The following is a 72089-nucleotide window of genomic DNA, read 5'->3' on the forward strand; positions in this document are numbered from 1 at the left end:
TCTGCTAAGACTGGCAAGAATGACCATGCCCTCCATCACATCTCCCCTGTGCCAAGGGTTTAGTCTTCTCTTTGTCCGTCTCTCTTTTCTTCTGGAGCATAGGAACCTCTAAGTCCACGCTAATCTGTTCTAGTCATTCCCGGCACTAAGGGAGGTGTTCTCCTGTTTTCCACGTTCTGCTGCTTTTCCTTTACATTTTGTCACACGCCACTTCCCTTTTTCTTTTCCGCTTTCACAGGAAAGTGCTTAGTTTAAAAGTATCTTTAAATGTTCAGTTTAAAAGGGCACCTGAGTGGCTCAGTCAGTTGAGCATCTAACTGGGGCTCAGGTCATGATCTTGCAGGTTCATGAGTTCCAACCCCTTGTCCATCTAACTCTGGCAGCACAGAGCCTGCTTCTGATCCTCTCTCTCTCTCAAAAATAAATGAACATTAAAAAAATGTTTTAAAAAAAGCATCTACCAATAAGAAAATGCATTTCCTTTTGCCTGGTAGACAAGCCTTTACAGTATACTGATGTAATTTTGTGGTTCTAAAACTTTTTTTTTTTTTTTCAATGCCACGCTGGCTGTGACTGAGGGCATAGGATCTGCTGCTTTATTACCTATTTTTTGAGGAGAGGTAGAAGAGAAGTCATTTTTACATTGAGAGGCCATTTCAAGTTCTAAGATCCAGATTGCTGTTGTTTCACTCCATAAGGAAATGTTCCATGATTAACTCACTCAGTTAATATTTCTTGAGTAATTACAGTATGCTAGGCATTAGGGAAAAGTAGGGGACAAGGCAGAGAAGTAGATTGCTCTCAGAGAATTTTTGTATGCTATGAGAGAAATAGACAAACAAAATCAGCAAATCAATGTACAAAGGAGCTAGTTTTAGGTGTTGATAAATGCTGTAAAGAAACCAAAACAAGACAAAGTGGTACGAGAGAGGCTGGAGGAGACTGGAATCAGCAAGATTTCTGGAAGAGGTTGTTGGACTAGAAAACAGAATGAAGAGGAGAGAGCAGACAAAAATAGACAGGGAAGAGTTTCAGGAAAAGGAAAGCGTATGTAGAGGACCCAAGGCAGAAAAGAGACACTTGTGTTTTAGAACCATATAAAGTCCAGAGGGGCTTGAACCTACAGACAAAAGTGAGAGTAGTACACGATGAGGAAATTGAGGTCTGAAATTTGGTGGGGTTGATTGGCTGATTGTCTTCCCCTCCCCCACATTCATGTGTGTGATGTTATACAGAGGTGGAATTTGGGGACGTAATTAAGTTTAAATGAGGTAATCAGGGTGGAGCCCTTGTGATGAGGAGTCCACAGGCGAGCCCTCTCTCTGCCCCTGTGAGGCCACGTGAGAAGGCAGGCATCTGCAAGCCAGGAGGAGGGCTCTGTGCTGGCACCCTCATCTCAGACTTCCAGGCTCCAGAACCGTGAGAAAAAAATTTACGTTGTATAAGCCACCCAGGCTATGGCATTTTGTTAGAACAGCCTGAGCTGTTACACAAGGACCGTAGAAACCACATTAAAGTCATTTGCATTTTATTATAAGGAACAAAGAATGCAATGAGTAGATTCCCCATGATAGGTTCTGGTTTAATAATAACCTTTGTAATATATCTTTTTTTTTTTAACTTTTTAAAAATATTTATTTATTTTTGAGAGACAGAGCCAGGGAGGGACCAAGAGAGAGAAGGAGACACAGAATCCGAAACAGACTCCAGGCTCTGAGCTGTCAGCACAGAGCCCGACGCAGGGCTTGAGCTCATGAACCATGAGATCATGACCTGAGCCAAAGTCAGACACTTAACCGAGTGAGCATACCCAGGCATCCCACCTTTGTAGCATTTCTAAGCAAATAGGAAGCATAGACTGAGACAGAGGAAAATATATGATTAAATCTCTATATTTTCAGTAAAAGTTCAACAGCACTTATTATTGTTTTTTTTTATTATTATTGCTCAGATACTTGCCAGAAAAGTGTCTCAGTTTTTTTTTCATTAAAAATTTATCATCCCATATTTGTTAAATTGTTTTTAAATGCTTATTTATTTTGAGAGAGCATCCATGGTCAAGTATGAGCGGTGGGAGAGGCAGGGAGAGAGAGAGAGAGACAGAGAATCCCAAGCAGGCTCTGTGTTGTCAGTGCAGAGCCCTACGGGGAGCTCGATCCCATGACCATAAGATCATGACCTGAGCTGAAATCAAGAGTCAGATGCTTAACCAGCTGAGCCAGCCAAGCGCCCCCATATTTGTTAAATTAAAGCAAACATTATTTAGTTCTTAATTCACATTGCAAATGGACAAATGTTCCAAAAGATATAAAAATTGCAGAATACCAAATTGAACTCTTATGGAAATTTGACTTTATTCCGTAAGTCCTCCTAAATCAACTATGCCATTCAAAATTTAGATTAAATTGTCTGTTCCTTAATAATCAATCCTACAGAAATGTAGATAGAACCTATGTTCTATTGGAGACAAAAGCTAATTATGCTGGTAGATTATCCATGTGTTGTTTTGATTGCTAATCAGAAAATGTAATTATTTTAAAGCTCTCGTGTGTGTGAGAAAATGGTGATCAAAAGTAATTTCCATAGTTAGCTATAACTTCTTATTAGGTAATGGGTTAAGCTTTTTCAGTTCTCTCCTTTCCCGTCCAAAGCCAGCTCTCTACTAACTGGACATGTTCATATGTTGTTCCCATCAATTCCTCGTTTTCAGTATCTATAATTCAGAACTCTCTTCTGCTTTTCTTGTCCCTTTACCCATCCCCAAACTAGGGTATCACTGAGGTATTCAGGAAACAGACAAATAAGTCTTTTAGTCTTATCTCAAATATTGTTTTTCATGAAATCAGGTTAAAGTTATATAATGCTAAGATTTGGGCAAAAAATAGTGACAACAGGGCAAGGACTAGATGACGTCTAGTTACTGGCTAATCTGCACGGTCTGTGTACTTGTGAGGAAATAGGAAATGACGTTCCCGTGCAGACTGCGTTAGTGATTGAGAAGGCAATTACAGATTGGGAGAGTGCGTGTATACAATTTTCAGGACTTGATGACTTGTATTTGGTGCGTGCTTCTCACCATCCATCACTTTTTTCAGGTATCATTGCACTCTCTGAGGTACCAGGAAGTTCAGTGAGTGGCCACAAGCAATTTCCTTGGAACTTTGCAGTTTATTTTATTTCTGTTCACATGCTACTCATTGAATAACATTCCCTTTAATCTATCCATTTCTACAGAAATGCTATTTAGGAATATATGTCAGGTAGGAAAATGGTAAACATAAATTTCTAAGAAATCATCCTCAGATATCACTTCAGAGATTATTAAATGCATTAATATATAGTCTCTCATTTCCTTTGTTTTATAAAAAGTGTGTTAGTTAAATTGGACAAATACTGTATCATTTTAGGGATAAAAGACACATGAAGGTCATGCTAATTAACAATGCAAAGTCCAAAGCTAAATACTTGGCTTATGATTTCTACCTCAGTATTCCTCCTGTACCTTAATATGAATGGTTATTAAAATGCATGCTTTTGACCGAGAAAATATAATTTGCAGTATTCAAGATATGGATGTTTTGAGGTGAATATTTCTATAAACTTAATATATATTATTCTTTTATCAGGAATACAAAAAGATACAAACAAATCCTAGAAAGCATATAGCTTATAATTTGTACCCAATATATGCAATGCATAGTATTTCAAATGTTTCCCAGGACACGTACTAAAGTCTTGTGAATATGCCTATCTCTGTATTTATATTAATATGTTCAGTGCCATTCAAAGGTAGAATACTTTGTTATTTGAAAACACTTTATCTGGTTAGTTAGTTTCAAATTAATTTAGAAGACAAATTAATCTATGATGATAGGTTAAAATGGTCTAAATTTCAATAATTTTTATCTATGGATTGAGCATCAAATATTTGCTGTAAACATTCAAATTTTGTAGAGACTAAACTGTAAAATGACTAAAAACATTAAAGGAAAAATGTTATTGCATAGTAAAACAATGAGACATAAAATATTTCTCCTAGAAAAAGACACATTTATCTAAAGTTTCTGAAAGAAATATGATAAAAAAATTATCCTCTACCTAAAAGTAGCATTTAAGTAGACTAAAGAAAAAAACATTGTATGTTAAATTTGAAAATCATTGTTTTATTCCTTTGAACTAATGTTGCTTATACTTTTCAGTACTCAACTGGGTATGCCTAATGAAAACCGGGTTGAATACTGTGTTGTTCTATATTAACTATTCTTCCATGTAACCTGTACCCCAGGGCCTTTATAGTGTGAAATCCCCACGGTTTCTGGAATCATTTCTCACTTTTTTTTCTTTTAGTCTATATATTTTTGCTTATTCCTGGTTCCATCAGGCTTCAAAGGAAAGACAACAACTATATAAAGGCACTAGGTGATGAAACTGTAAAATATACCAACACATTTGCATATACATGACTACCTTGAAGCTTAGAGCATATTTCCACAACTGCATTTAGAAAATCTCCCGGGGACTTCAAGGGAATGGAATAAGGACAAGATGAGTTCTCTTCTTGAATCCTGAGTTGCTCAGAGTGAAAGATTTCATGAGTCAGATCTGAACGCAGCTAATAAAAAGACCTTGCTTCTGTTGGGAGGCAGAATATATGTGTATGCTTTTGTATGGATTAAGCCCAGATTTATTATTCTGAACTATTCACCCAGCATTAATCATAAATCAATTTAGTGACAACCTAAAACTATAAGAAAATTTTATATGCGGCTTGAATAATCCATTTAACAGGTCAAATCAATGGTTTTGCTCTGTGCTTTCTTTCAGTTGGGTTCTCCAGTGAGGCACTATCTCTTTACCAGTTTTATTCTTCCAGGCAATCAAGAGCAGGGGGGTACCCCACAGTGATTTGATGCCCTGTCTCAGGGAACACAAATCAACTTGAAAGGAACAGTATGGCTCGTTTAATGCCATATTTTATGCAGAACAAGAGAAATGACAGTTTCTAAGACTAAACGTAAAGCCTTGAAAAAAGCAAATCTGGAGAACCTCACCCTTTAGGAATGCTTAGCTGTTACATACACATTTGTCTGTTTTTCCCCTAGAAATATATTCCCTGAAGTGATTCCAAGCATGTTCTCCAGTTTATAATTACTTGGGAAGATGACAATTAATGAATAGCTTCTCTCCCTCCTGCATGTGCAGTGAACAAATATTTTCTACGTCAGACACATCATTTAGTTCATTGTATGAAATAAATCCACATGGGGGTTGGTATTTTCATAAAGCAAAATGATCAAAAAATGGTTACATTCTGTTTTTACATTATTCTCAGGTGTAATCTATTTTGAATTGTCATATTCTATAATGTGACATATTCCTGTGAAATCCCATTATGTTTAAATGCATTTTATTTACTGAAAGTATATTGATATATTAAAGGGGAGAGTATAGGCTGATGATTTGGCAGGTAGAACAATCTAGAATTCCACCCCTGTACCTTCCTGCCTACTGCAAAATAAAGTAGTGGGGAAGAAGCAAGTCATGAAAACAGAACAACGTTGGAATCCTGCCTCATCAGTTTACTAGCTGAGGGATTAGAAACTCAATCACTTTCAATCTCAGCTACCTCATCTATTAATGGAAATAATAGAGGTTTTGTGAGGATTGAATGAGTTAGTCCTCTTCATTGAGAAGCAGAGGTTTTACTTTTTAAATCAAAGTCATGCATTATTACCAGTAATGTTATTTACTTCTTTTTTTTTTTTTTCAACGTTTATTTATTTTTGGGACAGAGAGAGACAGAGCATGAACGGGGGAGGGGCAGAGAGAGAGGGAGACACAGAATCGGAAACAGGCTCCAGGCTCCGAGCCATCAGCCCAGAGCCTGACGCGGGGCTCGAACTCACGGACCGCGAGATCATGACCTGGCTGAAGTCGGACGCTTAACCGACTGCGCCACCCAGGCGCCCCATAATGTTATTTACTTCTAATATGTATTACGTATTGAAGATGTGGGTGAACCTTGAAAGAATTTCTGTTAATGCTAATTAGCCAAAGTTAGTTTAAAAATAAAATATTTAGAAAGTCAGTGTTTTCTACTCTATTTCTGATGAATAATTTTGTTCAGAAAGTTACAGGGAGACTTCTTCGTGCCAAAATTTTGTAATCTGAAAAAGCAAATTACAAAGAAATATGTGACAGTACATTTGCCCTGACAGAGAATAAATACTTGAAGTTTGGGAATGTTTTAAACTTCTAAATTATGCAAATTTGTGAGCAAATATAATAGTACAGACTCATACACTGAAGCAGAAAATTAGAATCTGTGATTTTAGACACTTTAATAATAAATCCCGTTAATTGCTACTGACAGTCCTTTAGACATGAAAGATCATTGTATTTGCAGGTTTGGCCCAATGACTGTGGAAAAATATTATTCCCCACCAGTGGATGATCTAATTTAACTGAAGAGCAAACCCTAGAAAATCAGGGTTGATGACCTGATTGATTAATGTGCTGGGTAATTCTATTGGAGTAAAATGTATTATAGGAAAAAAATCATCATTCTCTTGGTTAAGTTATTTTTTAATTAGAAATATATATGTATATAGATATATATATGGTGAAGTAATATTTAAGTTTAATATCCTATAGATACCTTATAAGGCATATATAAAGATACATATTTTTCTAGAGAATGCACAGCGGAATTTGAGGGGGCAACAGAAAGTGGACAGGTTGTAACAAAGTATTTTGGTGGGTTTTTCATTTCAACTTTCTTTTTTAAATTTAGATATTAGTTAACATACAGTGCAATATTGGTTTCAGGAGTAGAATTCAGTGATTCATCACTTACATACTTAGATTTAACTTTCAAAGTTTGATAAGAAACATATCCAGGGAGGCATATTTATATGCATGTATACAACTGTACCATTTAGCTTTCCTGAAATGAATACTGTATCTCTCCTGAAACTGTTAAATATTTAATATACCCCCATCCTTACCCACTTTTCCCCCAAACCCTCTGAATTTCTACCCCGCTCTGTGCCAGAGATGCCACTGGGTAGAGAGCCATGTTAATACAGTGTCAACACATTGGGTGTTGTGGGTAATTTCAGTCAAAATCAAGCAGCAAAAACAAGATGAAATCAGTTGCTTGAATTGACCTGTCACTTCACTTAAATTACAATGAGCAGTTCAATAACCCTATGAACCAGGTAGTGAAGTGTGGGTGAATGTACATGGATTAACATCACTGGAATTGTAGATGGTGTTGCTGAGACTGTTTTCAGATGTAATATGATTTCCAAGCATAAACTTTCAAGTGAGGCAAATATGTATATGCTTACCAATATGGAGGTGGTACTATTTCAGAATTTTGTTTTATCCAGGACACTGGGATGGAATAGTTACCAGAAATTTACTCAAATAGGGGAATATTTTATCCATTAAGTCTAAAAGAGAAATGTAGTCAAAAATTTCATATACATTACTATGCAAGATATACATAAAAATACCATATTATTAAGTATTTGTTATAATTTTTATTCAAACATACTTTAGCCTTAAGAGTTTTACACAGGATGTAAAAATATTTAAGAAGATGATCTTCATGGCCATAAGTAACCTCTACCTAATGTGATCATATAGGTGGAGGCAAAAAGTATAACTTAAATGATGGCATGCCTTGAACATGATGTGGAGACAGATTAAAGAGGGAGCTTGGTTTTCAGGTCACTCTTCTCAAAGATTAAAGTGAAACTAGACGGTGAAGGAGTGAGCTGAGCTGGGAATAAAGAACTGGTTTGCTATAAGCACTTCAGACAGAGAAACTAGTATCAAGAAAGGCTGAAATGCATGTGTTTATCAAACCAGAGAGTGGATTTTTTTTTACTGGAACCTGGGTGTCTCTCTATGGGAGGTGGAGTGGAAGATCGTATTAAATGAAAATTGTTGATGTTGGGTGATGGATCATGAGAATTTATTATGTAGTCTTCTTCAATTTTTGAAATTTTATTAAACACACACACATACACATTCAGGGGGACTAGGGAACTAGATCTGGGGATTGTCCATGTTTAGCTAATGCACAATTATTAGTGACACATATCAGTAATAGGCTCAGACTGAGAGACAGATCAGACATGAACATCTCATTGGTAATTCAAAGCACATTTACATATAAAAAAAGGTACAGAAGTACATTCAAGAAGTCAGATCATCACACTATTGCAGACCAGACCTTCTGAAAGCATAACTAGTCACTCCTTCCAAGCCCAGAGATGGAGGCAAGTCTGGATGTGTGCTGGAACCCACGAAACGTATATCAGGGGAAGCTCATCCATATTGGCAGAATCTAAAATGCAGCATGACCACAGAGTTCAGTAGAGTACAGTTGATCAAGAATAAAGTCCTCATTGTTGACCCTCAGCCTTACCAGGTCAACCTGATCTAAGATCAAGACACACTAGCTGAGTCTAGGAACTTACCTGATCTTATTGTTGAATAAGTAGAAGAAATAAGTAATGATCTTACGTGCACATTCTAGAAGTCATACTAACATGTATATATATAGTATATGTGCCTGGAATTGATATTGAAAAATAGAATTACATACAGTTACACCATCAGAGAAGTTGGGAGATACCATCAACCCAGGAAAACCTTGACCTTTAGCAGGGTTTTAATGTGATCTGTAAAATAAAATATAATTTCAGGATATATTCAGTGATATTGTAATAGTGTTATATAATGGCAGATGGTAACTACACTTGTGGTGAGCATAGTGTAACATCTAGAGACGTTGAATCACTATGTTGTACACCTGAAACTAATGTGACATTGTGTGTCAACTTTACTCAAATAATTTTTATTTTTTTTTTATTTAAATTTTTTTTCAACGTTTATTTATTTTTTTGGGGACAGAGAGAGACAGAGCATGAACGGGGGAGGGGCAGAGAGAGAGGGAGACACAGAATCGGAAACAGGCTCCAGGCTCTGAGCCATCAGCCCAGAGCCTGACGCGGGGCTCGAACTCACAGACCGGGAGATCGTGACCTGGCTGAAGTCGGACGCTTAACCGACTGCGCCACCCAGGCGCCCCTACTCAAATAATTTTTAAAAAACAATAAATAATAAAAGATAATTTCAGTTAAGGTGTCTTTTATCAACTGAACCTCTGTGACATTCTTTGGACGACTCTTTGACTTTATAATCAGTGAGCATATAAAACCCTCTAAATTCTGGGCTATAAACTAAATCATATTTTATGAAAATATTCGAGTACTGTTGAACTCTTGGTTCTATGATCTTTTAAGGATACAAATGTAAGATAGCAATGTTTGAACTGCTGTGTTATGATAACTCTATCAACTGTTGGAATAGTAGGCTTTGAAAATCTTTGGTAAAATATGCCAAATTTCATTGCCCTGAAATACATCATTTCTGCAACTTATCAAACAATGTTGATTCATGTACTTGCATTACAGTAACCTGTAAGGAATTATGAAAAATAATCATATTAGTGAAAGAATTATTACAAGTTTCAAAGCCTAGATTCAGGTCCAACTTGGTGCCACATGTAAAATTAATCTTTGAACCTTTGCAGAATTCCTCTGGGCAATAGTCCACATCGTAAAATGAAACATAATGATGAATAGACACTTTTTACTCTGAAGAAGTCCAAGAAATAAAATTTCATTGCACGATTGGGCATATGTGTTATGGAGGATTTTATCTCCTTCTTAAGCATGAAAAGTTGTCCACTATGTGCTGTTGGGCTAAAAAGATTAATAGTCTGATCCACTATGCAAATCTTAATATACAACTCAAAGTTAAAGCATTTTTACTTTTCTTCCAAACTGCCAGTGATTTAAATCAACAGCTCTGACTTTTCCAAGCACCATGTCAATTAAGCATTAATATCAATACTATAAAATATTAAAATGTAGATTTTATTTTCATTTTTTTCACATTTATATTTCAGAACACATACTTTAAATTGCAAAGAAAAGTCAGCATGGATCTATAGCAAAAGACCTAAAGTGATATTAAATTATTCCACAATTATTCTGGACACAGCCTATTCACCTCAAGTCTTAAAAAAACACACACCATATATCTTTCCTAAAACAACTAATACATTTATGAACTTGAAAATAATTCTTTTTGCCATCTTCTATTTATCATTTTATCTTCTATTTATCTTCAGATGCAAAAGGTATTGAGAAATGTTTTTATAACAAAATATCTGATAATTTCATTTTGTAAAACTTGCGAAATGTGCAACATTCCCTTGGAAAAAATTGCATAATACAAAAATTTATGTTGGTATTCAGCTGTAAAGATATGTTTTAATCAATGAAAATTTAGTTCCCATGATTTACATGTTATGCTAAACTACCTGCCAAACTATGGGATTTTTTTTTGAGGGAAAATGTCATAGACGTAGAAATATTGGAGCAAACCTTTAACCGCCACTCTACCATTGTCATCTGGTAGGGCCTTGTGAAATTATAATTGGTGTAGTCTGTCTTGTGTACAAACACTAGCCTTTCTCATTTGATATGCACAGATATTCAATCAGATGTTTAATTACTTCTTAACATGAGTTCTAAACAGCTGGCTAATTCCCTTGTTTCTGATTAAAGAGATTACAAAAAATAAAATTTAACATGGCATTTACATACAATTCTAAAAGGAAACATTATTAATAAGATTTAGGCATTTAAGAGATGCAAGACTTGTATTTATTATTATTCCTGGGAACAACAGCTTCTCAAACAATAAAGCACTTTAACCAAATGGCAGGGAAAGGGACACAATTCTCTGAAATGTTCATAGTTCGAGAGGGTACATCCTAAAAAAATGATCAGATAAGCATTGCTAATATTGCAGAAAGCTTTGCTGCCATTGATGTGCCAGGATCAGTAATGTACATATCGTGTTGCAGTTGACCAGCAGTGAACATACTAGAAGCATTAGGGAAGCCATTGCCTGAGTTCATGGCAGTTGACACAATTGGGTAATTTGGGGCACACATTTTTGTAGTAGTATCAGTTATAATGTACTCTACTTTTTCATATAGACTAATCTGGTTTTTTAGCACTATCAAATGAAATATTTTTCTTTTTAAATCACCTTGTAATGTTTTAGTGAAGTATATTTTCATTGGCTTAAACTTCAATGTCTTCAAAATATTGGGTTTCTTTAAAAGTGAACCAGATGCTCTTGATTATTGTGTTACTTCCTCCTCTCCTTCTCTTCTTCTTTGTTTTTTTTTTGTTTTGTTTTGTTTTTTGTTTTGCTCATATCTCTATAAGGTGTGCTAGCTTGCATGTAGTGTGACTGCAGGGTGAATGTGTGCTGATTAGAAAGCCAGGGAACATGGATAAAAAATAGAATGTTCAACATAAATCAACTTTTCTTCCAGATTTTCATTCTGGTAGTCTCCCAAGGTTTACAGAGATCTCTGATTCGGTGGAAAGGCTTTGGGGGTACTGTGGGCTGTCTATTTCATTCTTTCTCAATTGGTGCCTGTATTAATTCAGAATTTTTTCTTGAGCTGGATAAATTCCATCAGTGACAACAAAAGGCCACTTTGTGAAAGTAAAATGAACTTGAAGGTGTGTCTGGCTGGATCAGTCGGTAGAACATGTAACTCTTGATCTTGGGATTGTGAGTTTGGGGCCCACAGGGGGCCCAGATATTGTGTTACTTCTATCTTATGAATTAGATACATTAAATCTGTATTAACTTTTTCAAACACAAAATGTTAGGTATCCAAAGTTTCAAAACAATCAAACATGGATGTAAGAATGTTGCCTGAAATTAAAGAACATGTGTAATCTCTGAGATCTATTTGTGGTTTTGATGATAGTATTCATGGAACTTGCTCTATCAGAAATATTCCAGAAAGCTTCTGAGTATGGTGTGGACACTGGACCGGACAATTAGACAAATACGACTGGGAGCACACTAGGGTACTATATAAATCTGTAGGTGTTTATGTGTATTTATGTGTGTGTGTGTGTTTTTTTTCTGTGTATATAGACGCATAGTAATTTGGAATGCTGTCTGGGATATGTATCTGAAATGTGAAGAGCATTTAAAAACAATCCTGGTAAGGGGTGACTGGGTGGCTCAGTTGGTTAAGCATCCAACTTCAGCTCATGTCACTATCTCATGGTTTGTGAGTTCAAGCCCCACATTGGGCTCCATGCTGATGGCTCAGAGCCTGGAGCCTGCTTTGAATTCTGTGTCTCCCTCTCTCTTTGCCCCTCTCCTGCTTGCACTCTGTCTCTTTCTCTCTCAAAAATGAATAAACATAAAAAAAAATTAAGTACAATCCTGGTAGAAAGAGTTTCACCTATATAAAAAATTATTTTGTGGGGCACCTGGGTGGCTCAGTCAGTTGAGCGTCCGACTTTGGCTCAGGTCATGATCTCGCGGTTTGTGGGTTAGAGCCCCCCATCAGGCTCTGACACCTCGGAGCCTGGAGCCTGCTTTGGATTCTGTGTCTCCCTCTCTCTCTGCCCTGCACCCCCTACTCACACTGTCTCTCTCTCCTTCAAAAACAAATAAACACTAAAAAAATTATAAAAAGTAATTTTGTTCCATATATACATTGGTACAAAGTTATTTTGAACTATTATGTAGCTGTTTAGAAAATGGAAAAAGTGTGTGTGTGTGTGTGTGTGTGTGTGTGTGTGTGTGCGCGTGTGCATGCATGTTCATGGCTAAATCTCCAGGATATATTGTTAATAGGAAAAACAAGGTAGAGAACCAAGTAATGACAAATACTATTTCATCTTAGTATATTATAAAGTATATGCACATATATAATAAATACAATTATAGACCAAAAAACTATGCATAAAGCATCCTTTGTTTTAGACCACTCATGCTACTATAACAGGATACCATAGGTAAACCTGGGTGGTTTATAAACAAGAGAAATTTATTTCTCACAGTTCTGGAGCTGGTAAGTCCACGATCAAGGCAGTGGCAAATTTGGTGTTTGGTTAGAACCTGCTTCATTGTTCATAGACAGCCATCTTCTCACCATGATTCTCTGGAATGTTTTTATAAAGGCTTTATTCCCATTCATGAGGGCACCGCTCTCATGACCTGATCATCTTGCAAAGTTCCCATATTCTAATACCATCACTTTGAAGGTTAGGATTTCAATATTTGAATTTTGGAGGGACACATTCAATCTTCAGCACCCCTCTACTGGTAAAATGTGTGAGACTGAGAGAAGAAATTAATGGTAAAATATCTGCTTCTCTGGTCTCATGAGTTTTCCTCATGGTCACAGATGATTGCCACAGCTCCAATCATCATGCCCATAAATGTCAACATACTTAACAAGGAATGACAGGGAATAAATCTACTATTCTCTTTTATTACAGGGAAAAAAATCTCCTGTCCAAATATATTGTTTGGTCATGTTATATGTCATATATATGTTATTAGGTTATTCATATGGTATAATATATGAATATTATATATTCATGATATATATTATATCATCTAATATATTTTTGAGGAGTCTCCAGCACAATTTTCTTAAAATCTCATTGATTGGTATTTGCATGTGACTTTGCTGCAAAAGAGAGTAGCAAAGCAAATAACTGAGAATTTCAACCTTTGTCATCACAGACAAAGCTCTATCACCGAGAAATGATGAGTGGAGAAATAATTATCGCATAGGCTACCATCAGTGACTGCCACATTTTCATTACTTTTACATACACATTGTCACGAAAGAAGTAGCAGTTTTTATATTTCCTCCGTATGAACTCAGTAACTCATATTGATTTATGGTGTCCTAAATAACAGTGGTACATGCACTCTCAGAGGAGGAATATCTTCAGCTTATTGTAAGAAATCCGACACCAAGCTCTACAATAGTATTTTTATTACAATTCTCATAGAAAAATGTATTCTGATTGATTTGCTTAAACATTCCAGTACTCCTGGCATGGATATCGATTAGATTCCTTGAGAGTTGGGTCATTGATGGTGGATACTTCCTAAATATTCTGAATGAGAACTGAAGACTTCTGGATAAATCTTCACTAATACTTTCTTAAATTCTGGAATATAGTAGTAGACTTCCTAGGGTAAGGGATTTGGGAGTTAGTCTTACAAAGTGTTTTCTAGCAAAGATTGGGTAAGAGATGATTTATCTTAACATTAAACTAAGGAAAACATAAGCACTGAATGGATCATAAGAACCAAAATATAAATCAAGCAGAGAACTTACTAAACCTGTATGTCAGAGGTAATGCTGTAGTCATTACTATGCATCCTAAGGGAGTCAAATGCAGAGAGAATAAGAAACCCCTGATAACGGTTCAAGGGGAGGTCAGGTGAGTGCCTGCAGGATCACATTCAAAATCTATTTGGAGACAGGAAATCTAGGAGGCTTAATTTTTCGAATAGCCTTAATAAATCTGTCAATAAATGGATGGGCTCTTTGATGAGGGAACAACAGCCCCCAAGGCTGAGGACTAAACCTGGAATTTGCTCTACATTTAGTTCTTTTGAAAACCATCCAAAAGAAAAGCAATTGTGTGAAAGGAAAGCTTAAGATTTCCTACTTGGGAGAAAGCATCAAGAAATAAAATACATTCTTCCTTTTTTTTAAGGCAGAGTTGCAGAGATTTCCAGGCTCTGTCCATGTAGAGAATGTAATAATATACTCAAGAAGACTTGGATTAGCTGATATTAGCTGAGAAATGGAGCCGTTTCTACTAGAACCATTAAAATAATAAACCAGAGAGAAAACCGGAAAGGGCATTTGGGAACATCCTGCAGTGAGTGCGCTAGACAGTGTCAACTATGGAAGGTATTAGAATTCCTTTGTGCTCTACATAGAAGTGGTAGTATATTCGGTTTCTGTTACTGCTTTCAACAATTGCCAAAAACGTAGTGGCTTAAAACAGAAAATGCATTATCTTATAGGTCTGTAGGTCAGAAGTCCAACATGGCTCTGACTGGCTTAAAAGCAAGCTATCAATAGGGCTATGTTCCCTTCTAAGGATCCATTTTCCTGCTTTTTCTTTTCTAGAGGCTGCCTACATGCCTACATTTCATCTTCAAATCCAACTATGTGTGTTTGAGTCTTTCACATCATATAAACTCTGACTTTCAGTCTTCTTAGCTCTTCCACACATAAGATGAGTATACTGATTCACCCGGGATATTATCCTGCATATTCACAGGATAGTATCCCTGTTTTAAGGTCAGCTGAATAGAAAATCTAATTTCTATTGCTACCTTCATTTCCATTTTCCACATACCATAACATATTTATAGGTTTTAAGCATTAGAATGTGAATGTCTGTGCTCACCACTGTGGAAAAACTGCCAAAGTATGAAAGTCAATATTACACATTTTTTTAAAGTGTCAATAGAAGATAATAAATATACTAGAGTCCTAATACCCAAAACACATTCTTGTATTTCAAAAAGTTTACAAATTGCTTAAAATACGTTAATTAGTTCTGAGGCAAAATATACTCCGGTAATACATCCTGGGGGGTCTAATATATCTTCAGAATCATGGTATACACTTTTTTTTTAAATTTTTTTTTAACGTTTATTTATTTTTGAGACAGAGAGAGACAGAGCATGAACGGGGGAGGGTCAGACAGAGGGAGACACAGAATCTGAAACAGGCTCCAGGCTCTGAGCGGTCAGCACAGAGACCGACGCGGGCTCGAACTCACGGACTGCGAGATCATGACCTGAGCCGAAGTCGGCCGCTTAACCAACTGAGCCACCCAGGCGCCCCCATGGTATACGCTTAAGAGGAAGAAAGGCAATTTAGATTTGACCCAATCCTTACCTGCACTTTCTAGAGCCCACAAAAGTATTATACATTTCCAGTTGTCTATATAAGTCCAATATAAAAAAAGAATAGGAAGAATATTAATCCCATAAGTAAAGTTAAATATTTACTAGTAATTTGATATGAGTTTTGACTATTGACTTGCCACAGGAAAAAAAAAAGTAAGAAAAATTAAATAATCTTATCCCATTGAGTCATCTTACTGAATTAGGAATTATGTAAAAAGTTAAATAATTATAAAGTAGATTTTTGAAAATTGTTTTACAGAACAAGTGAAAACAAACCACTAGGTATTACATAATTAATGACCAAAACTTATGGCACAGAAAATATTTTAAATGTTCACTAGGATAAATCATCATTGTAACCTCAAAGATTTATTTTTTTTATTTTTTTTTTTAATTTTTTTTTTTCAACGTTTATTTATTTTTTTGGGACAGAGAGAGACAGAGCATGAACGGGGCGGGGCAGAGAGAGGGAGACACAGAATCGGAAACAGGCTCCAGGCTCCGAGCCATCAGCCCAGAGCCTGACGCGGGGCTCGAACTCACGGACCGCGAGATCGTGACCTGGCTGAAGTCGGACGCTTAACCGACTGCGCCACCCAGGCGCCCCGTAACCTCAAAGATTTAAATTGTACAGTCCATATTTTATTTCCTTCCATTTCCTTTTCTGTGCCCTCTGTCCACTCCCTGTGTATTTCCCCTGCATGGCCAAGGCCTATGCAAGCACCAGCAAATATTCTCTACTACAACAAAAATTTCCCCACTGTGTATTTTTTATTATTTACCTGCCACCAATACTTTTCAAATAATTAAGACATTTTGAAATGTAGTTTGGTTATTTTAACTATTACAGATGATGACTGAGCCATAGTCCCGTAAACATAACTCAATAGAAAAGGGTTAATCTAAGTGAAACCATAAATGATAGAATTTGTAACAATATAGGATACTCATGAAATGGGTTATGGGGTGAGGGAAAACATTTTGAGTTTGCTTTGTTTACGAGTAAACCCTTTTCTGCACTGTTCCAGATTTTCGCTTCCTTGTTTCCTTTATCTCTGAACCTATAGATTCTTTGAAAGTTCCAAGCCTTTTTGACAGTAGTGACAGGGATCACAGTAGTTCAGGATATAGAGATGAGAGATATATACTTGTATTTGAATATGTTTATGTAATATATGAGAAAATATCAGTGGTTTACATGAAGATCTGATGGTCTTCTCCCTTTACCAGCTCTATACTCTGAGAAATTCTGTATTCAAATGGACTTTTTTATATTCAATAACACAATCAGTCCTGATATATTTAACCAAACTTCGGACTCATTTTTCTAGTTACTTGCTAAACAGTTCCACTTGTGTGCCTTGCTCTTTTATAATACATCTATAATTGAACATATCTCTCTTTAACTTTTAAAAATCTGGAAAAATATAGAAAGCATAAAACTTTGGGGTCACTTTGTGTGTTAAGGCTTAAGTCTTCCCTTCCTGTTGGTTCCAGTATCTCCCAATTACTCCCCCTTCTTCATTCCTGCTACTATCTGTAACTACCATTACTTCACCCTGAATTACTGAGATAGTCTAATGTCAGTTTCTCTCTTATATAATTTGTGTTACCCTAACTAAAAATCCCTGAAAATCTCTCACTGCCTTCAGGACAAAATCAAATTATATCACTCAGATTCCACTCCACCCCCCACACCCCACAAATCAACCAGCAGCATCTCCTAAACTTAGCTCTGGACAGAACCCTCTATTCACACACCATCCACCTTGACTAAAAATTCAATGCCAGTAAGACGTCTTGAAGTGTCAGGACATATCTCAAATCTTGTCTTCAGCATATCATACTCTCAGATTCTAATGATCTGTGTTCTTTTCACTTCTCCTGTTCCTATTATCTGTACAATTCATCTGATGATAATTCAGGTCTTTCCTACTGATAACTTTAGATTTGTGCTTTGAAACTCATATTATGGTCAATATTTCATACTTAGGGTTTGATTTTCCTAGTTGGATATGCCAACCGTAAGGCAAATACCATGTTTAAGATAGTGTGTTTACATATTGAATAAATGAGTGTCTAATTCTGAGATGCTACTGAGCTAGGCACTGGGATTATAAATTCCTATAGAAAACACAAAACACAGGTCAAGGACAAACTTGTTATATTTCTCAGAATTTCCAGAATAGTACCTTAACATTCATGTTTGGTGTATGTTTAAGTATTAAGTATTAAGACGTAGAAAAAATTTCACATTATTTCAATTTAATTATTATAATTTTGTGTGGCAAGTATTTACATAGCAACTAGATTGAGCCATTTTCAGCACCTGCCCTGACTACCATTGTCTCCTGTTCTTAAAGAGTTTAGAAACTGTGAGAAAATGGTAATTAATCAGCAGATCTGACAAATTGATTTCAAATATAGGTGTAATAAATACTACGAGAGAGTATCGTAGTCCATTTAAGCTGCTATAACAAAAATAGCATAGACTAGGTCACCTAAGCAACACACATTTCTTTCTCACAGTTCTAAAGGCTGGGAAGTCTAAGATCAGATCAAGTTGCCAGCAGATTTGGGGTTTGGTGAGGGTCCAATTTCTTGTTCATAGATGGCCATCTTCTGTCTGCATCCTCACATGGGAAAAGGAGAGCTAGAGAGCTCTCTGGGATCTCTTTTGTAAGGGTGCTAATCCAATTCATGAGGGTTTCACCCTCATGACCTAATCACCTCTCAAAGGCCCCACCTCCTCATACTGTCGCACTGGAGGTTGGGATTTCACTACATGAATTTTGGAAGGACACAAACATTGGTCCATTGCAGAGCATGTCTACTGACATGCGAGTAGAAAACAAAATACAGCAACCAACTTGAAGAGGTTGAGGTAGGTTCTGTAAAGTAATGATGTCTGACTGATGAATGAAAAAAATGTTGGGATGAGTGCTGGGGGAAGAGTTTCCAGGGAAAAGTAGCAACATACACAGATAACATTTAGCTGTATGAAGAATGATTTATTTAATAAAATGAAGATTGGCTGGTGTGGCTGAGCACAGAATGAGGGGTTATGTCCTGCAAGATGTTCTGCTAGAAAGTGAAGACACACCATGCAAGATCTGGAAGTCATGGAAAGGACTTCCACTTCAGTGTAGGAACAAAGAATATCCACAGAAGGACCTGTGTGCTGATGTGGCTGAAAGATGTGAGTGTGGGGTGGTTAAACATGTCCAGTTCTGAAAGATCATTCTGGTTGCTTGATAAGGAGCTAGAGTAGAGGTCAAGTCAGCTAGGAAGCTGTCTGTAGTCAAGACCCAGTTTCAACCAGAGTAGTCATGGCAGGGTTCATTAAGAATGGATGAATTTGAAAGGCATTTAGAAGGGAAAATTGACCAGCCTTGGTTGTAATTACATATGGGTAGTATAAAGAAGAAAGCAAGCGCTAGGGTGCCTTGAAGGTTTCTACCTATGTTATGGATAGATGGCTATGTCATTCTTTCAGTGTATGTTTTGACGGGAGATCATAAATTTCTTTTGGGTATGTTGCATTCAGAATGTCAAATCCAAGTAGCAATGTCAAACAGGAAAATGGAAAATCTGTCTCTTTGGAAATCAGCACATCACCCTCTGCTGATGACATGTATTTGAGAGTCATTGTTCATAGGTAGAACCTCATTTCATACCTACCGTTGCAATAGGACCTGGGAATGAGTATAAAATTTGAAGAAAACATATTAGTGCTCTGAGTGCTTTGGCAGCAATAAAATGCAATATTAAAACAGTTCTGTTTTAGAAAAGGTTTGCAGTTATGAATCATTAAATATTATTTTAGAGCTGTAAATCTTTAAAGTCATTTTAAAGCTATTTTATTGTTATTATATTATTTTATACTGTTACATAAAAGCGAATTATAATGTGAGGGCTTTACCTTATATCAACAAATATATTTCTTAGGTTGGCAAGAAAGGGATAATTCTCCTAGTCCCATATCATGTCCTTAACTATTTTACCTTAAATGGTGAAAAATTACATTTATTCTATGAATGAAGAGAGAAACAAGTGCATCATGGATCTATTTATTAAAGTTTATTATTAGGATATTTTAAAACACTCCTTTTCGGGGCGCCTGGGTGGCGCAGTCGGTTAAGCGTCCGACTTCAGCCAGGTCACGATCTTGCGGTCCGTGAGTTCGAGCCCCGCGTCGGGCTCTGGGCTGATGGCTCGGAGCCTGGAGCCTGCTTCCGATTCTGTGTCTCCCTCTCTCTCTGCCCCTCCCCCATTCATGCTCTGTCTCTCTCTGTCTCAAAAATAAATAAACGTTAAAAATTTTTTTTAAAAAAATAAAACACTCCTTTTCAGTTAAATAATGCAGTTTCACTATTTTGACTCAATTTTTATAGAAAATTTGAAGGTTCAGTTAACTCATTGCGATCCAATACACAATTTCCCTTCAATCCTGACCAAATCTTTCAGTTGTTTATTTTTAAATAACATCTCTAATAAGAAGTGACCTTTCTCAAACCATTTTAGATAAGACATTATTAATCTCTAATAAGCACACTTGTTGCTCTATATGAAATAGAAATGAAAACTACAGAATATTAGCTGAGTGGTAAATAAAAATGCTACAAGGCATTGTCTTAAAGCCAACAAAAAACATTATGAATTTGACATTTCTGTCAGAGTTCAAATATATGTTGCAAGGCGTGGATGGAGCAGGAATGTTTTATCCTAAGTGATATAAGTCAGAGAAAGACAAATACCATATAATTTCACTCATATGTAGAACTTAAGAAACAAAACAGATGGGCGTATAGGAAGTGGCCGGGTCGGGGGGAAGGAGAGAGAGAAGAAAACCACAAGAGATTCTTAATGATAGAGAACAAACTGTGGGTTGATGGAGGGAGGTAGGTGGCGGATTGGCCAGATGGGTGTTAGGTACAAAGAAAGGCATGTGTGATGAGCACTGCGTGTTTTATGTTAAGTGATGAATCACAGAATTTTACTCCTGAAACTAATATTGCACTGTATATTAAATAACTAAACTTTAAATTAAAAAAATATATATATAACAGATTATTTCATGCATTTAGTTGTGCATCTTGGAGGCATCATGTGTTTGTAAATACATAGGTGTAAAGAAGGCTTCTCATAAATTGTTTTTTAAAAATGAATATTCCAGAAAGATGGTTGAGTTGTTTCTTCTTTATGACATCAAAATATTTCTCCACGTTTCTGTGCTTGGGGCATTCAACTGTATCACTGACGATATTTCTAAAAGTTACTGAATTCTATCAGGAAAAATGGGAGGCTTTTTCTTTTAACTGATTTTTAAATTACATGGTTGTAAATGAGCACCATTTTAAGGCTTGTCATTTGGTCTAAGAGGCTATCTAGGAGCAGGAAGCTTCTTTATTTCAACAGACGATAATGGTTGCAATGATTCAAATATGGCATAGGGACTAGTAAATACTAATCTTTGGGTCTCAAATTCCCATTAAACCCAAACATGAAAGATTCCCAGTGTTGAGACAAGGATTTAGCTGTTTTGCTGTAATAACCAAAGCAGTTTCAATGTTTGAATGTGTAATATTTTGATAAAATCACGCCTATTTGTGTATGCATATTTATTGTGCTGTCTACCTAAAGTATGCCAAACAGTGAAAAATGTAGATGAAGCAAATACAATAGTGTTTTCTATTGCTAGGAACATGGATTAATATATTTTCATATGAATTTATTTAATACAAATCTCATTACAGTGTTATCAAAACAAAAGCTTGTATGATTATCCAGAAAGCATTTTCCACAAAGTAAATCGATGAAAACAAAGAAAAAAGAAAAGAAAAGGAGATATCAGGTCAATATGATCTCTTGTTACTAAACAGTAAACAAACGAGCTTTGTAATTCTGCATAATTTATTTGTGGCTCTTCATTCATTTTAATATAATTGATAAAATCCCTTTTTAGGTGTTTTATGAACTTGCTGTGATATATAAAGAATGGGACCTACATTCATATATTGTGAGAGAAAGACCCATATAATCTAATCTTCCACCAATCATCAACCAACCAACTGAGAAACAGGATCAGATTCTTCATATTCAGACAATTCGCGTTATATTTGGGGCAATAAAATATCTTTTCAGTTTTGTTGTTGAGATTCAGTATTCACACCTAAGTTATTTTCTAACCGTGGACAGGGCGTCCCGTTAATTTATTCACACACAAGTGGGACTGTCTGCTGCACCTGCCCCACAACCGCTGGGTTTCCTGTTGTGATTCAGCTGAATGCAAGACAAGCCCCTACATTGTCCACTCAGTGCCTGTGTTACAAGAGAGTGAGGGCAGCCGGAGGAAAGTTAACATCCCCTTTGCCTTCCTTGGAAGTAGCTGTAACATTCAACCATATTTCCTTCAGATTATTTTACAAATCTGTGTCACCTGTAAATGAGAAAAAAAAAAAAAAACTTTGATGCATCTGACAGATTTTACTTTGTTCTCCATTTTTCCTCTTGTCAAAAAGGAGGAAAAAAAAAATGAGGGTGGGGAGCGCTTGGGTGGCTCAGTGGGTTGAGCCTCTGGGCTCTTGATTTCGGCTCAGATCATGATCTCAAGGTTTGCAGGATTGAGCCCTGTGTCGGGCACTGTGCTGATAGCATGGAGCCTGCCTGGGATTCTCTTGCTCCCTCTCTCAAATCTGCTCTTGCCCTGCTCGCATGCCCTCTCTCTCTCTCTCCCTCTCTCTCTCAAAATAAATAAATATTTTTTTAAAAATTAGGGACAGAAAAATGTTTGGATGTTAGTTTTCATCCCCTACATTACATCCTCCTTTCTTCTGGACTCCAGCTAAGAGCGTATAAGTATCTTCTCTTTAAACTAGCTAGATTGGAACATCTGTCTGGCTCAGTCAGTAGAACTTGCCACTCTTGATCTCGAGGTGGTGAATTTAAGCCCCGCATTTGGTGTGGAGCCTACTTAAAAATGTAAAGAAAAAATAAAATAGCTAGATTATTCCAAACTAAATTCTCCAGGATTATCTCCTCATCTGATGCAGAAGATTTAAAAAAAATGTAACAAGTCCTCTCACCAAAAAGCAAAGACTATTTTGAAGATTATTTTTTTGTTGTTGTTGGTAGATGGAGTAGCCATTGTCTCCTATTCCAGGATGGTAAATTTCATGGGTCTATTTGGAGGAAGGAATTTGCAGCAAAGCACAACTGAATGGGAGAAATCAAACAGCATCAACCCACTTATCTATAACCTAGTAGTCCTGGGTTTTGTTCATTTCCCTTTATGATGTTGGCATAGGGCAAAATATTTGGGTAGAGACCACTAAATCTATCCACACTGAGCCTCTTTATGAGCTCTATGATGGTAAGTCTGACATTATTTAGTGGATCAGAGGATGAATATTTCCAAGGCATAGGAAAGGGAAGACTCCTTTCTACTGTACCCACTGAATCTCATGTAAGTATTTGTGAACTAGAACATTCCACGGCATTATATTCAAGCAATTTGATGAAAATGGATACTTGCATTAAATTGGCATAATATCCTTCCAGGGGCTCTGTCAGCAGTTTATGAAAGGCCATATTTAAAACAGCAGAAATGACTTAATCTTGCAAGTGAGCATATTAGTCATTTCTGAATATATAGGAGGAACATTTAGCTGTTTAATGCAATTTGTTTTACTGAAATGAGCAAATTCAATTGTCCTTCTTTTGAACCATTTAGTTTGAGGGTTGATAATGTTTCCATAAATGTCATTAATCCTTTTGCTGAGTGTAGCTCTCCAAAAGGACCTTGATAATCTCAGAGACTGTAATTCTCTCTTTTTTTGTCATTGAAATAATCGATATCTCCTTGAAATGTAAATGAATTCAATGTATAAGAAAGGAAGAATTTTCCTTCTCCGTATATAGACATGTTAAAGTACAGTTGTAAATCTTACTGTTTTATGAATAGTATTAGTTATTAAGAAACTTTGGAGAATTTGATTTAGCAGTAATGTTAACAAACTCGCTAGCAGCTGAATTATCTTGGGTCATCGTAGTAACAGATCTGAATCAAATTATAATAAGTAGCAGGCTTTACAGTACTGTAAGCAAAATGTTCTTTTTAATGTTTGGTTAAGACTCTGCAAAATTTGTTGAAAATGTAACAATAGATTAAATTTTTAAAAATCAAATGATGAAATAAACATTGAGCTGTATAGACCTCAGTTTATCTCTATGGGGAAAAAATGTGCTTTTTGTTGAATGGTTTTGTTTGAGTAAAATGAAATAATGTAATATCTATTCAGATTGGTTTTCGAGTATATTCCCAGGCAACGATAAAACTATTTTTTCAAATAATTACCATTAGGTTTCATGTCAGTTTATGCATGGAAATCTCCTGTGGATTTAGCAGAAAATTGATTTCACTGTGTGGAAACAGTGATAAACCCTATTCATACTACCAGAGGGTAAAATTTCTGTCATGTTATTGACAACCTGTTAGAATACAACAATTGGTGGCGGGTGGGAGGGTGCAGAGAAGTTGGTTTATAGATTATTAACAACTAGATGTATTTTGATCTTCTAGATTGATCTCAATTCTTTAGAATCTTAATTGCCAAACATTACTGAATTGAACCCCCTTATTTTACACACCACTAGATCAGTGAATAGCTAGACAAAAGTTGAGTTCCTGTGACTTGTAGAGGAGTTACTTTTATGGGCTCTATATCACAAACTCTTGGATTCAAAGTCTGTGTCCAGCTGTTTTAGATACAAATAAGCCATCCTCTCTGAACTTCTGTTTCTTCATTGAATTGTTGTGGAAATCAAGTGACATATGTATTGGGGTAATAGAAACCATATGCTCTGTGGTACCATTTAAAAAAAAAATTTGCTGCTTGGTGAGCACCGTGCTATAAACTTTTCTTATTTTCTGCTTGAACTAACAGCCTTCCCTACAAGACAGGTATCATTGCACCTAATACTTCACATAGTTGAGTATTAGTAAAGAACTTCCCAGGTGTCCCACAAATCTGGCGAGAGAGAGCTAGGTTTTTGAACCCATGTGTAAGTTTCCCCTGCCTTATTTCCCAGTAGCATAGAAACTCTTAAGAAATATTTACCCCTCTTCCTGTCCTGTTGTTTTTGCAATACATATGCTAACATTAATGTTAATTTTAAATAGTTCATGATTTTTTTTTAATTTAAGGAAACAATAAGATTCAGAATAGTGTAAGACATTTTGCACTTAACGTTAAGTTCTTCCAATTAGAAGATATAACAAGTTACCCTGTTTGAGTTTCTGGCATTTGCAATTATCCAGGGGAATTGAATTTTAATAATGTACTTTCCTAAATTATGTCTGAGATTTCAGGGGGATAATACAAAAAAACTGGAGACAATTTATTAGTAGTGATACACTTCAAGAGAGAAAATTAACTTAGAGAATGAAAGCCTTCAAACAAACGGGAAATTCTAGAGAAATTAAACAGAAAAAACTTATTTTTCAGTAAAAATTACTCTGATGCTTAGGAAAATAAATTGATAAAAAGTAAATGTTAAAATTATTTATAAAATATGTATGTAAAATAAAATTACCTAAGTAGAAAATTGTCAAAAAATATACATTACCTAAAGGTATATATATTATATTTGACATTTGGAAATTCTCACTATTATTTCTCAAAATAACTATAATAATAATCACCACAAGTACGTTTTTAAAATTATTTATTTTTATAAGAGCCATTCAATATAGTGTTTGTATGAGGGGCTTAAAATATTTAAACACCACCGTCTTCTACTAAACATTTTAGTAAAATGTTTTACTAAACATTTTACTAAAATTTTTACTAAACATTTTACTAAAATTTTTACTAAACATTTTACTAAAATGTTTTACTAAGCATTGTACTAAAATGTTTTACTAAGCATTTCACTAAAATGTTTTACTAACATTTTACTAAAATGTTTTACTAACATTTTACTAAAATGTTTTACTAAACATTTTGCTAAAACATTTCTACATTTCCTACTGCTTTCTCCATTTTTTTACTATACTAACATATATTTATGATAAATATGGGATGAATAATGCGTACCTTTATCATTGAATAAACTGTATTAGCAAAAAATGAAAAATATAAAGTAGAGAAATATATTGTTCTCTTTAATGCTTAAGAATTTTTATGACAGATTTTCAACTATTTAGCAGATACTAGTCTGAGACCTATAGTATCATAAATGTATATAACCAGAGAAATAATAGAACTTTATACTTTGGTATTTGAAGTAACAAGTTTTGCATCAATTCAATTAAAAACATATACCTTTTATGTCTAATCATTATGATACAAAATGAATAGGACATATTCCCCATTTTTGAAGACCATTCAAGTTTGGTTTGGGAGATACAAACAAATATGCATAGATCAAAAAATATGCTCAAGATGAGCCCAGTTTCTTTGCTTTTTCCTCAGTTTTAAACAATCTTAAAGCTATTTAGGCAAATGCTGATCTTAGTTTAAAAAAAAAAACACTGGCAAAGTTTTGGAATTGTTACTTGAACAGTTATGTTTTTCAGGTATGACATGGAAATTAATTCACCTTCAACAAAGCATAGCCACACCTAAACATGACTATTCAAATTTTCCGTTTTTATGATAGTGTTGCATCTGATACGAATAGAGACTATCAACTCTACTTATTTCTGCATATACTCAATTGCTTATTAAAAATTAAAGAGCTCATTTACAATGTTTATGTTTATATAGAGAGTGTTACATTTTATGAATAAAGTATAACTTCTAAGTGGAATTTTAAAGTTCTGTATAAGAAATTTGTAGTTTACATTTAATTATTACATTTTCGGGTCGCCTGGGTGGCTCAGTCGGTTGAGTGTCCCACTTCGGCTCAGGTCATGATCTCACAGCTTGTGAGTTCGAGCCCCGCGTCGGGCTCTGTGCTGACAGCTCAGAGCCTGGAGCCTACTTCTGCTTCGGTGTCTCCCTCTCTCTCTGCCCCTAACCCACTCACATTCTGTCTCTGTCTCTCTCAAAAATAAATAAACATTAAAAAAATTTAATTATTACATTTTCATTTATCATAGAAAAAAGTCTAAATAATGGGTGGTAAACACACACACACACACACACACACACACACACACACACACACACATATCAAATGGAGGAGAGTAAGTGGGAGTATTTGACCAAATACTCTGAGCAAAGTTCTTTGTATTGATCGCAATCTCCTTTCCCATTAGGTGCCTTTAGAAGGTTCTTTCCTCTGGTCATCAAAAATTCTTTTCCAGCAAAAAAATGATGCCATTGATGGTGTGGATTACCTTGTCAAAATATTACCCACCTACCCCACCACCCCCAAAATCAACATATCAAACCACGTAACCCCAAATACAGCAGAAGCTTGTGAGAGTCACATGTTGATGAACAGTAGAATCTACCCCATAGTTCTGAAGTAATCCTAAATGATTTTCTGATTGTATAAAGTCAGTGTTCCACCATTCTCTTGGCAGAGTCTCTTCTCTTGGATGTATTTTTCATGAAAAATGCCAGGCCTATATTTTCAGTTATCATAGACTAATTGATATTGTGACTTTTTTTCACTACAGGATTGAGAATTCTATCAATGTGTATTAATTTATTTGGAGATACACACACACATATACACACACATATACATATGCATATATATACACACATATATAATGTAGTACTTAATTGCCTTTTATGAAACTCTTCACTCATAATGTCAAACTGAGACGGTTGTTTTCAGAAATTAATTTTTTTTAAACAACTAGGTCAGGTCTACTGTCCATGAGATAAGTATAAAATGTCATTAATTTGATGGAAGATACACTTAACATAACACTTTTAACATTTAATGCATTTAGTAAGTGTTTGTTTATTTGAAATATTTAGGAAATATTGAAGTTTTATACTTCGGAGCAATAGTCTCCAAAAGATATGTTATTTAAATTGTAATTTTAATATGCTGAATCCTTTTATATGTGTGACTTCTCAGAGACTGCGAAAAGTTGAAGAATAATAGCCCTCTGGTTTGTGCTCTATAATTTAAACACAATTTGAAGGTATTTCTGAATTTAATGTAAAAATAAAGCTACTAAAGATAAACTTTAAAAGCATACTCATCTTTGAATATAAATGTCATCTTCAAATATAAATAATGATGTAAAGATACATTAACCTGTGCACTGCATGGATTTATGGCTGTTATTGACTCCTTCATTCATTCACCAAAGGGCTTATTGAATGCTCCTTCCATTTAAATCTCCCTGGTAGGCATTAGACATAAAGACGATGAAATTAGGCTTCTCCTTGGGTAGACATAACTGTACAAAAGAAAGTAGAATTAAATGATCACAATGATGAAAACAGGAACAATAATTCTAAGATTTAACCAAAGGAAATAATTACGTATTTCTGCTTTGAAGGTAGAATTCAGGAGACGTTTTAGAGAGAGAGCTCTGAATAATTTCTTGAAGGAGAAAAGGCAACTTGCCAGTTGCAGGAACAGAGGAAAAGAGTGCATTCTAAGAAGTAACGGTCTTGGCAAAGACAATGGTGTAAAAGGCATTGGTTTGTTTGGAAAAAGATAGAGAGCTATTGCACAAGAACAACAGATAATGAAGGGTCTTGAATGCCATATAAAGAAGTTCAGATTTCGTTTTAGCAATATGTTTACCAGCAAGTTTTTAAAATACTGAAATCAGCATTTATTATACCAAAACAACTCTTCAGTTATGACTTCTCCAGAGTAACCTTGCCTTGGATGAACTGAAATATGCACCAGGTGAATGTTTTCCTGTTGTAGCTGTTAATTTCATATATTTGACTATATCAGAGGCTTGTTTAAAAATTCTTTTCGTAATGTTTATGTATGTTTGAGAGAGAGAGCAAGGGCACAAGCAGGGGAGGGGCAGAGAGAGAGGGAGACAGTGAATCCAAGCAGGCTCTGCACTGTCAGCACAGAGCCTGACATGGGGCTCAAACCCACAAACTGTAAGATTATGACCTGAGTTGAAGTCAGATGCTTAGCCAACTGAGCCACCCAGGCGCCCCTATCAGAGGTTATGATAAATATTATTTTCTTTTATTTTCCTACATGACAATGTCACATCCTTTCAATTCCTTTCCAAAGGCAACTGTATGTTTTATGTTTTCACAACAGTGTAATGTTGGGGGAGGAGGGTGAAAAGTAAGTGTCTCTCTTTACTGGCACAGATGTTCAAAATATGTTTAGTGTACCATTTTTTTTTCATTTCAAGTTTTTATTTAAATTACAGTTAGTGAACATAGAATATAATGTTTCAGAAGTAGAATTCAGTGATTCATCACTGACATACAACACCCAGTGCTCATAACAACAAGTGCCTTCCTTACTGTCCATCACCCATCTAGCTCTTCCCTCCCCCCCCACACCCCTTCCATCAACCCTCAGCTTGTTCTCCTTAGTTAAGAGTCCACTTTATGTTAAGGTACCATTCTTTAGTGGCATCTCCCCAGATACCTTCTGTATGGTCTCAGGAACAGACAGTGGAGAGAACAAACCTCTGGGTTCACAATGCAGGGGCCAACTTCATGGTGTTCTCAAAAAATTGCTAAGAGAAAATACTTATTTGAAACAAATGTTATTAGAAACCAACTTTAGAATACCTTTCCCTTGGAGTTTGTCTTAAGGATATTCAAGAGCATTCAGTCCTTTTAACTTCTTTCAAAAACTTTTACTTGTATTGTCTCTTGTACGCAAGCATTTAGGTTCACAAAGGCATGTAGTACACTTATTTAGGCATCTTTTGTCTTAATTTGATAAAACAAGGTGTCTGAAGTGGCTCCTGCTATTTGGAAAAGGCACATAGAGCTCCTATCTTATTCTGCCACCTTGTGGTCAAAACAGCAAATTTCCATGACACCAGTAATTTAACAGGTACTCTACTTCAGGGAAAATAGTGCCCAGTGTTTCATAAATAGAAATCCCTAAGGGCATATTTCAAAATGTATTTCTGGATAAATATGAAGATATTTAAGGCAATGTAGTGCTTGCTTTTAATTGCTTAATATTTGTTAAGAGCAAGGGACAGAAAACAATTAAGTCTTATTTTCCTGGGACACATTTAAGGTTAGAGAACTGGTATAATTAAATAGTGCAGTTAGTAAATGAGCAGTTGTAGGGAGAGGGGCTGATACTTCCCAGGACGCCCCAGCCTTCACTCTTTTAAGCTTGCTCTTTGGGTGGGGTCAAAACAGAAGAGGCAGTCCTGTTCAGATCAAAGTTTATTTCATTCAGTGACAACAGCTAAAGTCTAGAGAATATTTGAAATACATGTTTTCTGTTTAATAGCATGAATTGTGGTCTAGAGAATTTCCCTTGATGACTGACTGTCTCTTCTTTAAACCAAGTGTTTTACCCTACACTTTAAGTGGAAAAAAAAAAGATTTTAATCTTCTCACTCAAAAGTATTTTTCCTTCCAAACAATACTTTTTTTTAAAGAAGCTCAGGATTGCTTTTAAATATATTTCTGAATGAAACAACATTAGCTTCATTGAAACCAAATGTCAGCAATAGAAATATGTTAACCTCCAATTCCTTAATTCCTTTGCTCCTTGTTCCTCCCCCACCTGGCTCTTCGTCACTGTTCCACTCCATGTCAATCTCCTGTCATCCATGTAATGAATCTCTGCTATATTTTGAATTCCTAATTAAAAAATAGTTTAAACTCATAGGACTTGTGGGGTTTTTTAATATTTATCTTAATACTTAGAATTTCTATCTATAAATGACTCCAAATCCCCTCATTTGGAGATATAATTTAAGAATTTTTTTTTACCTGTTCATCACCTGCAATTCCTGACCTAACAAAATGGATCCTCTATTTTCTCCTGTCCTCTGTCCTCCCACTAATGCCTTGAGACCTGCTGGACTCAATTGCTGAGGCCAGAGAAATGGCACCTTAGATGCTCCTTTTTCTTACCATTAGTTTACTATTACCTTTTAAGAAGCAGGATATCATTTACATTGAACTACTCTTAGTACATTATCCTTTGTCTTGACCTATATTTCAGAAGAGATCTCACAGCCTGAGGCTAATATCTAACTTCCTGATGCACCTGTCTAGTCTTTTTGCCTGTTTTCCCTTGCTTCTCTTGGGGTGTGTGAATGCATCCGTGTGTGTGTGTGTGTGTGTGTGTGTGTGTGTGTGTGTGCATGCGCCAGGCTTTTTATCAAAGCCTGTGTTCAACTCAATTATTCTCGATTACATGCTCTTTTTTTTTTCCTGTAAGAGGGTTATAAGAAGGTGGTAAAGCTTTCCAGGACAATCCCAGGTTTGTTTTTTATTTAAGTTTATTTATTTTGAGAGAGTGTGCAGGATAGAGACAGAGAGGAGAGAGAGAGAGAGAGAGAGAGAGAGAGAGAGAGAGAGAGAGAGAGATATATCCCAGACAGGCTCTGCACTGATGGTGGGGAAGTCACGAACCATGACATCATGACCTGAGTTGAAATCAAGAGTTGAGTCTTAACCAGCTGAGCCACTCAGGTGCCCAAGGACAATCCCAGTTTTTAATCCATTATCCTGGTTTAATTATTGAAAAACACATTCACTCTCAACATAGTCCCGATTTGGACGATAAATTATGTTACACTGAGCATCCTTCGGCACCTAAGTGCCACTTCTTATACTGAGACTCTATTTCCATCACCATCAACCTGAGGCTTGGCCATGTGACATGCTGTGTCCAATGAGATACAAGGGAAAGAGACCAGGGCTGCCTCTGAGCAGAAGCTTTAAGGACAACTGAGAGTTTCTCTGTGGTCTCTTGATCTTTCTCCCTCAGCCCCAAGAATGATGTCTCATATCAGAGCTGTTCCTTCAGCCCCAGTTCTGGATCCAGAAGCCTTCCATTCTAGAATAGAGGAAAGCCACGACTGACCAGCTGCCATCCATATGAACACAAATAAGAAATGTATATACTCTTGAGAACCAGTGAAATTTGGGGATTTTTAAAATCATGTTAGCATAACATAGCAAGAGCTTTGTTAGTTCATTTTGTTGTTTGTTTTTGTTAGTAGCCTCCTATTCTTAAATGTTAAATCATCTAGGGTCTTCTGACTCAGGGGTTTCATGAACCATTCTGAATTTATTTCTGGCTTATACTGAGAAGCTGTTTTTGTTTTTTGTTTTTGCTTTTGTTTTTGTTTGTTTTTTGTTTTGTTTTTTAACAGTAACTCAGAAGATATGTCAGAGAGTAGAAAGGGGGGGGGAAGGGGGCTGGTAGCAGCGACAGGTGCCATTACTGCCCCCATGTCTAACCCTGAGATTGGATCAGCACAACCATCAGTTTCGCTTTGGTTTGATTTTGCATACCTCACTCTGATGCATTTCTTCTCCCAATTTTGACTGTCTACTGCCAGGTTGGTAAGTTAAATAAACCTGTAAGAAAATAAGTATGTTAACCTGAAAATGTATGAGGGAAATCAAATAAGCTGGAACAGCAGTGTTGTAAGAGGAGAATCCTGTCTAACATCTAGTCAGATCCTAAGAGTTCTGGCCCTAGGGGTCTAGGTAAAGTAGGAGGCCCCTCTGGGACTGGACTTTGGACTCGCAGGCCCCGCCTCCCCTCACATACTCTCTTACCACTAGGTGGCTCTCCAAGTCAACCTGTTCAATAAATCCTACACTAGACCTTTTCAACATAGAGTGTATTTTCAGATCATCTTTTCAGTTTTCTCAAAGAGATTGAATAATCATGCGCTAGAATACTAAGTACGCATTCAATCATTGTTTTCTCCCTCATTCCTCAGCAATTTGAGGCTTGATTGAGGATCAGGGACAGAGCTCATTTCATAGTATAAACTCACCCTTTAGTCCTTGCCTCATACCCGGCACTCAGTGAGTGGAACTTAGTATTAATCATTTGCACATCTTATTTTTTCTTTCTGTTTTCATAATTGAAAATCATAATATAATATTTCCCTTCTCTTACCCCTCTCTATTAAACATTACCTGGAGCAGGGTGAACAGATGCAAAGATGGGCTGGAGATAAAGATTTGGGGCTATTAATACTATCATATTATTGCATTAAAAGCCCTGGGTACAAATGAGATGGGTCAGGAGGATTTCTCTCTCTCTCTCTTTCTCTCCCCCCCCCCCACTTTTTTAGAGAGAAAGAGAGAGAGAGAGAGAGAGAGACAGAGACAGAGAGAGAGCGCGCGCGCAGGGGAGAGGGGCAGAGGGAGAGAGAGAATCTCAAGCAGGCTTCATGCTGAACATGGAGACTGATGGAGGGCTAGAGCCCATGACCCTGGGATCATGACCTGAGCTGAAATCAAGAGGTCTTCACTCAACCAACTGCACCACTCAGGTGTTCTTAGGAAGAAGTTTTAAATAAGAAGAGAACAAAAAGTAAATCCTAGGGCCTACTAATATTTAAAGTTTAATGGGACGATAAAAAGCCTACTAAAGAGATTGATGCAAACCAACCAGAATTTCTAGACCAATCAGAAGAGAGTTTTTCCCAAAAGCCAATGGAAAGAAGATTTGAGGAAGGAGACCATGATGGTCAGCATCAGACATTCCAGAAAAATCAAGTGACATAGGACAGAAAGGGCTCAATGGACTTGGAAGTAAGGTTATTGGTAACCTTCACAAGGGCATTAATGATAGAGTGATTAAGTGTGCTAGTCAGATTGAAATGGGCTCCAGAATGACTGTGTGTGAGGTCGTGAAGGAAAATGAGAAAGAGGGTGATGATTAAAGGGAGAAGTGAGGGGCACCTGGGTGGCTTAGTTGGTTAAGTGTCTGACTTCGTCTCAGGTCATGATCTCAGGGTTTGTGGGTTCAAGCCCGGCGTCAGGCTCTGTGCTGACAGTTCTGAGCCTGGAGCCTGCTTCAGATTCTGTGTCTTCCTCTCTCTCTGTCCCTCTCCCCACTGGTGCTCTGTCTCTCTCTCTCTCTCAAAAATAAATAATAAGCATTAATTTTTTTATTAAAAAGAAACACTTTAAAGGGAGAAATGAGGTTAGGAAAATGGTTTTGTTTTTGTTTTTGTTTTTTAAATAAACACTGAGCATATTTTTAGACTAATGGAAAGAAATCAAAACAGTGGTAGGGGTCGTATGGTATATTAGAGGCAATAATGTGCTCTGATGCAGTTTTTCATTCTACTTCATTCAAACTTAAATTAATAAAAATAAGTTTTATTATACATTCTTGGCAAAACTGTGGGGGAAACAGCTACTCTCATGCATTGTTCATGGGAATGTAAATTTGTTATAGCTTCCATTGTAGGCAATAGGTCAATATTTTTCTTTTAAAAAAAGTGCATAACCTTTTATCAGGCACCCACACTTCTGAACTCATACATATGTGAATTGATATATATGCAAGATTATTTGTATGAGGACATGGCTGGCATATCCATCAATAGTAATGCTTTAATCAATTTATATATATATATATATATAATTATAAATATATATAAATATTTACATATATATTATGTATATATATTTATATACATATAATCAACAACTGAACAGAATACAGTTTTAAGAAAGAAATCAGTCTATTTCCTAATATGGAGAGACTTCCAGAATGTATTAAGTTAAAAAGTAGTGCATGATAGTATATATCAGCTGCTAATATCTTGTGTACAGTAAGGAAAGGAAGATTGAAAAGTAACTGTGAATAATGGTAACCTTTGTATAGAGGATGGTGATAGGAAGGGTTGTGTGGGAATTGGGCTAGTGGGAGCAGAGGTAGTTGGGACACTTGCTTCTGTTTTAAAACTATGTATTTTTCTGATTAAAAATTTGAAAGATACAATTTTAGGGCATACTTGTAGGTGAGCTATGAAGGAAGAAGTGGAGGAGAATATGGGATTCTCTGTAAGCAGGATTTAATCTAGTTGAAGGAGATGGTTTTCTGATAAGTAGCATTTATGCTAAGGCTTGAAATGTAAGTAGCAGTGGAACAGGTGGAGGGGAGGGGACGAATGTGCCCAGCAAGAGGGTATTCACTTGAAAAGAGAGAGGCAAGCAGAGAAGGAGAACAGAGAGAAGCTGGGCAGACAGAGGAACAGAGAGAAAAAGAGGGGAGAGGGTGTGTTTCTGAAAGACAGACAGTGAAGGACAGAGAAAAGGACTGAAGGACGGTGGTCAGAGAGCTGGGTGGGGGGGGGTGAGACAAAAGAAGGTAGAAAGAGTTTGAGGAAGATAGAGAGGAGACAAAGGAAAGAAGAAAGGTCTGCCTGCAGGTACAGAGACACAGGGTGAGAAAGGAACACACTCAGGGAGACCAAAAGAGAACACAGAGACATGGATGGAGAGAGACAGGGAAGGGAAGGGAAGAAGGGGAGGGGAGAAAGTAAGATTCCCTGACCTAAAAAGAAGTTAAATAGCAAGATAGGCATCTCTTCTCTGGCTGGTCCATGGCGACAGTGGCTGCCCTCTAGAAGAGAGTGTTGTCTATCTGCAGGCTTAGCAGAGTATTTTGCAAAGATGGCTCACAGCGCATGTCGTAGCCCTGATGAGCAGTGGGTTCAAGAATGAGTGAATAGCATTTCAGTAGCCACTGTATTCTTATATGTATGTTCACTTTTAATCTAATAATAAATTAAAATTTAGCAATTATTAAAATAGTAAATCTAGTTGTCAACTTGATTATTAACCGTCAGGTTTCCAAGTTGTGATAGTGAAACAGTGAAACAATTAAGGTATCTAAACTGGGAATCCTACAATTGTGTACTTTTTATTCTGTATACACCTTGATGATTTCTAGAAGGGAAACCAAGTATCTGCTAACACTGAGGGGAAAAACTTTACTTAGGAGTAAAAGTAAAATGTGGCACAGATATTTTCTTTACTTTGTAAAAGCCATGTGAGTTTTTTAGAACATACATGTGCAACACATATGATCCATTCGATAAATGAACTATACTGATGAGGGCAAAATTACAAAGTAACACATGTAAACACATCGGCCCCAATGACTTTTAAAAATGGTTACATACTAACTGGCTAAAAATGATGCAGAGATATTTGGTGTTTCTCTTTATGGAATATTACCTGATGAAAATGTGGGTCTGATCCAATGACTGTATTCAGTTTCAGTAACCTAAGTGTTAGTTAAATGAGCATTAAGGAGGACACATCCTTGCATATGGTATTTTGAATATACAAATATTACAACACTAAGGATATGATTTATGAATATTAAAGATGCGCTGAGGGAGAATTCTGAGAAGATAATATTATATTGCCTCAAAATGGCGTTGGGAAATACTGAAAAATAAGACACTGAGAACAAATTGCTAACGGCTAAAGGAATGTCTGCTGAACAGCCACAAATGTCCTTTCTAGTTGAGAGGAAATTTGCATCTTCATAATAAGTGTTATATGAAAAGCAGAGCCCCTTTTACATGCCAGCTCAGCTCTTCAGGCTATTCTTATCTCCTATCTGGAATACTGCCTAATAAGAATAGGAAATTCTTCATTCAGTTTGCCAATTATATCTGCCATGTGCAGGCAACACAGAGCTTTGGCGACCATTCAGAAGCCTGCGGATTGAATTTGTTGGTGGAGGATGGTCAGCTTTGTTCAGCAATCCAGGAAGCTTTGCTGACTTTAATAATACATGAGGAGACATGGGGGGAAGATGGGTCCGGGCTATTTTTCACCCTCTTGTGTTGACTGTGTGCACGCTGCCATGAGCCATGAAGTCTCCCATTTCCAGGCTCTGTTTGGAAGGGGACGTTAGAAAACAAGGCTTAGAGCATTTTATATTTAGCAGAGTGAATGTCTTCTACAACCAAATACACTCAAGAAGGAATAGTAAGACTGTGGCCAAGCATTTGTTTGAATTATACACAAACATTTCTCTCATGGGGTAAAATGAGAAAATGCAGTTAAAAACATGATAACATAGCTTTAAAAATGGGCTAAGTGATGAAACTCTGTTGATGGAAAGAAAGGAACTTTAAGAAGTAAAGTATGTTTCTTTATAGTCTATAAAAATTCAGTCAGTAGATAAAAATATTAAGTGTGCATTTTAAATGTGTACGTGTTAGTCTCTGTGTATGAAATTACTGAATATATGGATTAAGTAAAAAATTTCATTCCTCATTCATCAGTGCTGTCATCTATTTCTAGGGACAAAACATCCAAAAAGTGTTTATAAATGCACACGCACACACACACACACACACACACACACACACTCACACATGCACACACACAGACACACACACACACACACACACACACACACACATCAAAAGGTGCAAAGGTTTTCCAGGGATAATAGTGTTCCTGGTGTTAATTCCCTCTAACACTTGTCCATTGCTCTGGAAACAGGATTGAAAACTCATATGCCTTCAAACCTTTTTGAGGAGGACTAAGTATAAAACAGCAGGGATTGCTGTGGACCCCAACAAACCAAAGACATGGTCTCAAAATAGTAAATGTGGAAAAAAAAAAACAGGACATGATATTGGCCAAAATGAACTTACCACAGGTCAGTCGTATCCAGCAGTTTGCTATCATGGTGTTAATATACTTCTACTAAATCTAAATTCTTCGGGAAATACCTTGAAAGGAACAGACTACAAACCATGCTGTCATAGAATCAGAGGAATTCATCTGACTTTTCCACCCACACACATCCCATATGGATCTTGGAGTTAAATGTGCCCTTTGAAATTGAGGCCACAAATAAGTGTTAAATTCTCTTCTTTTACTCTTCTTCAAACGAGCAGGTAGGTCTTCCCTGGGAATGCAGTTTTCAGCCTTGACCTACTCATACCATTTCCTAGGCTTTCCCTGCTCCCATCCTAGAAAGGTCACCTTCCTCTGTATCCCCCACATCCCCAAACCCCGGTTCCCTAGGGGCCCCACTGTTTCAAAACACAAGGGGAAAGCACGTAGAAGCAGATGAGACGTGACAGGTAATGGTAAAGGTTGTGGCCTAGAAAACAAAAGTTTTCGATCTCAGAGGTTTTCATCAGGAAGAAGAGTGGAAAGAAATTCCCAGTGAGCCTTGTATCTAATGTTTTGCTGTATGGGATTATTTTCTCCTAAAACTTCTGAAATACCACCATTAAAAAAAAATCTCTTCCCGCTTTTTTAGCAATACATTTTGCAAGAGACATTCAAATTTGCAATTGAGTTTCACATAGATTGAGCAGTAACACTATTGTTGCAGGATTTTTTAACCTCAATACCCGGGATTTGTTGTCTCTCAGTTTCGAAGAATGAAAAGGTGGACACAAAATGAGCAGCAGGCACAAGTTTCTAGAATGTTAGGTCAGAAAGGAAGAATAGTATGAAAGCTCTCTTTACAGAGAGGGGACATTCAAATGTGAATGCCCCTGGCTATAGGCTTTGTTTTATAAGGTTATGGTTGTTCACCTATCCTTTCCCCCTCCTGCCTTCTCAGGTCCTACCCTTATTGACTTGATCATTCTAGGTGCTGGGTTGTTCATTCCTGATTGTCTCTATTTCATTGTGTGAGGAGTCAGACTATGGGCCTACTGTCCCTTGTGGAACATAAATTTTATGGTTTACTTATTTTAGCTAGGTATTTTGATTGTCAAATTCCTAAGGAGACCCTGATAAGGGAGTAGGTAGTGTCTGTTACATTCTTAAGAGGAACCTTACGTAAGCCCAGGGGAGTTCGCTGTGGTCAGATGCTCCCAACATTGTTCCAAAATGCGTGTTTTTCCCTACCCAGGACCGCAGGTCCTAATCTTTCCCTCTCTGCTTATTTTATCAGTTTTTTTCCCTGTCATACTATCTTTAAACATCAGTACAATACTTACATTGACAAATCAGTAAACCCAACGGTAGGCAATGTATGGGCCCAGAGAGTGGGGATTTTCTTCCTTACCATGGCTAATTCAAGTTACTCAGTTTTCTTCAGTGTTAATGCTGACTCGGACAAGGCAACATTCTCCTTGGCTTATGTAGGTCAAAAAGTGACTTAATCATTCTATAAAGATGTCATTAGAAATTGAATTACCTCTCAGTTATGTAGTGAGCCTTGTGATTTTCCTAGAGGGTAGAGAGGGACTTGCATGAGAATAGTAATTTAATTACTTTTCCTGTAACGTATGGTTTCAGTTCATGATGATAATCCTAGTGTGATGTTTTTTTTCTCTATTGATGGTCCTTGAAACTTAAAGATTATTTTATTTAAAATGTGGTGGAACATTATTGTATCTCCTTAAGAAAGTGTATTAAAATACTTATAATTTTTTCTAGATGCATAGATGTATTTTTTTTTTTACTTATTCTAGTTAACCTTAAAACACCTGCTAGTTTTCTTTGGTAGAAAATATATACTATTTTATTACATTTTTAATGCTCTCTTATAAAATCTGAGACTGAAAGTTCCATAGATCAGTCAGAATATTTAAAAACGGTTTCTTACGCTCCATTAAATACACTGTTGGTTTGTTTGCTGATATTTCCTTTTGGTTATTTGTTATCTTCCATGGGATTTTCTAATGTCTCCTAGAATTTCACAGATCAGTAATCTGAAATGAGATTTTGATGTTCAAAGCCCAAGTCCTCTGCTAGATATTAAATATTCCATGTGAAGGTCAGGTTAGGGGTGATTCATAGTGCTTGATACAAACAGCAGCGTTCCGTCCCTTTTAAATCATGACTTCTTCGTTTTTTTCTTTTTCTCTTTTTATGCATAATGGGCACTTTAACTTAGAAGATCTGCTTTTCACATTATTAAAGAAAGGCGTATTATATTTTTCTAAGGAAAACTGTGAAAAGCTTGGATTAAAATCCTGCACTGCGTATTTTGTTTTTATGGTATTACTTACAGTTTAGGACTGTTTATCTCTGAATGTCTAACACCAGGCTTTCACTGTAAGTTCTCAGTCTTTTGTTTGTTTCTCTTTCTTCAGTCTGATGCCAATTTCCTTTATTTTGGAATATATTACTCTATTGTGATGATAGTGATGAAAGTTTATGTGATAAAATATATCCTGTTTAGGAAAAGGACATTATCGTTTGCATTTGTTTGGTTGATTCCCTTTTTATAAGGTCAGTTAACATAGCACTCAAATTGTGGAAAAAGAATGAGATAGAGCCTAAAGAATCTAACAGAAGCCTTAATTGCTATGAATAACCTCGAGCAAATCACCAAGGGTCTCAGAAATTCTATTTCTCATCTTTGAAAATGGGACCACAGCGTGTAGCTTCCTTACAGCTTTGAGAGAACCAAATTAATTCATATATTAGAGTCCTTTTGAAAAATGTAAACTGAAATAAATAGGTAAGGTATTCTAATTTTAGAAGTTAATGCATAATTACAAGAAAAGAATTCTAGATATACAAAGAATCATAATCTTAAATACAGCTTAATATGTTTTGAGGGTTTTTTTTCACCCATAGTTTATAAAATCGTGGTGGGACTTTTCAGCCCATGTTGGTTATGTTCATGTAAAAAATAGTATCAATTAGGGGCGCCTGGGTGGCTCAGTCGGTTGGGCGACCGACTTCGGCTCAGGTCATGATCTCGCAGTCCGTGAGTTCGAGCCCCGCGTCAGGCTCTGTGCTGACAGCTCGGAGCCTGGAGCCTGTTTCAGATTCTGTGTCTCCCTCTCTCTCTGACCCTCCCCCGTTCATGCTCTGTCTCTCTATGTCTGAAAAATAAATAAACGTCAAATTAAAAACAATTAAAAAAAATAGTATCAATTAGGAGATGCCTGGATAGCTCAGTTGGTTGAGCATCTGACTTCAGCTCAGGTCATGATCTCAAGGTTCACGAGTTCAGTCCCCACGTCAGGCTCTGAGCTATCAGCACAGAGCCTGAAGCCTGCTTCGAATCTGTGTCTCCCTCTCTCTCTCTGCCCCTCTGCACACCACCCCCAGGAATAAATAAACATAAAAAAAATATCAGTTGAAGTCACCTCCTTTTCATAAGTTAAGTCTGTCCACACATCCATGTGATAAAAACAGATTAATCTCTCCAGGCCTCAGTATCTTCTCTAAAAAAGTGGGTTATATGTAAGCATCATTATCAATTTCTTTAGAGCTTCTGATGTCTCTTTGGTCTTATGTCTGCCAGCTGTCAGTACTGAAGCTCAAAAAAAAAAAAAAAAAAAAAAAAAGAAGCTCCCTGGTCATCCTGTTGAGCTGGCTGTCCTATCTAAGTGCTGAACATATGAATGGAGGCAAATGAAATAATAAGAATTTCAAAGAAAACTGAAGTTGACAACCAGTTATCTGAAGGCCAATAGCCTCAGAAAATAGTAGGAAGTGAGAAGAGCAATGAACTAATATATTTACCTAAAGGCAGAGAAAATTTTTCCTCCCTAAGATGAATAGATTATTTCCTTTAATATGCAAAATAATGTCCCATGGTAGCTAGAATTGCTTCCACTATACAAGTGAAGATAAAAAAAAAAAATGTGAGGTTCTGAGATAAGTTAACTGCCCAATATCCCCTGAGCCAGCAATCAGTAAAGCTGGAATTCTAACCTAGGTTTTTGTGAGTATATACAAAAAATCAATGTCTACAATTAACTTGTTATGTATTTTCTGGGTTCTTCTCTGCCATTATCCCTGTTCCACAATGTGAAAGCTGTAACAGAGATTGTGTGTTGTGCCGATGGTCATAACCAGTGCCTTGGATTCCCTGACATATAAAACATGTGCACCACATGTTTGTTGATTAAAGTAACCAATATTTATAGTTATAGTATTTGTCTTTCTCTGGCTGACTTATTTGGCTTAGCATAATACTCTCTAGCTCCCTCCAGGTTGCTGCAAATGGCAAGATTTCATTCTTTTTGATTGGCTGAGTGATATTCCAATGTGTGTATGTGCTTTGTCCATTCATCAGCTGATGGACATTTGGGCTCTTTCCTTAATTTGGCTATTGTAGATAATGGTGCATAACCATTGGGGTGCATGTATCCCTTTCTATTAGTATTCTTTGGGTAAGTACCTAATAGTGCAATTGATGGATCATAAGGTAATTCTATTTTTAGTTTCTTGAGGAACCTCCATACCGTTTTCCAGAGAGGATGCACCAATTTACATTACCAATAAGGGTTCCTGCTTCTTCATCCTCTAACATCTGTTGCTTCTTGTTAATTTTAGCCATTCTGACAGGTATGAGGTGATGTCTCATCATAGTTTTGATTTGCATTTCCCTGATGACGAATGATGTTGAGCATCTTTTCATGAGTCTATTAGCCATTTGGATGCCTTCTTTGGAAAAGTGCCTATTCATGTCTTCTGCCCATTTCTTCACTGGGTTATTTGTTTTTTGGGTGTTGAGTTTGATATGTTCTCTATAGATTTTGGATACTAGCCCTTTATCAGATATGCCATTTGCAAATATCTTCTCTCATTCTGTAGGCTGCCTTTTTTGTTGTTGATTGTTTCCTTCATTGTGCAGTTTTTTATCTTAATGAAGTCCTAATAATTCATGTTTTCTTTTATTTCCCTTGCCTTCGGCGATGTGTCTAGTGTTATTTGGCTGAAGTCAAGGAGGTTGCTGCCTGTGTTCTCCTCTAGCAGTTTGATGGTTTCCTGTCTCACATTTATGTCTTTCTTCCATTTTGAATCTATTTTTGTGTATGGCTTAAAAAAGCGGTTTACGTTCTTTCTTCTGCATGTTGCCATCCAGTTTTCCAAACACCATTTGTTGAAGAGACTCTTTTTTCCTTTGGATATTCTTTACTGCTTTGTCAAATATTAGCTGCCCATACAGTTGTGGGTCCATTTCTGGGTTTTCCATTCTTTTCTGTTGATCTATGTGTCTGTTTTTGTGTCAGTACTATACTTTCTTGATGACTATAGCTTTGTAATCTAGCTTGAAATCTGGAATCATGATGCCTCCAGTTTTGCTTTTCTTTTTCAGGATTGCTTTGGCTCTTTGGTATCTTTTGTGGTTCCATGTAAATTTTAGGATTGTTTCTTCTACCTCTGTGAGGAATGCTGGTGGTATTTTGATATGGATTACATTAAATGTGTAGATTACTTTGGGTAGTAGAGACATTTTAACACTGTTTGTTCTTCCAATCCATGAGCTTGGAATGTTTTTCCATTTCTTTGTGTCCTCTTCCATTGCTTTCATAAGTGTTCTATAGTTTCAGAGTATAGATCTTTACCTCTTTATTTAGGTTTATTCCTGGGTATCTTAATGTTTTTGTTCCCTCCCCACTTTTAATATAAAGATTCAACAACTAGTCTACTTAGTCATGCTAAGTTTACATTAGGGTAAAGGAAAAGTTTCAGCAATTTATTAAAAAAACAATATTTGCCAGTCTATGTAAGATTAGAAAGTATGTAGATTTTTTAAAAATATAGGAAAACACGCTTACCAAACATGGTTTTGAGACACTCTGACACTCTCATTATTAGTCAAGGAACCATTAAAACTTCTAACATTATTTAATTTTATTTCACTTTAATTCTGAAATAAATACATGACATTTTTTTTCAGGTGCTGTAGGAATAATGAACTTGAAATCCAACAATATCTGAATGCAGTTATCACTCAAACCTTAGAATCTTCGTGTTAAGCCACAACAGCTTGTATAATTGTTAGTTGTTTTCTTTTTTTTTTTTCCTATGACTTCTTTTGTTGCATAGACATTTCAGATCTTACACAGATTTTATTTTATCCCAGCTCATTTGATTCTATTTGGACAATATGGAAATCAGTGGACATATCATTTCTAATAGATTGGAATGATGTCACCACTGAAATCTTCTGTGGAAGATCTTTGTGGAATCACAAAGAGGTTTAAGATGACCTCCACCCTTACCCATCCAAAAAATAACTGAAAGAGGAAAGATGTTTAAAATAATCATGTACACAGAAATTTGTTTATTGATTCCAGGGATGTTTAGCCAGACATAATTCCCCATCTTATTGTCCCCATTCCTTACATGTGTGGTCTTAATTTTTAATTTTTTTTTCAACGTTTATTTATTTTTGGGACAGAGAGAGACAGAGCATGAACGGGGGAGGGGCAGAGAGAGAGGGAGACACAGAATCGGAAACAGGCTCCAGGCTCTGAGCCATCAGCCCAGAGCCCGACGCAGGGCTCGAACTCACGGACCGCGAGATCGTGACCTGGCTGAAGTCGGACGCTTAACCGACTGTGCTACCCAGGCGCCCCACATGTGTGGTCTTAAATATTACCTATTCCTTCTGAGCATCAGTGACCTTTATTGTTTATTTATTTATTTGTATTTTATTTGTAATAGTTCATAGGACACATGTTTTACTGTACAGTAAATATTTAATAAATGAGAAGAGTATTATGACCCTAAGGTGTACATCCTATAATGGAAATCAGATGATTTATGATTAATAATAAGCAAAATTATCAAAATATTGCCTACAATTCAAAATGCTTTTCACAGAAACACATTGTTTCATGGAGGAAGTTTGAGACCAAGAAAAATTTTATTTAGCTGATTCATTAATTTGCAGAACCTTGGGGTGCCTGGCTGGCTCAGTTGGTAGAGCATGTGACTTCTGATCTCATGATCATCACTTCAAGCCCCACTCTGGGCATAGAGCTTACTTTAAAAATTTTTTCAAAAAGTAAGTTGAAGAACCTTATACAGAAACCAAGATGTATTGGAGTGCTTGTTGTGTTCCCAGCTTGTGCTAAGTGTTGGGCAATGCTAAGCAAAAACAGGTATAGTCTAGTATACAAGACAGACAAACTGTAATCAAATAATTATGTAAATGAATATATAATTACAAACCCACAGATGCAATAAGGGGAAATATGAAATAATGAGACATTCAAAACTTCTCAGAATTATACCATATATGACTACACAGGATTTAAATGTTCAGAATATTGAAATTCTGAATTTCCTAAATTCCCTGGGATAGACAAGCCCCAAATCCCAGCTGCTTCTTCAGACAGGATACAGTCTGTAGACCAGCTTTGAAGTAAACAAGAGATCACGTTTAAAAATGAGCATACACAAGAACTTTAAAATGAAAAGTGTTTAAACTACAGGAAGTGAGATTTAATTCAGCCATAAATATTGTTAAGTACTAAAATTTGGCTGCCTTCCTGGAAAAAAAAAAATGAAATAGAACCAGCCATAATCACAGGGTATGCTGGACTAGTTCTTTCAAAGGAAAGAGAAGTCTAGGTGACTGCTTTAACTTCCCAATAGAGCTGATTCCATCATAGAAAATAACTCCCCCAAAATAATATTTAATCCTTTGGTAATTAATACATTAGCCATGTGTCCCCACAATGTAGAAGTTGTTTTTACTAAGGACTTACTGAAGTATTATTAAATATGCTTATGCACATTCTGTACCTTAAGAGAGAAAAGTTACTCTTTTCTTTAAATGTGCATTTTTTTCAACAATGTTCTAGGACATTTCCACTTTGCCTTATCAGTTTCCTCCTTAAATGAAATCTTTGGATTCTATGAGTAAACCAAACCATTATAAGTCAATAAAGCACTTTGTTTACAGAATAAGAGGATATGTAATTCACATGATGGTCTGCAAGAAAACTCTGGTAAATGCAAGCTCACTCATTTTGATGACCAGAATCCAGTGGCTTCGTTTATATTTTTTTTTTCCTTAGAGATAATTAGAAAACTGATCCCATGTACTGCATTTTGTATGCTCATACAAATTTAAATCAGAACATAATTTCTAAAATTTTCTTTTGGGGTGATGGGAAACTACAATTTGTTTTTATGGAAATGGCTTTTATTTAAACAATATAAAAGTCGTGATCACATTGCTTACATTCTAATTGAGCAATGACAATTCAGAGCTTATATCTCTGTTACCATGGATATTAGTTTGTTAGGGCCACCATACAGAGTACCATGGATTGGGTGACTTAAACAACAGAAATTCATTTTCATAGTTCAGGAGGCTTGAAGTCTAAAATCAAGGTATTGGCAGCATTGGTTCCTTCTAAGGTCTGTCTCCTTGACTTTTACATGACTGTCTCTTCCCTGTGTCTTCACATGCTCTTCCTTCTGTGCCTGCCTGTGCCCAAATTTCCTCTTATGACACTGGTCATATGGATTTAAGGCTCACCCGAGTGACTCATTTTAATGTAATTACCTCTTCAAAGATCCTGCTTCAAATACAGTCACATTCTGAGGAATTGTAGATTAAGTTTTCAATATTTGAATTTGGGGAGGACAACAACTCAGCCCATGAAGGAAAAGTACCTTCATGGGTATTACAAACTACTGTATTTTAAAGAAAATGTAAAAAAAGAAAAAAAATAAAGATTCACAAGACCATGACATCACCAGTCTAGGCCACAGAATGTTTGTTTCCAATGGAACTAAAATGTGGATGTGCACAGATTTGCAAAGTTAAAAATATTGAGACCAATTTTTCTCTAGGACAAACGATACAATAAACTGATACAGTGTTTAAAAGGATCATCAAAATTGTTTCTACACTTCTAATTCCCAAAACACAAGGAATGGATATTTGGAGAGGTTGCTACAAGATCAGGAGACCTTTCCCACAAATTTGTATCTTCTTTCTTTGACTCTTTGTGCAGGAATGCTATTAAGCTATTTGAGTTAAGAGATAAGCAAGTTAACACTCCTCTTTTTCATTGTATCTGGTAGTCTGGGTAATATTTATTATATTTGGAGGCCATATATGACTAGAATTCCTTAAAATATAACTTAAATATAACTATGCAACTTCTAACTCAAAATCCGTTGATAGATTTAAGGTGATCAACAACATTTTTCTAAGTTTTTTCCCAACACACTATCTTCCACTATCTCAACCTGCATCATGTGCACTCGAAGTTCCTACGCAGTCATGCCCAGAGTCTATAGAGACCTTAGTAGACAGCTCCTTCTGAGTTACATTTTTATCAAAGAGACCTCTTCCAAGCTGTCATACTAAATCACAAATGACACAGTCCTATTTTTGTACATCAAGATGTTCCTCCTTTTTACAACTGGTTAATGCTCCCTAAGCGTCATTTTTGGAGTCATGATCTACCATGAGATTTTAGCTTATTATGTAAAAACAGTGTCAGGTCTCAAGAGAAGTCTGCGTCAGCTGATTGACTGGATGACTGATTGACACCCCCAGAATGTGTGTGATGTTGCTGGCAGTGGGTGTTCACCTGACACATAATTGTCTTGTAGCAACCTTCTATAAACTCTGTAACTTTTCAGGTGTGAGGCTCTGATATTTGGATAATGGATACCAAATTCAATTCTTTCTTATTCAGCAGGTTCATGTTTTCACTTACCTAAAATATAACAGTTGCATTTATGTCTCCATAATGCTTGAAACGCAACATATTCAAAACCAAACTCACAACTTCTTTTTAAAAGTCGCTTCATCTCATAATTTTTCTCTAGCTTTTCTTTGAACCGTGGAGTTGATATTTCATGAGTTACATTCAACCTGTTTTGTTTGTTCCCACTTTCAATCTATTGATAAATTCTACATATTTTGACTTTTCTTTAACTTTTACTCCTGTTCCACCATCTTTTCTCATGCTATCATGCTGGGTAGGGTCTCAATATTTGTCATCCGTGTATTTAATCTTCTAATGAATATCACTGCCTCATCTCTTTCTATTTCAATTCATCCTCACTGTCATGAGAAACTTTTTTTGTAAACGATATTTCTAATCATAAAATCTTGACATGCTTGCCGTGTTAAAAAATGTCATAATGATAATAATAACATTATTAATCAAAACACAGCCTCTGTAACCCCTAGTTTTTGTCTTAATAAAATGCAGACTCTTGATTCACTCATTCAGGCTCTTCCCTAAATATATTTCCAGCATTAATACTAACCCTCTTACTATAATTTACATGTTGTTCTACTTGAGTCAGTTACTATTCCCCAGATTGACCTAGTATGATCATCACTCTGTGCACTCACACACACTGTTCTTATGGCCTGGGATCACCTCTCTTCCCCGCACGCACCTGTTGTACCCATCCTTCAAGGCGTACCCCCTTGAACCTATATCTTAACATCATAACTACAAATAATCCCATGGTTCTGTAAACCCACCACTGTGTACGTTACTTACAGCATTTCCTCTTTGTGTTATTGTCATTTGTTTACTAGAGAGAAAATGGAAGGCAAAAGTCTATGTCTCCTCTTCATCTTTATTACCCCTCTTATGCTTGCTCTCTAGTAAAGAGACTGTGAAGTTGATAACCATAATATTGCACCCTATTCCGAATTAAAGTAGCCCCTTGTTATTCGGTAGTCATTTCATTGTTCTCTCCAAACCACCAATATTTGGACACTAAGATAAATCTCCTACCTCTTTCTTTCATTCTCTCTTTTCTTTTCCTTTTCCCCCTCCTGCTCTGTCTTCTCTCTTGTCCTTCTCCTCTTTCACTGCTTCTCTTTATTCTTTGCTAGAAGACTCAAAGGGATCTGAACAGAACAAGAAAGTCAATTAAAAGAAAAGGAAAATATCTAGAAAGTTGTTTAAGAAACCAAAATGTCTTTGTGTAGTGATGAATTCTTTAATTAATGATGACTGTGCAGCAAATTCCCACTAATTCCTCTTAATAATGGATTATATAAGAGTTTGCTTCAAAATAAGAACAGAGTTTTCAGGGATTGAATATTCAAAAAGTTAGTATACAGAACTAGTCTTAGCACCTGTAAAGTATTTTTAGAGCTATAAAATAAGGAATGTCTTCTATTACAATTATATGACAGTTTTCCTCACTGAATATAGAAAAGAGAGAGATGCATACATGTGCACACAATACTTTCTCATATTAAAGATTTTTTTATCACTGGTAAAATCACTGCAGTTGTGAATGTCTCTCTGGGGAAGCAGGAAATAAGGACAAACTTTTGAATGAAATCAGGAAAGACAGCATGAAGTGTGAATTTGTATTGTCTGTTTTAATATGCTTAGGACAATCAACAGAGAACTATTGAGTCAAATTGTGAGTCCTTTGACTGTTACCCAGAACAATATGGAAGTATAATAATCTATCAGTAATATCATTACATTAATTCACTCAAACTTTTCATTGGGAGAATGCAACCATTCTGCATGTAGTTTTCTTTTAAATTTTCAAGTCTAGAAAAAGATACCTTTAATTTTTGTTGTTTTTGATTTATTTATTTGGCTTGATGTCCTATATTTAATGCATCCTTCATAGGAAAATTATCAGAAAATAGGTCTTTTTTAGCATTTTGCAGTATAAATTTTGTTTCTCACAAAAGTATGAATATATGTTTGTACATCCACTTAACAACCTGGACATTTACTAATATTTTATCTAATTAACAGATAATAAGCCAAAAATATTTCCACAAAAGTTTATGCTCTGAGAATAATAAAATTTTCCTTAAAAAATCAAGGGATAGATAAAAAGGATATATATGGAAAGCTATTTTCCTATTAATCTTTAGTAGAATTCATATAATTGATTCAGTACCGTATAATGTTATGCCCAAATAGAACTGGTAGATTTTTAAATGTGGTTATTATAATTTTTGTTTCCTCTTTGACACTCAGTTCATAATTTTTAGAGCAACTGAGGTCAAATATGACCTCAGTTCATAGTTTTTAGAGCAGCATCACATGTTGGTTTATGTAAAGACACAGATTTGCATGATCTCAAGGAGTCCAGGCCCTGGGAGTTCTATCCAACAGGAACGAATTCCTTCTGTGCCTTGTAAAAGTAAAGCTGGTAAATTTTGATAATAAAAGCATAAAACTTCCTTCACCAACCTTAAGATGGCCATCCTCTTAAAGTACGTTCCAACTGAAAGGAGCCTTTGTTGAATAGATTACAACAATTTCTCAGTTTTTATAGACAAATCCAGACAATGGTCATTGTCTTCAAATACAATGGGGAAAACATGCTTCCATTTATCATGATTTTACACAGTGGACTGAAAACAGACTTCCCTGAGACAATTATGAAGTTGTAAACATGCTTTGGTGGTTGCTACTTTTTCACTTATTTCTTCATCCTTCTGTATCATGTCATGTCACTGTCTGCTCCCAAACATTCTTCACCACACCACATGGGGCTTTTACAATTCATAGAAAGGGGTTATATGAAGACATGTTGAAGTCACTTGTCTGGGTACTCAACATCAGTTTACCTAATAAGTATTCTGAGAGATTCTCTGTCACTGGGCAACATCTTGCTTTGTTCCCCTGAGTTTTACCAGCTTCATAAAATAAACAAAAGACTATGCTTTCTCTACACTGATGTGTGTTACAGTTAGAGCTATGTGACTCAGGTAGCTATGTCCATCCTTACCTTTAACTCAATATAGTGTCGTGTTACCTAAAACAATTGTACATATTTCCTAGACTCAACTAAAGGAAAAAGGAACATTGTTGCATATTGTCAAAATTGATAATGGCCGTTATTAGTAAGTGGAAGTCATATGGCCTAGGAAACATATATGTTGAGAGACTTAAGAAAAATAGAGATTGGGTTGGCAAAAAATAAAAGCAAAACCAAAAACAATTATAGCTGCAATGGTAGCATTAAGAATACTTCTTGTCTGAGAGGTGCCTGGGTGGCTATCTGACTCTGGGTTTCAGCTCAGGTCATAATATCACGGTTTATGAGTTCTAGCCCTGCATCAGGCTCTGTGCCGACAATTTGGAGCCTGCTTGGGATTCTTTCTCTCCCACTCTCTCTGCCCCTCCCCTGCTTTCTTTCTCTCTCTTTCTCAAAAAATAAATAAAATATTTTTAAAAAGAATACTTTTCACCTAACTAATCTTAACACAATATAAAAAGAATTTAATGACTGTAGGCTAAAAACCTAACCCCTTAACTGAGTTTGACTAGTGCGTGAAAATGTTGGCCTACTTTATTCTAAAAGTTCGAATAGGAAGGAAGACAACACAGCTGACTGCCTTTCTTTCACCTCATTTGATCTGCACGGCTACTGTGTCCACTGACAGAATGGACACATTGGCATGGAACACTCCATTCTAAGGGTCATCAGCGTTATTAGCTTAGTAGTCATGGTATCAGATTTGGACTTTATACCGTAATTCCCCAGAGGATGTCACTGCCAAGAATTAACCTTCTCCTCTGCTCTGCTCTAAAACATGAAAGCCAGCATCTCTAGAACTGTGTCAGGTCGGTGAAAAAGTCATTGATGGAGAGCTTCATGTGCTGGTTGAAAAAACAAACAAACAAAAAAATACTTTAGAGCAGAGTTGGGCAAATGTTTTCTGTAAATCTTTTTGGCTCTGTGAGCCATACGGTCTCTGTGACAACCTCTCAGCTGTGCCACTGTAACAGGAATGCAGCCACAGGGAATCATAAACAAGGGTGTGACAGTGTTCCAGTAAAAATGTATTTACCGAAAGAGGTGAAGGGCTATGCTGTGGCTTACCACACCTTGCTTTGGAGGCATGTTGTCTCAAAAAATTGGACAAATATATGTCATTTTTTAGGGTGTGTGGGTGGGTAGCATGAGGTGAGGAAGGAGAGAGATACACAGAGAGAGACAGAGGCAGAGACAGAGACAGAGAGACTCAGATGATGTTCTAAGATACCAGCATAGCATGGCTGATTGGACATGTCTCTTGAAATTTCACCTCCAAGGCCTGATCTGTTGCTAGAATCCCCTTGCTAAATGCACTAGTAATGCAGAGGACCTTGAAACCAGTGAATATTAACCCATTATTCTCTTTTGATTGTTAACTTTTCTAGAAGTGTAATAACTAGAAAGCTATGGTAAGCACTTGGGGGTTCTCAAGCTTATTTGAACATAGACTTCACTAATGCCACCCTTTTCTGCCCCTCCCACTTAAAAATCTATTAATGGAAAAAATGTTTTCTAAAGGCACTTTGAATAATAGATCTTTCGCTGATATTAGTGATGAGGGCTCATGTCAGACTTCACTGGATATGATACGGAGCCAGGAGCAGCCAGAGAGGAGGGGAATGCATGTAATGGTCTTACAGGACCATCAGAGGAGCAAAGGAAATAGAGAATGAGAAGAGCACCAACAATATGAAGGTCAGGTACTTACTGAGGACAAGAAAACATGCTAGGACCTCCAAAAGCTATCTTTGGTACCTAGCGAAATTTTTTGATGTGCCCTGTGGCAAAACTCGTATTACCGTAACACAATATTTATTTCCTTATTTTATTGATGTTTTACTTTTATTTTTTTTAATGTTTTATTTCTTTTTGAAAGAGAGAGAGAGAGAGAGCACAAGGAGGAGAGGGCAGAGAGAGACACACACACAGAATCCAAAGCAGGCTCCAGGCTCTGAGCTGTCAGCACAGAGCCCGACAAAGGGCCAGAATCCACGAACCATGAGATCATGACCTGAGCCGAAATGGGACACTTAACCAACTGAGCAACCCAGCCACCCCGATGTTTTATTTATTTATTTTTTTTTTAATTTTTTTTTCAACGTTTATTTATTTTTGGGACAGAGAGAGACAGAGCATGAACGGGGGAGGGGCAGAGAGAGAGGGAGACACAGAATCCGAAACAGGCTCCAGGCTCTGAGCCATCAGCCCAGAGCCTGACGTGGGGCTCGAACTCACGGACCGCGAGATCGTGACCTGGCTGAAGTCGGACGCTTAACCGACTGCGCCACCCAGGCGCCCCGCGATGTTTTATTTTTAATAGTGTTGCTGGGGGAACTGGACAGCGACTTGCAGAACAATGAATCAGGACCACTTTCTTACACCATATACAAAAATAAAATCATACTGGATGAAAGACCTAAATGTGAGACAGGAAACCATCAAAATCCTACAGGAAAAAAACAGGCAGCAACCCCTTTGACCTTGTTCGCAGCAATTTTTTACCTGACATGCCTCCGGAGGCAAGGGAAATAAAAACAAAAATGAACTTTTGGGACCTCATCAAGATAAAAAGTTCTGCACAGAGAAGGAAATACTCAGCAAAACTAAAAGGCTAATCATATCTATGTTTAATTATCTGCTTGTGTTCACTGTTCTTAAATATAAATTGAATAAAGAGAAATGTATTTAATCCATAAATATACCATAAATTAAAATATTAAATAACAATGATTGTAACAAAGAAATAAACATCTGATTGGATAGATTTTTTATGAACAATTTTCGGTCATTTTTAACTTTAATTTGCATTACAGATATATTTATAATTCTTTAACTAGCTCAGGGCTACACTCAGTTAATTTGTAACATCTTGATAGTCTTATAGTTCCCTAGCTTGAATTACTTTTAAAGATTGATTTGGAATGAGAACCTTTGTTAATGAGTAAATAAGGAATATTGTTGAGTAAATATTTGGTGTATAATTTTTCATAGGGTAGGTTAAACCACAAACGTTGTTGTCTCTACAATGGACTGTGCTACCATATTCTAAATGACGTTTTTTAGTTTTTATTTATTTATTCTGAGATATAGAGAGAGAAAGAGAGTGAGTGCACAGGCAGGGGAGGGGCCCAGAGAGAGGGAGAGAAAATCCCATGCAGGCTCTGTGCTGTTAATGCAGAGCCTGGCAGTGGGGCTCAATCTCATGACCTTTAGATCATGACCTGAGCCAAAGTCAAGAGCCAGACAAGTAACTGACTGAGCCACCAAGGTGCCCCTTAAACTATTTTTTAGGGAAAGAGAATCTTCACAAATTCATCAAAAATATTCTAAACACATATATGCTTAAATTAGGTATTGTAAGACATAAGCAACAGTATTGTTGAAGTGGGGATCAAAAACTGATGTGAATTAATGATGGCATTTTTAAGTGCCCATCATAAATAGAATATATTTTGTATACTGTCATGCATTCACCTCTTCCATCCTAGAGTGTAAATTATAAAAATATATCTCTGTCCTTCAATTCTATGTATTGAAGTTATAAACTGCAAAAAATATTGTGGTGGTAATAGAACACAATAAAATACACTCTTTGAAAACAAATCAAAAGGTAACACAAACTGCTCCTGTATTCCTTTCATATTTCTGGGAACACTCTTACTTATTTCTTGATGTTATGGACTTTTCAAATTATTGTTTTCACCAAGAAACTAAAATGTCCTTTTAGTCATGCTAGTTGTAGAGAGATGAGTTTCTGATGATAGTTTTACAGAGTCAGCTTGGATAATGTTTCTGGGCAAAGATCCTAAGAAAATAAAATTATGTGCCTGAGTTTTCTATTTCTACTTTTCATTCTACATGAATCATACTTTCTTGGATTTTAATGGCTAGGAGAGGCCTTTTTTTTTTTTTTTTTAACAATTCTTGATGTTTTAGAATAAAACCCATCAAGTACAACAATTAAAAATATTTTGTACTTATAATTAAAAAAATCCTAATGTGTATTTATTTTTGAGAGAGAGACAGAGCGTGAGTGAGGGAGGGGCAGAGGGAGGTAGACACAGAATCTGAACCAAGCTCCAGGTCCTGAACCTGACCCTGGGCTGGAACTCATGAACTGCAAGATCACGACCTGAGCCGAAGTCATATGCTTAACCCAAGGAGCCACCCAGGTGCCCCTGTAGTACTTAGCATTTCAAAAGAAAGAAGTTACTTTGTCTTAAAACACTTGTATTAAGTAAACTTGTTATTGCAGATTTTGTTTAGGACACAATATAATTTAACAATCTTTTTAAAAAATTCCACTAGAGGGCAACATATACCAAGATTTTTGTTCATTTGCAGTTTCAAGAGGAGAAATAGCCAGTTTTATTCATCATGAATAAATGTCATTGATTTCATATTTAGCATCATGCAGTATTAATTGTTATCTTTATGATGCACATGTGGTCTGAGTGAATACTATCTCATTTATAAAAGATAGTGGTATGGGTGTTACTCCTGATTTTAATTAGTTACAATCAACACTCTTCAGTTACCGTAATCACCAGAATGAACAACAAATTTAAAAAGGCATTATTTTACAGGTAATAAGTTCATGAGGTGAGGTCTTTAATGTCATGTATGTTCTAAATTGTAAATATACATAAATTGTTCTAGGTTAAATAAAGATAAAATTAAAAGCCTAGAAATTCAGTTTTCAAGAAATAAAAGCATTTGCTCATTACACATTCTCAGGGATTCTTTCAATCACGAGTAAGAAGACCGGTTGAATGGGGCGTGCCAGCTTACTATTTCTTTATCTTTGCCGAGAAGGGGGATCCACTCGAAGTTGGCAGCTGCACCATGGTTTAGAAGTCTTCCCAAACACTGCTTGGTTTACAGCCTACCCTCTTCAACCCCCTGCTTCTCCACTGACCCACTAATATTAAGTGAAGACAAATTTTTAAAATACAGGTGGTGGTCACTAAAACACTGACATTATATAAAGAGCATAATGCTTTTGTTTCCAAATAAATTTTCTGTAAGAGAGAACAAAGCAAAATTTAAAGTGGGGGAGGAGATACACAACCAGCTTTGGAAATCATTATATGGATTTTAATAGAATTAAACTTAGAAAAAATCAAAAAAATACACCCTCAGGAGTGTACTTTAATGCTCTAGGACAGATAGTATATGGGAATAGACCCAATTGTCACATACTGCAGTAAAATAGTGACAATTTTCTCCTTAGTTTAACATATTTTACATATTTACAGACTGCTTAATAATGTATTTTAACGTATTTTACAGACTGTTTTCATTGTCATAAAAATGATAGGTGCTCATTACATAAAAAATTAAAATAAGCAGTGAAGATTTTTTTCACTGTTAGCAAATCATCCCCTTAACAAACTATCATCTTTAACATGCATATTATACAAATAGATGATAGCTGGACCAGGTTTGAAGTCTCTACATGTATCATTTATTTCATCTTCCTACTCCCCTACGCTGTAAGTACCATTGTAATATTATTGTTTATATCATTATTATTATGTTATTTTTAAGCATATGGTTATCCCCATTTCATATATGAGAAAAGTGAGTCATTATGTGAGCAATATAGGTAATGGGAAGAATAGAGAAATGTATATACTGAGATACATAAACATACAGAAATAACGAAATAAATGGAATATTAGTTCCCAGTCATGTCTCTAAAATTAAGAAAACATTATGGAAAACTTTTTTTAAAAATTCAATCATTTTAACCTCACATTTCAAATTTAGATAGTATCAGTTCCCAGCAATGGATGATAGAATAGGACCATTGCACATAATCCTTCCTTCCCTACATCTTAATTATCATTAATTTTATTAATATTTGCATAGTGTCAAGTTTTATAGCATTCCCATTTTATTATGTAACCATAATTTGTACTGTTGCTTAGCCTTAGGTTTGTGTTTAAAGAGATTACCCCAGTTCTTTACCAGGATTTCATTTTTGAAATGCTTATTTTAATTTCTTTATATATTCCCCAAACATTCTTGTGATTCCTGTCTATTATCTTTGTACTTGGAAGCTAGTTGTCAGGATGTACTTTTTTTAATGTTATTTATTTATTTTGGGAGAGGGAAAGGGAGAGCGAGAGCGAGAGAGAGAGAGAGAGAGAGAATCCCAACCAGGCTCTACACTGTTAGCGCAGAGCCTGACGTGGGGTGGATCTCAGACCTGTGAGATCATGATCGGAGAAGAAATAAAGAGTAGGACACTTAACTGACTGGACCACCCGGGCGCCCCTGTCAGGATGTACTTTGATTAAGTATTTCCTTGCTTCTCTGTCTTTAATCAAATGTTACTCTGGAAAGTCGACATCCACAAAAATTTCCCTCTTGAATGTGATCTGCCCTTTTCTGTTCAGGTTACTATACGATTCTTTCTTTCTGAAAGTATTAAATTTAATGTATTTGTTCAGCACATGTTTATTAAATACCTTTGATGTACAAGCATGGTTGCTGGTGATACAATAGTGTAAGGGAAAAAAAAGGTTAGCTTCTTGTTAGTATGTTTTTTAATGGGGGAGAGAGGTGATAAGCAAATACCTGTTTATCTGCCCAGATGTCTGTCTATCTACATAATGTCAGATAGTGATCGGTACATTGGGAAAAAATGTAAAAAAAGGGACTGAAGTAGATCAGGTGTAAGTGGAGATGCTGTTTGATGAAGGGTCATTAGGAAACCTTCCTATTGAGGTCATGTGAATGAATTACTTATGAGGATATCTGGAGTTTCAGGTCAAAGACCCACAAGAGTGGTCATTTCATGTAAATTTTTCCTGGAATAACTATTCCCTTTTGATTTGCAGATTCAGGTACTCATTTAATGAAAGTTTATATCTTGCCTGTTATGTTTCTAAATTATTTTCTGTTACTTTATATTTTTGTGTAACTCTTTATAAAAACCAATCATGTGAATGTTGAAAATGTGTTGTCTTTCTCCTGTATTTTGTCCGGTTTTATTTATACTTTTGTTCTTTTTCATTTTGCTTTGTGTGAATTCCTCACACCTGGTTATGCTGAATCTGTGTTGAGTTGTATTTCTTCTCCTGATTCCTCTCTTCCTATCTTTTTCTTCTCCTTCCCTTTAAATGCTTTCTTTTAATTATGTCAGCTCACTTATCCTTTTGTCTTGAAATGTGTTTTTCCTTCCTTCCTTCCTTCCTTCCTTCCTTCCTTCCTTCCTTCCTTCCTTCCTTCCTTCTTTCTTCCTTCCTTCCTTCCTTCCTTCCTTCCTTCCTTCTTTAAAAAATGTATCTTTGGGGCGCCTGGGTGGCGCAGTCGGTTAAGCGTCCGACTTCAGCCAGGTCACGATCTCGCGGTCCGTGAGTTCGAGCCCCGCGTCGGGCTCTGGGCTGATGGCTCAGAGCCTGGAGCCTGTTTCCGATTCTGTGTCTCCCTCTCTCTCTGCCCCTCCCCCGTTCATGCTCTGTCTCTCTCTGTCCCAAAAATAAATAAACGTTGAAAAAAAAATAAAAGTATTCATCTTCCACACTGTCATGTGTTTAAAAATAAATAAATAAATAAATAAATAATAAAAAAATAAATAAAAAATGTATCTTTTTTTAAGGCTATTTTTCTTTCCTAATTATAATATTTAATTGAAGCTAAAGAAAATTATTTCTGTAAAGGTCCAATTTTAGTGATTTTTAGATGATTTACAGTCTTTATGTAGCTTTTTCTTTTTTTCACTTTCTTATTATTGTTTTTCTAGGTCTTTATCTAAGTCTCTTGCTGCCTTCTTTATATTGAAAATCTTTGGAAGTGGCTGCCTGTTTGCTGAAAAAAATGAGGCATGGAGGCAAAAAGCATAGAGAAAGTTTTTCTGGAGCAGTTCAAAGTTTATATTTCATGGTTTTTAAATTCAAAATGTAGGGGCGCCTGGGTGGCGCAGTCGGTTAAGCGTCCGACTTCAGCCAGGTCACGATCTCGCGGTCCGTGAGTTCGAGCCCCGCGTCAGGCTCAGGGCTGATGGCTCGGAACCTGGGGCCTGTTTCTGATTCTGTGTCTCCCTCTCTCTGCCCCTCCCCTGTTCATGCTCTGTCTCTCTCTGTCCCAAAAATAAATAAAAAAAAAATTAAAAAAAAATAAATAAATTCAAAATGTATATCTTGCATGATTCACAGGGATGCGCCCAAAGGGCCACATGTACACAAGATTAAGAATTTCATAATTTCTGCCATGATATTCAAACAAATCTTTGGTGGGAAATTTGTAATTACTTTGATTTTAAATCATCTAGTAAATTGAAGTGAAAAACACTTTTTTCAATAAATTTTCAGATTTATTTAAATTATAAAAAAGCACTTAATAATCAGAAAGAACCAGTTAATTTTAACTTCAATTTAATCCTTTCAGAAATTATATTACACACACACACACACACACACACATCATCATCATCATCATCATCATCAGATCCTAGCATATGAATTTTCTAAATTTTAGTTTATTAAAGTCTATCAATAGTTTCTTTTTAAAATATGTTCAGTGTAGAGATTCAATACATATAGCAAATGATACAGTATAACCATACATACTGTTTTTCAGTTTGGGCTTATAAAAAATCTAAATCCCAAATTATGATTCATTTTTTTGTAGGAAATGTATTTTTGAAATCTAAGCAAGAAAGGAGGAATTATGAATGGCTATTAAAGCCAAGAGGTCTGTGCTTTTGAATTTTTATCATAATAGCCTACATTTTCTTCCTTTCTTCCTTTCTTTAATAATTCTCATCCATCTGGAACTGTTTACTAAAGCTATGGTCTTTACTAAAGACACCTGTTGTCTTCCCAAAATTTTTTATTTGCTTTTTATTAATTGTTGGTATTTTGTCTTCCTTTTATACTTTGAAATCTAAAACTAGATTGAATCCAGTTACTCAAATTAATATTGATTTAAGCACTAAATTTCTAATTTGAAATGACTGTCATGGACTTGTAAATGGCATTTTCATAATAATAATAGTCCTGAGGATTTAGTCGTGTGACTTTTCATTAAGAAGTTGTTTTGGAACAATTCTATCAGCTTCAGAAATACTTTAATTCCAGCTGGAATTAAAAAGCTCCTAAGTTGTGGGTCTCATGCTAATTCATGCAATGCTAGGATAAATATCTTTGCTAAGTTTATAGAAAAAGTAACTCATAAATGGTTTACAGAAGTTTAAATATGTAACTCTAGATTGCACCCTACTGCCTCTTTTCTGGTGCAGAGTATATCTCAATTCAAGTTCGGGGCTCTCCAAGCCATAGTCTCTTTGACACGTAGGATATCTAGTATACCCTATATCTTGAAGAAACCTCAAATGTGAGTGACAGCTGAAAAATGACAGCTGACCTAGTGTATTTAGGCTATAATTTCATGGTCTCTATTCTGACTACTGCTGTAGGTATTGGCAGATGCCTTATAGCAAGTGCCCATTCCCCTGTTCATGTAGCAACCATTTTCAATTGTAAACCATCATTGAAACAGTGGGTCAATGTAGGCTAAACTGTCTATTATACTTCCTTCTTGATTTTGTCCAGGAATCTAGTTACTTCTCTTCTTAGGCTTTAAAAATAGAAAATGCAGATATAAAATAAAAGAAATACATATAAAATATGAAAATTATACAATTCAATTATTTTCCAATAAAATGTAACCAATGTATTTTTCCCCCATCTCACCACCTCACTTCCCCCGTAGAAGAAAGATACTGTCAGAACTCCAAACTGATTCACACCTCTAAAGATAGCCAGAGCCAATGTAGGGTACCTCTCTTACAGAAAAAAATACAAGAATAACAAATTTCATTAATTTTGTGTCATTCTTCGATTTTGCTCTTCAGTTTTTCGGTATATGCTAACGACTCTAGAATGTCATGAATTTCACCAATGAGTTACTGGCAGCAGTGATTCACGACATTGAGAGCCAGGGTAAAATTTCATAGACAGTTCTTCTGCTGCCCCATTCATTATCCTCTTCAAATTGTACAGAAGCTTCCTGGAGTCCATTACTGTCTGGCCATCCTACTATCAAGAGCTCAGCTGACCTGGAGGGAGCTGAATTGCCAGGTGTTGAAGTAGTGAATTTAATCCACAAGCCAAAAGTAAAAGATGACAGTCAAGTCTTGATCACTTACTGAGGTAGTATAAACAACAGGCTGACACGGGAGTGCCTCTCTTTCCCTCCCCTTCCATTTTTCCCCATTGAAAGCATAGACTTGGGGGACATCTTACCATTAAGGGAGCCCTGAACAAAAGGCTAAGGTAGTTCTATGACTTGGGGGTCCAGAGAGAAGGAGAGGCGGGAAGGTAGAAGGAGGGATAGGAGTGGGAAATGACTGAGTACTAAGAGTGGCAGAAAGTATCTTCCAGAATTCCCCCTCTTCTCTCCAGACCCCAAGCCCCCAGTAAGGAGGCTTGCAAGAGAGGCACTGAAGAAGGCCTCAGCTGAAGACCCCACATAAAGAGGTCTGTGAATGAGGAGCCTGGGCTAGAAATGCAAATGCGCACGAACAGAAGGCCAGGGAGAGGGACTGAGCCCTTGAAGGCAAGTCCCTTTAGGCAGTGCTGTGCATTAGCTATGCATGAAGTCTGGTATGAGGAGGGTAGCTTTCCCCTTCGCAAGGCTGCCAGGTAAAGACTTGCTATAATTACCTTTGTAACTGTAATTCAGGTCAGGCCTGAATAATCACAGAGGGTGTTTTTGTTTTTGTTTTGTTTTTTTACCAACAAAAGGACTCCTCTCTCCCTCCTTGCCTCTAGCTCTTTCCACTTCTTCCCTTTTCATTTCTCAGGTACCTGTTTTTGGTCCTTTTTGTTTCTTAAAGGTTTTCTCTTTACTTTTTTTTTTTTTAAGGTAATCTTTACATCTGCTATGGGGCTGAAACTCAAGAGTCACAGGCTCCTCTTACTGAGCCAGCCGGGCACCCCTGGTTCTTCCTTTTTAAATGTATATGTACCTAACAAGAGGGGTCAAAATAACTGAAATAGTTCAGAGAAGGTTTAGGGTCAGAAGGTGAAGTCAGTTTATTAGATGCGGGGAACCCAAGGAAGGTGGGAGAAAGGACTGGATTCCAGGAATAGTATATATGAAGGTGCTGATCCAGTGGGGGGACTACAATAATTAGGGTTGACCAGAGCATACACTGGAAGGCAAGGACAGGCAAGTGATAGCTTTAGGAAGCCCAAATATGGAGAGCCCCGTATGCCATACCAAGATACTAACTTTTTCCCAGTAAAGATAGAAAAATGGTGAAAACTTGTAATAGCGAATAATAAAATCACACTTAACATTTTAAGAAAATGTCCAAGCCAAGGCTAGTTCATGAATTAGTCATTAATATGAAAACATATAATGAAGCACTTCAGTCTTTAAGTAGACTTCAAAATTTCTTTGCCCCAAGGCAAAATTGATTAATTGGATCTATCCCTAAGGAAGCCCATTTCAAAGATCAAAAAGGAGTTGTTAGAAGACTTGCCACTTCCTTCCTTAGCATGTGAATGCTTCCTTTGGAAATACACACTGTATAAAACCTCCACCTGTGGAAATATATTTATGAATCCTGTAGCGCAACTCCAGCGCTAGAAATGGTGACTTTGCAAAATGGTGGGTGAGAAAAACGTGCTGCTAACATGTGAGGGAAGAGATGACTGACATGTAACCAGAAGAAACGGATGGTTGCACAAGGTCTGTTTGGTATCAATACCTTGATAAGCTGTTTGTAGAGTAGAACTTTATTTAAACACACACACACACACACACACACACACACACACACACACAGTATTATCTATTTCCTTAACATCAGCTCTATTTCTGGTAATTATAATTTTTGATATTATCGACCTGTCCTTAATATCATTGTTTTTTTTTAAAGTTTATAATGATATTTGCAAACTCATGTTAAGGAAGAGCTAAATCCATTTTTTTTTTAATTTCACATTTGGATTTGCCAGTTATTTCTCTTAAATTGTAAGTCTGAAGTCCTTTAAAAAATTGTTTTGGCTATATTTTCTCCCATAGCAATATATGCTAATACATGCTTACATTTGTGTATTTTCAGGTTTAGTTTTTATTTACTAATACTGTATATAACATAATTTAATATTACCTATCTTTACTGAATATTAAACCCAAATATTTGGGGCTATAGTAATTTCTTCTTTATTGTTTACTGTGGAGAGGGGGAAAGGGAGATCCAATTAGGATCCTTGGTACTCAAGGGTGAAGCCTATTTCAACAAAAGTTGTGCATAAAGGGGTGCCTGAGTGGCTCAGTTAGTTCAGCATCCAACTGCAGCTCAGGTCATGATCTCATGATTTGTGAGTTCAAGCCCTGCGTTGGGCTGTGTGCTGACAACTCAGAGCTTGGGGCCTGCTTTCAGATTCTGTGTCTCCCTCTCTCTCTGTTTTTCCCCTGCTCATGCTCTGTCTCTCTCTCTCTCTCTCTCAAAAATAAACAAAGATTTAAAAAATATTTTTAGTAAAAAATAAATTAAAATATAAAATTGTGCATAAAGCATCCTAAGGTAGAAGTTGACACATGACAAATTAAGTCTGGTTTCCCTGTCACTTTACATGTACATAGAGATGTTGGCCTAAACTAAGAAATATATTTTGTCTGAGGTACATGACTCTAAGGTTTAGTATTTGTTTTTTCTTAATTTTCAGTCTATGTCCACTAGATTAATAGAATAATATTTATTGTCTTTGGCGGTTAGTTAGACAACTGTAAAACAATCCAAGGATATTAATCCAACACGGCTTTTCCAAACCAAAAGGATTTTTATTTCTCCAATAATTAGTTCAAAATATTGTATGGTGTAATCTTGAGACAGCAAATCAAATTTTAAAAAATAATTCCATGGAAAATGTTATTTTTGCTTGTTATGGTTTCCGTTGGGTTTTTTTTTTTTTTTTTGAGACTATGGTTGTTGTAAGAAGACATGTGTTCACGATGTCATTTAAAGTCTCTGTCTTTGCATGTTCATTTCCTCTTACACATGATGGGCCAAATGGAGCATGAGTAACAACAAGCCAGTCCAATTTTTTTATGACCTGTTAACGTGCTCTATAAATATTCTAGTGATATGAGATATTTTGAGGGAAAACAAAATCTCTTTCGATTTGTGAGGCCATTGGGAACAGAGAAGACTGGACATTAATTTATTCCTTTCATACTAATTATATTAAGATTATCACAAAATTGAGATTATTTTAACTTTACCACTCAAAGATTCATTTTGGTCTTACTTATTCAGATTCAGAAAGTCTCAGGTTCTTTACTTTAACACTATTTTAACACGTTATATCTATTTTTCCTTAGTTAAAACAGAGGATGGATTATTTTGCAGTCAGTAAGGGCTAACAGATTCTAAATATAAATTTTTCTGTTCCATAGAAGGCAGTAATGCCCATGCCCATTTGATGCCTCATTTTAACCCCTTAGTCACCTATGTTTTTGTTGGCTAACTTTTTAATATCTTAATATTTTTTCTGCAAAATTAAACAGTCCTGTCCTTAAAACAACTGGGGAGTTCATGCTTTCCTTTTCCCTTTTTACCTATGGGAAATCAATATAATGATCACTTCACATTAATGAATGTCTCCATTGCTAAATCTTGAGAAATGAACTGTGTATGTTAAAATGAGATGCCCTATGCCGGGACCTCAGAAGTTAATTCAATAGAGTAATGCTAAATTCCTTGCATTATTTACCTAAGGGCTTAGGAAAGCTATTAAGCCCATAGGCCAGGTGACACCAGAAGTCTAAGGTGAAGGCTGAGAGTTAAGCTATCTTAATAACATAGACTCAAAACCTGGTATTAGGGAAATGAAGAAGATTAAGGTGTCAGCTCAAACCTCAGCCATCCTGTTGGTCTGTACCTTTTACAGGTGTGTGGGGGGGGAATAGAACAAAGGGTCTCCAGCAAATAGAAAGACTGTGGTTGTCCTCTGTAGCATCCATTCAATCCCAAACTTTGTACCTACTGGTATAAACATATCTGGGAGCTGTCATTAGTATAGGTGTGCCCCTGGGGTGCCTGGGTGGCTCATCCAGTTAAGTTATGGCTGATTTCAGCTCAGGACATGATCTTGCAGTTAGTGGGATCGAGCCCTGGGTCAGGCTCCACACTGACAGTGCAGAGTCTGCTTGGGATTCTTTCTTTTTTTTTTTTTTTTTATATATATGAAATTTATTGACAAATTGGTTTCCATACAACACCCAGTGCTCATCCCAAAAGGTGCCCTCCTCAATACCCATCACCCACCTTCCCCTCCCTCCCACCCCCCATCAACCCTCAGTTTGTTCTCAGTTTTTAACAGTCTCTTATGCTTTGGCTCTCTCCCACTCTAACCTCTTTTTTTTTTTTTCCTTCCCCTCCCCCATGGGTTCCTGTTAAGTTTCTCAGGATCCACATAAGAGTGAAACCATATGGTATCTGTCTTTCTCTGTATGGCTTATTTCACTTAGCATTACACTCTCCAGTTCCATCCACGTTGCTACAAAAGGCCATATTTCATTTTTTCTCATTGCCACATAGTATTCCATTGTGTATATATACCACAATTTCTTTATCCATTCATCAGTTGATGGACATTTAGGCTCTTTCCATAATTTGGCTATTGTTGAGAGTGCTGCTATGAACATTGGGGTACAAGTGCCCCTATGCGTCAGTACTCCTGTATCCCTTGGATAAATTCCTAGCAGTGCTATTGCTGGGTCATAGGGTAGGTCTATTTTTAATTTTCTGAGGAACCTCCACACTGCTTTCCAGAGCGGCTGCACCAATTTGCATTCCCACTAACAGTGCAAGAGGGTTCCCGTTTCTCCACATCCTCTCCAGCATCTATAGTCTCCTGATTTGTTCATTTTGGCCACTCTGACTGGCGTGAGGTGATACCTGAGTGTGGTTTTGATTTGTATTTCCCTGATAAGGAGCGACGCTGAACATCTTTTCATGTGCCTGTTGGCCATCTGGATGTCTTCTTTAGAGAAGTGTCTATTCATGTTTTCTGCCCATTTCTTCACTGGGTTATTTGTTTTTCGGGTGTGGAGTTTGGTGAGCTCTTTATAGATTTTAGATACTAGCCCTTTGTCCGATATGTCATTTGCAAATATCTTTTCCCATTCCGTTGGTTGCCTTTTAGTTTTGTTGGTTGTTTCCTTTGCTGTGCAGAAGCTTTTTATCTTCATAAGGTCCCAGTAATTCACTTTTGCTTTTAATTCCCTTGCCTTTGGGGATGTGTCGAGTAAGAGATTGCTACGGCTGAGGTCAGAGAGGTCTTTTCCTGCTTTCTCCTCTAAGGTTTTGATGGTTTCCTGTCTCACATTTAGGTCCTTTATCCATTTTGAGTTTATTTTTGTAAATGGTGTGAGAAAGTGGTCTAGTTTCAACCTTCTGCATGTTGCTGTCCAGTTCTCCCAGCACCATTTGTTAAAGAGGCTGTCTTTTTTCCATTGGATGTTCTTTCCTGCTTTGTCAAAGATGCGTTGGCCATACGTTTGTGGGTCTAGTTCTGGGGTTTCTATTCTATTCCATTGGTCTGTGTGTCTGTTCTTGTGCCAATACCATGCTGTCTTGATGATTACAGCTTTGTAGTAGAGGCTAAAGTCTGGGATTGTGATGCCTCCTGCTTTGGTCTTCTTCTTCAAAATTCCTTTGGCTATTCAGGGCCTTTTGTGGTTCCATATGAATTTTAGGATTGCTTGTTCTAGTTTCGAGAAGAATGCTGGTGCAATTTTGATTGGGATTGCATTGAATGTGTAGATAGCTTTGGGTAGTATTGACATTTTGACAATATTTATTTTTCCAATCCATGAGCAGGGAATGTCTTTCCATTTCTTTATATCTTCTTCAATTACCTTCATAAGCTATCTATAGTTTTCAGCATACAGATCCTTTACATCTTTGGTTAGATTTATTCCTAGGTATTTTATGCTTCTTGGTGCAATTGTGAATGGGATCAGTTTCTTTATTTGTCTTTCTGTTGCTTCGTTGTTAGTGTATAAGAATGCAACTGATTTCTGTACATTGATTTTGTATCCTGCAACTTTGCTGAATTCATGTATCAGTTCTAGCAGACTTTTGGTGGAGTCTATCGGATTTTCCATGTATAATATCATGTCATCTGCAAAAAGCGAAAGCTTGACTTCATCTTTGCCAATTTGGATGCCTTTGATTTCCTTTTGTTGTCTGATTGCTGATGCTAGAACTTCCAGCACTATGTTAAACAACAGCGGTGAGAGTGGGCATCCCTGTCGTGTTCCTGATCTCAGGGAAAAAGCTCTCAGTTTTTCCCCGTTGAGGATGATGTTAGCTGTGGGCTTTTCATAAATGCCTTTTATGATCTTTAAGTATGTTCCTTCTATCCCGACTTTCTCAAGGGTTTTTATTAAGAAAGGGTGCTGGATTTTGTCAAAGGCCTTTTCTGCATCGATTGACAGGATCATATGGTTCTTCTCTTTTTTTTTTGTTAATGTGATGTATCACGTTGATTGATTTGCGAATGTTGAACCAGCCCTGCATCCCAGGAATGAATCCCACTTGATCATGGTGAATAATTCTTTTTATATGCTGTTGAATTCGATTTGCTAGTATCTTATTGAGAATTTTGGCATCCATATTCATCAGGGATATTGGCCTGTAGTTCTCTTTTTTTACTGGGTCTCTGTCTGGTTTAGGAATCAAAGTAATACTGGCTTCATAGAATGAGTCTGGAAGTTTTCCTTCCCTTTCTATTTCTTGGAATAGCTTGAGAAGGATAGGTATTATCTCTGCTTTAAACGTCTGGTAGAACTCCACTGGGAAGCCATCTCGTCCTGGAGTCTTATTTGTTGGGAGATTTTTGATAACCGATTCAATTTCTTCACTGGTTATGGGTGTGTTCAAGCTTTCTATTTCCTCCTGATTGAGTTTTGGAAGAGTGTGGGTGTTTAGGAATTTGTCCATTTCTTCCAGGTTGTATAATTTGTTGGCATATGGTTTTTCATAGTATTCCCTGATAATTGTTTGTATCTCTGAGGGATTGGTTGTAATAATTCCATTTTCATTCATGAGTTTATCTATTTGGGTCATCTCCCTTTTCTTTTTGAGAAGCCTGGCTAGCGGTTTGTCAATTTTGTTTATTTTTTCAAAAAACCAACTCTTGGTTTCGTTGATCTGCTCTACAGTTTTTTTAGATTCTATATTGTTTATTTCTGCTCTGATCTTTATTATTTCTCTTCTTCTGCTGGGTTTAGGCTGCCTTTGCTGTTCTGCTTCTATTTCCTTTAGGTGTGCTGTTAGATTTTGTATTTGGGATTTTTCTTGTTTCTTGAGATAGGCCTGGATTGCAATGTATTTTCCTCTCAGGACTGCCTTCGCTGCGTCCCAAAGCATTTGGATTGTTGTATTTTCATTTTCGTTTGTTTCCATATATTTTTTGATTTCTTCTCTAATTGCCTGGTTGACCCACTCATTCGTTAGTAGGGTGTTCTTTAACCTCCATGCTTTTGGAGGTTTTCCAGACTTTTTCCTGTGGTTGATTTCAAGCTTCATAGCATTGTGGTCTGAAAGTATGCATGGTATGATTTCAATTCTTGTAAACTTATGAAGGGCTGTTTTGTGACCCAGTATATGATCTATCTTGGAGAATGTTCCATGTGCACTCGAGAAGAAAGTATATTCTGTTGCTTTGGGATGCAGAGTTCTAAATACATCTGTCAAGTCCATCTGATCCAATGTCTCATTCAGGGCCCTTGTTTCTTTATTGACCGTGTGTCTAGATGATCTATCCATTTCTGTAAGTGGGGTGTTAAAGTCCCCAGCAATTACCACATTCTTATCAATAAGGTTGCTTCTGTTTATGAGTAATTGTTTTATATATTTGGGGGCTCCGGTATTTGGCGCATAGACATTTATAATTGTTAGCTCTTCCTGATGGATAGACCCTGTAACTATTATATAATGTCCTTCTTCATCTCTTGTTACAGCCTTTAATTGAAAGTCTAGTTTGTCTGATATAAGTATGGCTACTCCAGCTTTCTTCTGGCTTCCAGTAGCATGATAAATAGTTCTCCATCCCCTCACTCTGAATCTAAAGGTGTCCTCAGGTCTAAAATGAGTCTCTTGTAGACAGCAAATAGATGGGTCTTGTTTTTTTATCCATTCTGATACCCTATGTCTTTTGGTTGGCGCATTTAATCCATTTACATTCAGTGTTATTATAAAAAGATACGGGTTTAGAGTCATTGTGATGTCTGTATGTTTTATGCTTGTAGTGATGTCTCTGGTACTTTGTCTCACAGGGTCCCCCTTAGGATCTCTTGTAGGGCTGGTTTAGTGGTGACAAATTCCTTCAGTTTTTGTTTGTTTGGGAAGACCTTTATCTCTCCTTCTATTCTAAATGACAGACTTGCTGGATAAAGGATTCTCGGCTGCATATTTTTGCTGTCTAGCACCCTGAAAATCTCGTGCCAATTCTTTCTGGCCTGCCAAGTTTCAAAAGAGAGATCAGTCACGAGTCTTATAGGTCTCCCTTTATATGTGAGGGCACGTTTACCCCTTGCTGCTTTCGGAATTTTCTCTTTATCCTTGTATTTTGCCAGTTTCACTATGATATGTCGTGCAGAAGATCGATTCAAGTTACGTCTGAAGGGAGTTCTCTGTGCCTCTTGGATTTCAATGCCTTTTTCCTTCCCCAGTTCAGGGAAGTTCTCAGCTATGATTTCTTCAAGTACCCCTTCAGCACCTTTCCCTCTCTCTTCCTCCTCTGGGATACCAATTATGCATATATTATTTCTTTTTAGTGTATCACTTAGTTCTCTAATTTTCCCCTCATACTCCTGGATTTTTTTTATCTCTCTTTTTCTCAGCTTCCTCTTTTTCCATAACTTTATCTTCTAGTTCACCTATTCTCTCCTCTGCCTCTTCCATCCGAGCCGTGGTGGTTTGCATTTTGTTTTGCATTTCCTTTAAAGCGTTTTTCAGCTCCTCGTGACTGTTCCTTAGTCCCTTGATCTCTGTAGCAAGAGATTCTCTGCTGTCCTGTATGCTGTTTCCCAGCCCAGCGATTAATTATATGACTATTATTCTAAATTCACTTTCTGTTATATTATTTAAATCCTTTTTGATCAGCTCATTGGCTGTTGTTATTTCCTGGAGATTCTTCTGAGGGGAATTCTTCCGCTTGGTCATTTTGGATAGTCCCTGGTGTGGTGAGGACCTGCAGGGCACTTCCCCTGTGCTGTGGTGTATAACTGGAGTTGGTGGGCGGGGCCGCAGTCAGTCCTGATGTCTGCCCCCAGCTCACCGCTGGGGCCACAGTCAGACTGGTGTGTGCCTTCTCTTCCCCTCTCCTAGGGGCGGGATTCACTGTGGGGTGGCATGGCCCGTCTGGGCTACTTGCACACTGCCAGGCTTGTGATGCTGGGGATCTGGCGTATTAGCTGGGGTGGGAAGGCAAGGTGCACAGCGGCGGGGGGGGGGCAGGCTTAGCTCGCTTCTCCTTAGGTGATCCACTTCAGGAGGGGCCCTGTGGCAGCCGGAGGGAGTCAGATCCGCTGCCGGAGGTTTGGCTCCGCAGAAGCACAGAGTTGGGTGTTTGCGCGGAGCGAGCAATTTCCCTGGCAGGAACCGGTTCCCTTTGGGATTTTGGCTGGGGGATGGGCGAGGGAGATGGCGCTGGCGAGTGCCTTTGTTCCCGGCCAAACTGAGCTCTGTCGTCCGGGGGCTCCGCAGCTCACCCTCCCTTTGTCCTCCAGCCTTCCCGCTTTCCGAGCAGAGCTGTTAACTTATGACCTCCCAGACGCTAAGTCGTGCTTGCTGTGGGAACACAGTCTGTCAGGCCCCTCCGCTTTTGCAAGCCGGACTCGGGGGCTCTGCTTGGCTGGCGAGCCGCCCCTCTGCCCCGGCTCCTTCCCGCCAGTCCGTGGAGCGCGCACCGCCTCGCCGCCCTTCCTACCCTCTTCCGTGGGCCTCTCGTCTGCACTTGGGTCCGGTGACTCCGTTCTACTAATCCTCTGGCGGTTTTCTGGGTTATTTAGGCAGGTGTAGGTGGAATCTAAGTGATCAGCAGGACGCGCGGTGAGCCCAGCGTCCTCCTACGCCGCCATCTTCCTCCAGGAGAACCTGCTTGGGATTCTTTCTTTCCCTCTCTCTGTCCTTCCTCTCTCCCCCCTCTACAAATAAATAAGTTAATTTAAAAAAAGTGTGTGTATATATATGTGTGTGTGTGTGTGTGTGTGCGCGCGCGCGTGTGTGTGTGTTCTTGACACCCTACCTAAATTGTTTGCTGAGCAACCCAAGAGTTAGTAGTTACTTGTGAAATTGCTTAATGACGAATAAAGCACTGTCCATTTGCTCATTTAACCTTTTTCTAATTGAGCAGTATTGGAAAATTAGGCATTTTCCTGGAGAAAAGGGATGAAATGAGTTCACAGACAGAAAAAAATGAAGTAATTGCAATGATAAATACTATAATAAAAGCACTTATTCTGGGAACTCAGAAGACACATGCCTAACACTCCCTGAATTGGCCAGGAAGGGTTTTGCAGGAGGAGTAAGAGTTTACCAGGCAAAGAAAGCACTGTGTATAAAGGTATTTCCTCATATTCATTTACTTTTGTACATTAAAGATATACACTTAGAGAACCACAGGGAGTTCAGAATCATTTACATATGACATGCTTACACACAAAGAGCTGTAATAATGTAACCATAAAATTGCAAGAATATTGAAATACATAACAATAAAATTATAGGAATATCCAATAGTTTGTAAGCTCTTCATGAAATGCTACAAACTCTTCTGAGAGCTTTGAAACCTCACCACATCCCTTCTATATTGGCACTGTTTTATAGATGAGGAAACTGAGGAAATGAGGGAATAATAATTTTTTTTAAGAACACATGGCTATCGAGCATCAACACTGGAATTCAAGCCTAGGCTGTATGCTTCCAGAATTTATCCTCTGCATGAGGTTGTGGAGGTGGGAAAATCAAGCTAGGATAACTTTGCTTAGGAATTTCCCTCTATTCTGTAGATAATAGGAAACCATGGAAGTCGGGCAACAAACTGAGTGTGGGATATGAGAAAAAGGTTTTGAGTTTGACTTTCAAGCTCCAGTCTTAAAAGGCTAAATTTCAGGCGGCATCTTACTAGAGATGGGATATAGAGTAGTAGGGCTAATTGGAAGGGAGAAAATACATACACTTGGAGCATGTTAATTGCCAACATGCACCTGTAGTTTACATATTTTGGCAGTTTGAAAATATAAATGCATTAATAATCTTTGCTAAAAATAGCATCTGATTCATATTATCTATTGTCTGTGTTGCTTATACAAATTGCATATATAAACCTCCAAGTGCCTTGGAATAGACCAGAAGTAAATACAAAGTTGCATACTCAGTGAGGCCAGTTTCTAAGTTGAATTGAAAATATTTTAACCTTTATTAGTGTAGTAACTAGTTATGATTTCCATGTTTAATCTTCTGTAATAGTGCTATTAATTATTATAATATTTTTCAATATATGTGATCATGTTTATTTTAAAATTATAATAAATATACTAACTTAGATCAGAGGGAAACTGGATCAAAATATATATATATATATATATATATATATATATATATATATATTATTTTTAAGAAATTCAGTTCTTTTGAATTAAAGTGTACATTTTAGTACCCACCGTACTAACAAAAGGATTACTGTATTGTCTGACTTTATCCAAAGAACTCACTCAAACATCCTTTTTTCAACAAACACTGATTTAATGTCTACTACCTAACAGTCACCCAGCTCAACTGGGTATAGTGCTGATAAGACAATGTCTCCTTGCCAAGAATTCAGA

Source organism: Lynx rufus, unplaced genomic scaffold (assembly GCF_022079265.1).
Source record: "Lynx rufus isolate CCGP_SWC_20201006 ecotype Redwood Valley unplaced genomic scaffold, mLynRuf1.p SCAF_5, whole genome shotgun sequence".
Classification (NCBI taxonomy): domain Eukaryota; kingdom Metazoa; phylum Chordata; class Mammalia; order Carnivora; family Felidae; genus Lynx; species Lynx rufus.